The following is a 72,089-nucleotide window of genomic DNA, read 5'->3' as shown; positions in this document are numbered from 1 at the left end:
ATTTTTGCAGTCTCTAGAAGATTCAGAGATATGAAAGTGCTCTGTGAGTGCTTTTCTCCAGTTCCAGCTGCCAGAATTACATGTGGAATGGTGACAGATATTCAGGACCTTCAGCCTTCTCTTGCTAATTACACAAAGATCTATCCCAAGGGCCTAACTTCAGGCAAGATAATCAGTGAGAAAAAAAAATTATAGCCACAACTAGGAGTAGAAACTTTCAGCTTAGCAGTTTCTTCCAAGCATAGCTTAAAATGAATTCAAAGCTAATTACAAAGTATACTTCATCTGAGTTTGTTTTGTTTTGTTTTGTTGTTGTTTTTGCAGTTTCTTTCAAAACGCCTACAACAGGCCGGGTGTGGTGGCTCACACCTGTAATCCTAACACTTTGGGAGGCAGAGGCAGGCAGATGATTTGAGGTCAGGACTTTGAGACCAGCCTGGCTAACATGGTGAAACCCTGTTTCCACTAAAAAAAATTTTTTTTTAAATTAGCCGGGCATGGTAGTGGGGCGCTTGTAATCCCAGCTACTCTGGAGGCTGAGTCAGGAAAATGGCTTCAACCTGGGAGGTGGAGGTTGCAGTGAGCTGAGATCGTGTCACTGCACTCCAGCCTGGGTGACAGAGCAAGACTCTGTCTCAAAAAAAAAAAAAAAAAAAAAGAAAAAGAAAAGAAAAAAAAAACCTACAACAAATATTAAAGATAAAGTTTGTTTTTTAATTCATTCATTCATTCATTCATTTAACAAATATTTCTTGAGACATTCTATATATAAGGCATTGGTCCAGGTACCAGAAATTCAGCAGAGAAAAAGACGCAAAATGTATCTGCCTTCAGGGAGCTTACATTCTAATAGGAAGACAGATACTAAACAACTAATTATGCAATCCCTGTTTTAGTTAAAATTGTGACAAGTGCTACAAATAGTAACTATGAGAATAGATGGGATAGATAATCTTTATTTCCTCCTCCAAATGCATCCTCTCCCTTCTCTGCTCTGTGCCATGGGAGACTGGCTTCGTTGGGCAGCATCAGTGAGGTCCCTTGCACACTGGCTTCCCTTTGGGTTCAGCAGGAGATAGGAAGGCCAAAATGTATCAAGGTCAGGGTAATTATTGTCCCAGCTCCTTCCCAGCCTGGCCATAGTATGACAGTAGTTGCATTCCTCTGCAGTTTCTGGGAACCACTTCCTCTCTTTGCCATTCAGGTGTGGGCGTGGTCACAGCTCCCATGGGCCAGGCTGGCATTACTGGTCTCCCTTAACCCTGCATACACCTTTGTGGATTATCTCCTTGCTGAACTCATCAGTTTCCCAGTTTGTGTGTGCCGCCCATTTCCTGTTGGGATCTTGACTAACTCAGACCAGATAGCTGGGGGGATCTGACTTAGCTTAAACTGAGGAGGCAGCATCAAAGACCATCTCCTTGACAGAGTTATATTTAAGCTGCATGCTGAAGGATGTTGCTTTCCTCGTCAGCCCTCCTCACACCTCCTCTTTTCCTCCATTCCAGCCTAGAAACATCTCTGTCAAGTGGAGAATATTGGCATAGTTCGTCATTGTTCTTTTATTTATCTCTTTCTTCCACTGATCTCCCACAACCAGCAGTAAACACTTTCTTTTTCTTTTCTTTTTTTTTGGCTTTAAAGCCCCTCTTCATTGGTCTTTTTGTCCTCTGAGACCTTTCCTTCTCACTCTTCCTCCCAGATCTTTCATTTCCTGTCAGTGTCTATCAAATATGTACAATCCCTCCCCATACGACCTACCTTTGATCAGCAGTTGCCTCGTCTCTCCCTGCTCCTAGAAATTCAGCCACACTAGACCACTCACTGTTCCCATGCCTTTGTTCACTCTGTTTTCTTGCCCTGGATCTCCCTAACCTCACCCGCACCCTCTGCTGAAATCCAATCCAGTTTCAATGCCACGCTCTGCAAAGCCTTCCTAAAGGTCTCCGCAGGAAGTCCTTGCTTCCATTATTTTTTGTTCTCATAAATACTTTTTTTTAACCTTTGTTGCACTTCCTACATGCTTTATAGTTTTGATATTTGTGAAAATGTCTTATTTCTCTCCCATGACCATTAGCTCTGAGCAGGCAGGGGCTAGTTTGTCTCTGGAAAGTCTGCAACATCTAATACAGTGCCCAGCACGTAGTAGGAACACTATGGCTTTTATATTGACTGACGCCTATTTTATCTTCTCTGTTGTAGAAAATCATTCTAAAGTTATTCCCTTATACAACAAAATAAATGAAAACGTTAGTGTGCTCTCTCTGTATGAGGTCCTTGGCATGGTTACTTTCATTATATGGTGTTTTTACTGCAATGTAATTAAATTGTACAGTTAAGCCCAATATAACTAGGAGAAATAGAGCTAACAATATTTTCTCCAGTTAAATCTTGGTAGGTCTGATTTTATTCCTCTATTTCTAGTCTTTTCACATTCGAGAATCAGTCATGCCAAAATATTTATCGTCTCAGGAAAAATAAAATAAAAATCTTTTAAGGGCCTCCAGATACCGTATAGCTGCATAGAGCTGGAGAAGTAGAAATGAGACATAGACAGATTAATTGGGAGGAAAATAAAAATGTGTTTCCCCAGCTTCCTGTTCCACACTCCAAATTGGGATGTCTAAAAGTTCTCCTTTAGGAGGGGTTTATTATATCTAATGTTTGGTTTGAAAACATTGGAAGATGACAAATTTGAAAATTTTAACTCCTAAAAGACTTCTCAGTTAAATGTGTTCTGTGAAATTGAATTTGGTTTTAAGTGGTAGTTTCTCTATTTTTAAGATATATTTAAAACAACACAGTAATTACCACCATTTATTCATCACCCAATAACTCTTTTAACGTTATAACCCACTCCAATGCAGATAATATTGCCCCATTTCATAGATGAGGAAACAGAAGCTGAAGATGTTAATTGCTCTATTCTAGGGCCCAGTTTTTGGATGACTGCTCTTCTTTGGTCTCAGGCTCATGTTTTTAGCTAATAAGCATATCTCCTCCTGACGGTATCACTGTTGTGAGTGCACATTTGCTTGGCCATCCTCTGTGGATGCTGCAAATATTCTATAACCCACTGAAACACTGCCCCAGAAGGCCCTTCTCTCAGGAAGGAGAGATGAACAGGAGCTAAAGAAAAAAATGAACTGGCCAGAAAAATGCTGGAAAATGAACCAGACAGGATGCCCCCAGAGTGGTGCACCTGGGTACATACTGCCTGCTTCATTTTCCATCAATGTTTCAGTGCATTGTGGTGCATTATGGAAGCTGACGGGGCTTCCTGTGCCTTCCACACCCATGATGGCAAGGAAGTGAACCTGTCAATATGCTAGGACAAGAATCTGTGGAAGGACAAAAAGATATTCTGCCCCGCACACACAAGTGAGCATGCTCCAAGAGCATATACTTATCATCTTCTGTTAAAAAATTACTCAGGTAAAGTGAGTTTTCAGGCAATTCGGTGATAGATGTTTTACATTGCTTTCTATGCATATTTAAGTGCATCTTTTCCTCAGTTGTCACATATTTAAACATCAAAAGCCTCAAAAACATAGAAATCTGAGAAACACAGTTTGCATTGAATTGAAGCTATATTTTTTTAATGGAAAAAGAAGTCAATGTAAGTGGTTTTTCCTATTTTCTATCTCACGTATAACAGAACACCTCAACAGTAACATGAGAGACAGTATTCAGAAAGCAATTCCAAACACATTAAAAGAGCTGCTTTGGAAAAATGAATCTAGTGAGTTTTTTTCCTTCAAAGGTCACAAAAAAGGAACACCCTTCCTATGGGGCAATAGGTTGCAAAGGGGGGAAGAAGAGGAATACAATATCTCATCTAAAATCTTGCAGGCAAAAACATTTATTACTGCAGGAAGCAGAAGGTGAACCTAGCTTATAAATGAGATCCTGCAGACGAGGGAGATGTATCTTACTGAAGTATTACTGTACAGAATGAACCTTTAAAGCTTGGACTCTGAAGACATAAACTATTGTCCAATAAATCTAAACTGTTACATTCATTTTTAATACAAGTAAACGTGATATCACATTGCCACCATAATATGTAACTTCATCCTTGCATTTCAATTCTCAGGGATTATTTAATTTTCCTTAAAACATTACAGGAAACCGCAAGGGGTTTGATGAAAATAAATCTTGTCACCTAACACTGAGAAATAATAGTAGAATACTCAAATGTAAAGGTTCATCTATGGTTGATCTATTTAATAAGTTTAAATACCTAAATTGACAAATGAAAGGAGAAGAGATGGTTTTTTTTTATCCTTAAAATTAGTCTCTTCTTTGGATATTTAAAATTCCTAAAAAGAAGGTAACTCACAGGAAAGACATAAATATTAATTGTGAAAAATAAAGAGAATGGAGTCAATATAGGAGTATTTTATTGAAAATAGTCCTCAATATGAATAATCGATGGGATTATTTGCAGTCCTGAAACCAAATGATGGCCAAAGCCGCTTGTTTACAAAGTTTTTCTTAATGTTACATTAGGTTTTTACCTCACCTGTTTTTCTCTCTTTTTCCCTTTTCCTCTTCCCTACTTTCTTTCCTGCATTCTTCTTTGCTGTTGCTTTCAAAGTCAGACTTAAGTTAGTTATATTAAAGAACACATAAATAAGAAGGTAAAGAAAATAAAAAATGAAAATTACTTGAAACTAATAACTTTACTATAATGCTCTATGAAGATTGTAGAATCTTCCTGTGTCCCTGAGAATGCAGCTGAGTGAGTTTGATGGTGACTCAGGGAGGGAGATGTTAGGCCTTCTCTCAGTGACGAGTCACCAGTTACTTAACCTCCTCCATTACCTAACATACCAGAGAAACTTTCAGTTTCTAGTACATAACTATATTCAATGATTTAACATAAGGATGTTTTTCTTGAAGCTCATATCATAAATATATATATATATATACACACACACACACACACACACAGTTGACTCTTGAACAATATGGATTTGAACTGCATGGGTCTACTTATACATGGATTTTCTGTCTCTACCAACCCTGAGACAGCAAAACAAACCTCTTCTCTTCCTCCTCCTCAGCCTACTCAACAAGAAGATGAGAATGAAGAATGTGTGATGATCCACTTCCATTGAATGCATAGTAATTGATATGGTTTTGACTGTGTCCCCATCCAAATCCCATCTTGAATTATAGTTCTCATAATCCCCACGCGTCATGGGAGGGATCTGGTGGGAGGTAATTTAATCATGGGGGCAGTTACCCTCATGCCATTCTCATAATACTGAGAGAGTTCTTATGAGATCTGATGGTTTTATAAGGGACTTTTCACTCTTTTGCTCATACTTCTCCTTCCTGCCACCCTGTGAAGAGGGATGTGTTTGCTTCACTTCCCACCATGAGTGTAAGTTTCCTGAGGCCTCCTCAGCCATGTTGAACTGTGAGTCAATTAAACCTCTTTTCTTTTTAAATTACCCAGTCGTGGGTATGTCTTCATTAGCAGTGTGAGAACAAACTAATACAGTAATATATTTTCCCTTCCTTACAATTTTTTAATGGCCTTTTCTCTAGCTTATTCATAAGAATACAGTATATAATACATGTAACATACAAAATATGTGTTAATCAACTATGATTGGCAAGGCTTCTGTTTAACAGTAAGCTATTAGTGATTAAGCTTTCTAGGGAATCAAAAGTTATACAAGACTTTTCCACTGCACAGAGGGTCAGGACCCCTAACCTCCATGTTGTTCAAGGGTCAACCAAGAATAATCAAGTAATTGATTATTTTGATTATTTTTTTTTTTGAGATAGAGTTTCGCTCTGTCACCCAGGCTCGAGTACAGTGGCACAATCTCAGATCACTGCAACCACCACCTCCCAGGTTCAAGCGATTCTTCTACCTCAGCCTCCCGAGTAGCTAGGATAACAGGCACACGCCACCATGCTTGGCTAGTTTTTGTATTTTTGTAGAGATGGAGTTTCACCATGTTGGTCAGGCTGGTCTTGAACTCCTGACTTCAGGTGATCTACTCGCTTCAGCCTCCCAAAGTGCTAGGGTTACAGGCGTGAGCCACTGCACCCGGTTGATGATTTTGATTTTAAGACTCTGGGTGCAATTCAAGGAAAACTGACTTTCAGAGATATTTCACCTAAAACTTTAATTTTTGTGTTAAAGATAAACTTTAAAAGTTGAGAAAAACACATTTGCAGTTCCTCAAAAAAATTAAACACAGAATTACATATCACACAGTGATTCCATTTCTAGATGTATACCCAAGAGAACTAAAAACAGGCACTCAAACACATACACATGCATGCTGGTAGCAGCATTATTCAAAATAGCCAGAAGGTGGACAGTTCAAATTTCCATCAATGGAACAAACCCCCAAATTGTAGTATATAGATATAATGGAATATTATTCAGCCATAAAAAGGAATGAAATACTGTTACATGCTACAGTGTGCATGAACCTTGAAAACACTGTACTAAGTAAAGGAAGGCAAACACAAAAGGTCATATGTAGTATGATTCCATTTATATGAAATATGAAAAACAAGTACATCCAGAGAGATGGATGCAGAGTGATGGTTGCCAAGGCCTGGGAATGGGAAGCAACTGCTTAATGGGCACAAGGTTATGAAAAGTTTTGGAACTATGTAGAAGTGCTGGTTTCACAGCACTGGGAGTGTACTCTATGCCGCTGAATTATTTACTTAAAAATGGTTAATGCTATGTTTTATGAATTTCATCTAAAAAAAAAACTTCCCAGTAAACAAAAATGTTTACAAATGAAGCCTCAAAGCCACTGCAGCTTAAAATATGGCTCAAAAAAATATGTGTAAGAAAGGCATTGGACAGTCAGAATTTTATGTAAATGAACATGTGTTAAGATCAGAATACAGAGAAGAAAACTGAGCTCAAGGCAAGTTTTAAAAAACAGACTTCCATAGAAAGGCACACCTGACAAAAGCAAATCTTCCTTAAAGCAAACTTTGGAGCTGTTTTTAAGTAAATGAAACATAAACGTAGACATGTTTTAAAATGTTATATTATTGACCTAATTTCCCAATAAAAGTTCTAATTCAATTTTGTCATTGATAATAGGTAATTCATTTATACTTAGCTTATGAAATTATATAATTATTTTCAAATGTATGGCACCATTCAAGGAATTAAATGTATTTCCTCAATCTTACTTATAGTTTTGCTCCATATGCCCCACTTTCAGAAAGTAATGCAAAGGAAAATGTTATTCTATCTTTGGTCTGTTATCAGAAGAATTCTATGTAAGTTAGGTTTAATTAGTTTTAGCACACAAAACAAAGAACCATATCAGAATAAGAGATGTGGAGCAACTTCTAAATACAAAAAGGGGACTATAAAAGTCCACATGTTGAGTCTGAGTTATAGCAATGGTACGATAGTTATTTCAAATCATTTTAATGATTAGGGTACGTTAATCTGAAGAAAAGAGAAAAGCAATTTGAAAACACGGAGACCATATTGAGTACAATACTGAGGGATAAGCGAGGAAATAGGAAAAGAAATGGAAAGTGTTCAGGAAGCAATTACTCGCTCTCCCAGGGTTCTGTGAATGATCTAACAGTAGGTGCCCCTGGAGTGGAAAGGGGCGACTACAAGAGAATAGGACCTGGAAGAAGTAATCAGAGATAAGAAAAACGCGTATTAGAGGCACAAGGTACAGAATAGAGAGAAAGGGTGACAAAGTTTACAGCCTGAACTTCAAAGACATTACACAATGAGAAAGCAAGTGAAAGCTGAAAATTAAATGAAGGGTCTGCTCACAAATATTATGAAAATGTAAGATGATGGAATACAAGCTCACTGAAGGAGGCAGTAAGGGCGGGTGAGAGAAAACCCAGGAATGATGTGCAAAATGCAGTGACATTATGAAAAGCATAAATGAATTTTCAGCCTTCATGTTCAAATGTGTAGATAGGCCAGATGAATAGGTGCTGCAGTCAGGAATATAACTCTCAGAAGAAACAATTTTGGAAAACCAAGTCCACCTAAACTGAAAAACAGAAAATGGGTCCTTAGCAATCAGGAATGCACTGAGGCCAGATTCTCCCTTCTAGAAGTTTCAAGGAGGTGCAAAACAGTGAACTTAGAGCCTTTCCCAAACACTGACTGTGGGTTTGGAGAATACTGAACAAATACCACAAACTAAATATTGGAAAAAAAATAATAAAAATGATACAAGAAACAGTTCCTTATCCTCTGTCTATATCTATACACAAATGTGAAAATTGAGAAGCATATTTGATTACTCAAATTATACCAGAAACAGTTCTGCCACTTCATATCCCCCTCAAAAATGTTTATGTGTAAATATGATGTCAAGCCAAGTGTGCTGTCTTTAATTACTGTTTTAAATGACAGATGTTATAGTTTTATATGTAACTTTGTCTCTTTCTAGTTGTGTCACTTAAGATTCCTACCTCTCAATTTTCTTATCTGTGGAAAGGAGCCACTGACACTATCAGTATATGCTGTATGCCACACACTGTTGACATCAAAAGAAACATGAGATAATGTTGTGACATGCCCTGCAATTTGTGACACACTATACTGATGTTAATTTTGTTGTCATTATTATTATTATTGTCAGTATGACTCTGACAAATAACATGGAAAGGGAGAAGAAAATGTTTTGGTCACAAACAATATAGAGCTTATTTGGTAACAACTTACCATGATGCAAGAGAAAATGACAAGCTTACTTCTTTCCTACATATTTTTAAAAAATTAAATGTTATATTTTATTAATAACCATATTTTGTCAGAAAAGAAGAAATGTGCACATTAAAAATGCTTCAAACCAAAATTAGTCCAATGTAATTAGTGTGAATTATCAAAATACTGGCATATAAGAGTATATGTGTCCTGTTATAAAAACCAGGTGTTTATATAAGATAAAACTGCCTCCTGAATTAATAGGGGATTTGAGTTATGCATTGTAAATGTAGAAAAGATTGTTTCTAATTGCTTTTCCATAGGTACCAAGTTTTTACGTTTTATAAAAATGTTTCAAAAAGAAGTTGTCAATGTGATGTGGATATTTGTATTCATTTTATCCCTTCTCAATGTATCTTTGGCCCCAATAAAAGATATTTAAATATCAATCTATTATAGAATATTAGTTGGGAAAATGCTAACTACAATGAAAGGAAAATATTTCTTTCAGGGTCTTGAGTTTAGCATAGACATTTCTGCATAAAGTTTTGAGCGCTAGGAAGGGTATGTAAAGACAGAACAACGTCCTGAAAGAGGCCAAAGGTAACTGGCTCAAGGAACAGGTAAAGGGTTTGGCCTTAAGCAGGAAAAGGAAACACCTCAGCCTCTGAGAGAGGGTGAGAGAAACTCGGCGCAGGCATGGATGAAAACAGTTTATAGGTCGAGGGGCAGGATTTAAGAAAGATTATACCCAATGGCCTTAATTTTCTTTATTAATTGGGAGGCAAGATTGTCTGCTGAGAGTGGGGCCAGTAGGGGCAGGGGCAGACTGAGGGAGCTAAAATTAAAAGCAAAACCAAATGAAGCATTAGTTATTGTCACAGACTCCAGGACTGGGATTAGCCCTAAGAGACGTGAAACTTTTTTTTTCATTTTAAATATTTTCCTAAAGAAGTAAAAGATTATAATCTCATATTCTAAATTTTTTACGTGGCATCAGACTACCCTTTCATCCTCCATGTAGCTTTCACACTTTTCCTTGTACATATTCTTCACTCAACTGCCAGAGATACACGTATGTTTTGCTCTGGCTGAAATACTAATGCATCAGTCTCCGATGCTTCCAGGTTATCCATGCTTGCAAAAATTGGTTCATCTCAGATTGATAAGAGAAGTCATTTCTAGGGCTTTATATTTGCATGAGGCTGTCTCAACAATAACGTCACTATGAAATCTTGGTTCCTACAGAATATCTTAGTCTCTGAAGATAATATCCCGAGGAATATGCCTGTAATTTCTACTCTAATTACTACAGTGCTCTAAAGGAAACTCTGTTTGATGGTGAGGTCAATTTGCCTACTCCTTCCATTAGCCAGGAAACAATTTCATGATCTTATCTCTTCCATTTTTGCCCCAGAAAAAGTCAGATAAAGAAAAGTTTTGAGCATCTTGTCAACAAAACGTAGCTGTCTAATTGGCAATAATAAGCATCTTTTCACTCCTCACTAATCAACAGTTAGATGTGGACTTAGAAAGAAAGGACTTACCTCAGCCCAGGTAACATCAATTTGTCAAACCACAGCCTAGTGGAACCCATAATATAGTGGCATCTGGTGAAACAGTTGTCTTACTGTTGGATAAGTCCTTTAGGTGTATCCAAAATGATTGTATCAGTTTATATTTAAGTTCCAGGCAAATAAGATGTTGAAACCACAAAAGAAATCTGCTGATATTTCTATTGGCAAGCCCCCTTGTGTCTGATTAATCTTCATGAAGTCCTGGAAGAGTTTTTCAAAACAGTTGGTGTAGGAAGGAATTTGGACTCCTGGGGCTTGAGTATATGTGAAACTATTGAACTTAAATACTATACATAGGTGAAGGAGACAGGAGAACATATACCATTGGAACTTGACCCATATTGAAAGCACAGTTTCATCACCCACTTCCATCGACAGCCAATTCCCATGGAAAATCAAATTTCTGGATAGTATAGACTACAATAATACAGTCTTAGATGAGTGATTAGGAGAGACGAAATGATGAAGCTGCAAGATGTCCTAGCAAGAGGCGGGATTGATTCAAAGAGATGGAAGTTCGATTAGCTAGAGCACAGCCTGTCTCCTTACTAACAAACACTCCGCAGCCCAAAGGCTGTGTTTTGGCTAGCCCCCGACATATTTGAGCACTGGGAACCTGTGGTTTGACAGTGTGCATTGACTTGAAAGTCATGCATCTTAGAGATCAGTGAAGACCCACAACCCAACCAAATGCCAGCACCCAAGGAGAGGCAAAATGGGATGTCATTATTAGATTTAAGCACACTTGCTAACTCACCATCCAACCATCCAGTTCTTTCGCTGTGTTTGTTTGTTTGTTTGTTTGTTTTGAGACAGAGTCTCACTCTGTCACCCAGGCTGGAGTTCTGTGGCGCCATCTGTGCTCACTGCAACCTCCACTTCCTGGGCTCAAGTGATTCTCCTGCCTTAGCCTCCCGAGAAGCTGAGATTACAGGCACCACCACCATGCTTGGCTAATTTTTGTATTTTTTTTTTTTTTTTTTTTGAGACGGAGTCTAGCTCAGTTGCCCAGGCTGGAGTGCAGTGGCGCGATCTCAGCTCACTGCAAGCTCCGCCTCCCAGGTTCACGCCATTCTTCTGCCTCAGCCTCCCAAGTAGCTGGGACTACAGGTGCCCGCCGCCATGCCCGGCTAATTTTTTTGCATTTTTAGTAGAGACGGGGTTTCACCGTGTTAGCCAGGATGGTCTTGATCTCCTGACCTCGTGATCCGCCTGTCTCGGCCTCCCAAAGTGCTGGGCTTACAGGTGTGAGCCACCGTGCCCGGCTAATTTTTGTATTTTTAATAAAGATGGGGTTTCACCCTGTTGACCGGTCTGGTTTTGAACTCCTGACCTCAAATGATCCTCCTGCCTCAGCCTCCCAAAGTGCTAGGATTACAGGCATAAGCCATTGTGCCTGGCCCCATCCATCCAATTCTTAACAATCATATTTTATCAATCTGACAGAAGATGCAGAAAAGAGGATGCCACTCTGAGTCACTTTGCGTTAACCCAGACAAAAGTCAATGTAATCAAAGATGGAAGCTCTTCCTTTGTCAATATAAAACAAGATCCATCCGTCTGTTAATAATAGAGTATCCCATTGTAGAGACATTACTAAAAAAAAAAAGAAAGAAAAAAATAAAAAAATAGGATATCAGTGTCAATAATATATTTTTAATAATATGTTATGATTATGTAAGAGGCTATCATCAGGGAAAGCCAGGTGGAGTATACACAGGAACTCTGGCAATTTGTGAGTCTTACATAAAATATTTTAAAAAATCAACCAAAACAAAACATAAAGGTCCTTCTGCATACAAATTTGTCTCAATCTCTCTCCAGTGATCTATTGGTCAAAAAAACAGGATCTGCATTATCAGTAGAGGAAGTGGTTTCCTTTCTGTCTTTGTTCCAGGAGATTTCCATGTTACTCATAGGTTCAAGGTGGCAGTAAGATGGTGTGAGGAGAGGACCCAGACTGGGGAGCAGCAGAATAGGGAAGACATGTTGTATGAGGGCTTTTGTGTCTTCCATGGGGAAATAAAGTCCAGAAAGTCCATGTGGTTTATGAGGAGCTGGTGTAGCTGGGCCAGGGCCGAGAATGCCTGAGCACACAATTTATGTCCCGTTCTGGATGTGGGCTCCTGGATAGCCCCAAGGACCACATCTCTCTCCAAGGTCAAAGAAAGTGGGAAGGCCAACTTGCCAGTCCTACTTCCTCCATTTATGCCCCTGTTGCCCCATTTCCACCCCTGCTGGCTGGATAAAACCAGTCAAGGCCTCCTTGGCTCACCTGTCTACCCAGAAGCTGACTAAAAGTGTCCTCCTCTGAACTGGGTAATGCAGAATGATCACACTCCCAAGTAATCCCTACTGCTCAGCTCTCTAGCCCTACCCTTACCCTATGGCCAAGTCTTTCTCCAAAGCTCATTCTCTGATTTTCCACAAGGCCAAAGCAAGGCCCGGTTTTTACACAGTGTCCAACTTCACCTTTAATTTGGCCTATTCTGTTTACGAGTAATCCATTTTAAATTACTATACCGTATCTGCTTGGATCACCTGTTATACATGATCATTTCATCAAAGGTATGTAGAAGACAGCATTAGCACCACGCTTTTTAGCCAGCTATGTATGTTGGCCAATTTAGGCATTGGTCGAAATATGTAAGGGAGATTAATGGGAGAAGTAAGTGTCCTCATCTCATACGCATCTGACTTTCACAATGTTTCTACTGCTACCTCCCATGGCTGATGTGGAAGAGACTTCAGATGGGCTTATGAAGAAAGCATTGGAAGAAGAAAGGGTCATGAAATACCCTGGACATACCAGTTCTTCACTTAGGCACTGGTATTGAGAGGTGTTGAATGAGTGTAAGGAACACAAACCAGAACTGAGCCAAGAGGTGAGAAGACCGAGGGGGCAACAGGTAAGAAACAGAGGGGAAATGTAGACACAATACTAAGTCGAATCGTATGAAATAGCCATTTGTATAGATAAAAAATAGAATATCAGGCTTGGTGCTGTGGCTCACGCTTGTAATTCCAGCATTTTTGGGAGGCCAAAGCAGAAAGATCACTTGAGTCTGGGAGTTTGAGACCAGCTGGGCAACAAAGTAAGATCCTGTCTCTACAAAAAAGAAAAATTAGTGTGTATATGTGTACACAGATAGACATCCACACACAAAAACATTGACTCTATATATAGTATGTTAGTAATATGCATGCACACACAGTATGTTTATCTTAGTATTACTATCTACATCAGTCTAACATTTTATATATATAATGAATGTGTGTGTGTGTATATATATAGTGTGTGCATGTATATACATAGTTAGTAATATGTACTATGAAGAAAAATAAGAAGGAAAGGAAGACAGGTAGTGCTGGCAGTGTAATGTACAATTGTAAATAAGGTAATAAAGAAAGTTTTTATTGGTAAGTTGACCTTTGAGCAAAGACCTAAAGGTTATAATGGAGTAAACTATTAGGATATCTGGAAGAATGTTCCAGGAAGGGGAAACAGCAAAAACAAGGTGACAGAAATGGAATGAGCAAAGGAGAGCATAACGGATGAAGTCAAACAAGCAATGTGAGCCGTATTATATTGGGCATTGTCAAGTTTTGGCTTTTACCCTGGGGTGGGTGGGCAAGGAAGCCATTGGAGGGGTTTGAGCAGATGAGAACTGTGCCCTGATGTAAATAATCAATCTGGCTTTTCTGTTGAGAATGCACTCTAAAAGAGCGAAGATAGAAGCAGGCAGCAAGTTAGAAGACTCTTATGTTAATTCAGAGGAGAAAGAGAGTGGTAGTGATAGAGATGAGGAGAAGTAGTGAGATTTGAGGAGTGTTTTGAGGGTAGAATAAATAGGGTTTGCTGAAAGATTGGCTATGGCATGTGAGAGAGAAACAGAAAGGTCAAGAAGACTCTGAAGTTTTTGGACTGAACAACTGGAAGAATAAAAACCTAAAAGAATATGAGCTGGACATGGTGGCGCATTCTTGTAGTCCCAGCTACTTGGGACGCTAAGGCAGAAGGTTCACTTGAGCCCAGGGGTTAGAGGCCAGCCTGGGCAACATAGCAAGACCTCTTCTCTTATAAACAAAACGCAAAAAAACAAAAACTAAAAAAAAAAAAAAAAAAAAAAAAGGAAAAACTGTAGCAGAAGTGGTTATGAGCAAGATGTAGGGAAATAAAATATGAAAATATGAAGAGTTCAGTTTAGATTGTGTTAAATTTGAGATGTCTATTAGACATCTAAGGATCATAATACAACATTTATTCCAGAGCTAAAGCTATAAACATTTTCATATATTTATAATTTTAAGCAGCCTCAAACGATTGCTTGTGCCGTTATAGAAACACCTAGTTCTTTAAAATTAACCTTATTTATATGTTAGCCCAAATGTTAACATATTCTTTTCTCAAAAGAACAGGAATTATAACAACTGACTGTAAAGTGTTGTACACAAGAATAGGCAAAGGTAGAATTTGATCCGCATTTTGCATGTTAATCACACAACTGAGAAACTTTTGCATTGAAAAACGATAAACACATTCTTCACTTTATCCACATGTACACGAGAAATAAAATTTGACTTAATTCTAATTTTTAAAATTCATGAGCTTATATCTGGTGCTCAGTCATGCAGGACTGTAATTTGCTACTCTTACGTTCGCTTTATTTTTTTTTTTTAAGTTCAGCTTCTTTGACTCTCTAGTGTCAGAACAAATGTGTCCAGAGTCTTCCAAAAGCATATACATCATCTCTTTTTGTTTCACAGAGTCCTAGACAAGTCAGGATCTAAGCCCGGGGCAGTCAGAACACAGGTTGTGTGTAAGTGGGTCATGGTAATCGTCATTTCTGTGGATCAGAGACAAATGCAAAGCAAAAATCCAGTTATGTGCATGTTGTTATTCTGTGATTGAACTGGTTTAACTTGAGCATTTTACTGTATCTATCAATGTTTCAATAGCCTTTAGGTAAACAATACAAAGACCTTGGATTCAACCAGCAAGATAAATTCTTGGATGACAAAAAAAGATGAAAAAAGAAATGAGGGAAAAGACACAGTTCAGGATAAGGATGGAATATACATGTTCCTTGACTTATGATGGGGTTACGTCCCAATAAACCCATCATAAGCTGAAAAAAAATTAAGTCAAAAATGCAGCCTGGCCTGCCTTTAACGTGTTTAACTTACATTAGCCTACAGTTGGACAAAATCATCCAACACAAAGCCGATTTTATACTAAAGTGTTGAATATCTCATGTAATTTATTAAATACTGAAAGTGAAAATTAGAATGGTTGTATGGGTACTCAAAGTATGGTTTCTACTAAATATGTATTACTTTTGCACCACTGTAAAGTTACAAAATAGTAAGGCAAACCATAGTAAGCCTGGGCCATTTGTATTTTTTTTTAAAGGAAGAAAGAAAGGAAAGAACAAACAAGGCACTCCCCAAAATTCAGCCTTGTGTTTATTATATTATAGCCTTGTGTTTATTATATTCTCTGCCTCCCGTTTTGTAGTTTTCAGACTTGAACTGGGCTGACTATGATTTCAGTCCTCGAATCCCCATCCACCTCGCTTTTTACCTATTATCCCTCTAAGAGCTTTGAAACAGGTAGGCATGCCTATTAACGTAAACAGGATATTTTGATCCAAGTAAAAAAACCAGAGTGAGTAACTGGTTACACAGTTAACAAGGTGCTCCATTTTTACCTCAAGATCACCACAGATTCCTTCTCAATACCACCTTAGAAAGAAACAAATTCCCTCTATTCAGCTAGAACCACAATAAATTCTCAGTCTTATGCTTGGCCTGCTTTATAAGTGAACACAGTGTTTGCATAGGAAAGGTTGCAGACTGGTATTTTGTAATTAAATTATCCAGATAATTATGCAATTCTTCATGTCATTCCACTAATATATGCATAGACTGTGCTAGAGACTTGCCGACAGTGCTAACTTCAATGCCCAATGGTGCAACCACTGAGATTTCCTATGTTCTTTTTTAGTCTCTAGTTTTAAAAGTAAGCAAGAGAGGGAAAAAACCTAGAACGAAGGAGGAAAGGTGAGTGATTTGATCATCACAGACCCCAGGGCCCTGTTAAAAAGTATTTGTACGTTAAAAAATCTTCTTTGCTGAAAGCTTTTTCAGGAGAAATAAATTATACTGACTATATAAATAAAAGCAGAAAGAGCAAAGACGAACATGAACATATATTACCAATGCCATTCATCAAATATGGCTGACACTTCAATCTAATCCGGCAAATGAAAACACAGAAGTTTATAGAGTTATAGGAAGTAAGCAATTTAAACATACCAGGGCACAAGGTCATCTAACAACACAACTAGGAAGATGTTCCCTTTTTCTTTTCTCTTTTTCTCTCTTTCATCCTCTTGAGCCTCTCAAATACTGATTGATAATCCATCTTTCTCACAGGATGAGGTGATCTTTAAATCATGTAATTGATAGTAGCAGTCCAAAAGTTCTTAACAAGTCCACCTTCCTCTAATGTCATAAAATAAAAGGACATTTCATCCTCTCATTAGGGTGCCAGGTTTCTCTTTCCATAATAAAGTAATACATTTCTTAACTAATTAGTTCATTAATTTTAGATGTGATTCCCAGTAAAAACTCTTTAAGTTAATCTTTCCCAAAAGCGTGTGAGGTTGTAAAAAACAGTTCTTAGAGCACGGTCACCACCAATCATGAACAGTCAGAATGGGCGAGGAAATACCGAGCTGCAAAGACACATCTCATTTGTTTTTGAAAGCAAACCTCCAAGGCTCCTTTATAACCAGAAATCATATCCACACCATGCAGATGCTGTGGTAAACTTCACGGTTCCAATTAGGAATGGACAGTTTTCAATGCACTGCTCAAACACTTTGCTAGTCTATATGTAAATACTTCACGAAAACCACTGAACGGTGATGGAGTTTAATATTAACATCACAAATTAAAGATGACATCTGAATGCCTACTATCCAGAAGAGCGATCAGAGCTCATGGCAAGGCAATAATCAGTGGCTTAAGCAACTTTCAAGCACCATGGGGGGAAAACAAATGGGATAGAGCTTGGAAATTGCACTGGTGCATGAAGAACATACCATATTAAAGAGCAACTGCTGATTGACCTGGTGATGAAGTGGAGGATATGACCATATGCTTCCATAAAGGACATTTGGAAATGGCTTCGAGATTATCCCCTGAGAGCTCATGACTATTACCTGGTGTATTCCCATTAATTGACAATGTAAACTTATCTGTGACAGTGAAGTAAGCTGTCAAAATAACTGCCTGTCCTCCTGGGAGGAAAAACTTACCTGAATAATTATCATGCCAAGCATACTCTCCAGATAGAACTATCAAAGAGTTATGCTGGCTGGATTTCCCTTACATATTGTACTCACTGCCTTGGAAAGAGGAATAGTTTCTGCTTTACTCGTATCATTTGGATGGGGAACATGGGTGTGTTAAAGTGGGAATAAGAATACAAAGTTATAGAAGAGGTGAAAGGTGAATCAATGAAGAGTTTACGATGTCAGCACAGTGCCCTTTGTCATATGCTGAGAATACTGTTCTGGGCCTGCATCCGTTAGTAAACCCTGTTTTGACTTACAGAAACCAATAATAGAGAGTGTGTAAAGAAAGTAGCCCCAGACATGAGGTCCAAATCCAAGAATCTCTATGAGGAAAGCTAAGCAGTTCCTAAGACACTGCACCATCTTTTCTTACTGCATGTTGGGAAAACGACAGGAGTGAAGATGAGCATAGATGTGAATAAATGTTATTTCCCTGTGGCCCTATGTGCAGTGGTCGCAAGTGCAGACTCTGGAGTCTGGTGGCAGGAGTTTAAATCCCTGCTCTGCTATTTGCCAGCTGTGTGGCCTTGGTTATTTATCTGGCTTCGGCTTCCTGTGTCAAACGTGGCTACCCCACAGGTCAGGGCATGGTATACATTCTATGGATACTGCCTCTTATTTTTGTCTTCCTGGCCCTAGAACAGTCTAGGGACATGTTTAGGGAGCAAATTAAGAGTTCAACAGTTGTCCTGGCCCCAGTTCATCCCGTTTGCTCTCTTTGGTTCAAAAAGTGAGAAGGGGGATTTTGAGTAACTGTCATAACTCCCTTTGTCTGTGTCTGTCCTGGCTTCACTGAAGAAACCACAACCTGGGCTGCTTCCCCTGCTGAACCTGGGCCCAACAGGGATGTCACTCCCCAGGTCCCTTCTCCACCTGAGGAAGAGCCCTGGGCCATAGGCTGGGGTCACAGCACCTCTTACCCCCACTGTCTTTCTTTGTACTGTCTTCCCACAAGTTGTTCTGCTTCTAGGCCCAGGGAGATAGATCAAGCACTATGAGGAAATGGAGCCATCCCACTCTGGACACCTGTCTCTGACATCCTCCATAACTATGTAAAGCACCAGACCTCTGATGCCAGATGGCACCATCTCCCCTGATTTCCCAGGACCAACTCCTAAGTAAACAATTTGCACTAGAATCCTTATCTTGGGTTCTGCTTCTGGAGACACCCAAACTAAGACATTCAGTGGTCGTTTTTTCCTGGTGGCGTCCCTAGGGCTTGAAATAGGTTAGGGAACTGCAGTAGTTACATTGCTTTGGATGTTAGAGATACAGTATCAGCAGCAGCAACCAGGCAGACACCTGCGAGCAAGTGAACAAAGGGAGAAATGTCCATAAACATTTGCATGTCATGCTAATCCTTCTTTTATTTATGGCCTTCTCTTTTCCTGAATATTCTTTTTCTTTCAAGAGGCTTTAAAATAGGAATTGTAGAAGAAAAGAAACAGGACACAGAAACAGGCCCAAAGAGAGCACTGCTTCCTCCTCTAATTGCTGTGAGTGTAGAGACAGACTGTGAAGAGCAGGTGCCACATTAGGTTGAGATTTTCTCACCTGCACGTTTTCCAGGAGGCTGACACAAATGGAAGGATGTGACATGAGGGCAAACTCCCTGGGACAATCATCTCCCACAACTGTACAGCCCATAATAGCTTTAATAGAGAAAGCAAACAATAATAAAGGCATGCTACCTTGCCTCTATGAGATCAAACAATGCTCAGGTTGATGGAGGGGACACTTTTATGTCTCCTGAAAAGTCCATATTTCTGGATATCAGTGAACTACCAAGACTTTTCCTAAGGGAAGGTTAAAAAAATAATTGTGGTTTGGGCTTCTGTTTCAAAAGGAGAACAAACTGTTATTTAAGTTCTGTGAGAGAACAACAGAGACACTGACTATAGACACTGTCTCTGACCCATCATGTGACAGAAGAAAAATAAAGTGGAGGCTGCCCATTAATACCCTGCCCTGAAGTCAGGAGTTGTTGGAGTGGGTAGGACAGGCAGCAGGTATTATTACTTTTTAATGGCTACTTCAATGGAGATGTGCACGTTAACATTGTTCTTGGAGAGAAAGCTTTTATTCTGTGAGATGCTTGTCACACTCCAATTAAAAACACAATTTATTGTTAAGGGGTAGGAGAATATCGGTTTCTTTCTACCTGTATTTTGTCTATTGTTGAAAATCTTACATAAGGAAAAAGTTTGAGGCTAAGAAGAGCTTTTTCTTTTTTTAAGTCCAAAGTAGGGAACGTTGCCACTTTAAAAAATATCATTTCTGAAAGAAAGAAGAGGTGTCAGAGACAGAGAAAAGGAGGGAGATGTGTCAGTCTGTCAATGGTATTTATTGAACACTCACTGGGTGGGGAGAACACAAAGGGCATAATACACTTGGTACTCGTTCTCCAGGAGCTAGTAAGCTATAGAAAGGACCAGCATTAACACGAGTAAACACTTTCAAAGCAGACTCGTAAGAAACCACATGACTAATTGTAACTTCTAAGAAGTGTGTGTGTGTGTGTGTGTGTGTGCGTGTGTGTGTGTGTGTTTAAAAGGGGCCTGAAAGTAGGAAACAGCCATGGTAATGAAATCAGAAAATAAATGCCACCAAACGTAGGAGAAATGATATGAGAATACAAATTATCCTGCAGCACTTTTGTCTTTCAGTTGACTCTTCTCTGAGTGTAAATCAGAAGTGGAAACATAACACAGGATACCTTTCTTGTCATTGGGACGTCGGGGAACTGGCATCTCACCATGTCTGATAGCTAATGCTTCAAAGATATGCGTTATATATATTACTGTTTCACCTCGTGCAAGTGGTTTGACTTGAAAATGCAATGACAGGGAGCCATATTGGGGAACAGAAATTGTTTACATAATTGCTTGGTCTGTTGGTGAATCTAGGCCCTCATTTAGAATTCATTATTTTATAAACTGCACAAAGGGATTTCCAAGTTGTCAAGCTTAGTTTGTAAAAAATAAAATAAAAAGATATGATAAAATGTCTGGCACAAGCTTTTCTGACTTTAATTTTTTTCCTCCATTCTATTCATCTTCCCAGTCATAGTGGGTACTCCATCAGCTGTGATAGCTGCTATTTTCTCTGGATTTAGATCAAACAACCTCAGAACATCCATCAGGGCCATTTTTACATCCTTTCTCCTTTGATGCCAAACCCCAAAGATTCCCCATCATGTACAGTCTGCAAGTTGTTGGACTGACAAGCATTAGTAACCTTGGAATGTCACCCAGACACCAGCTTTCATCCTGGAGGAGGCTAATGAATTTTGCTGCAACCAACTTGGTCTTGAAATGATTTTTCTTTAGGTCACCTTTCATAGTTAAAATAGTTTGCTTTCTTATAGTTTACTTTTTGTCTGCTGAGTTAAAGTGGCAGAGAGAATTGAGCCCGAGGACATGAGAGTCTGAAGCACAAAATTCTAATACCGACTTTTAACGCTGCACATTTTTTAATCATCTGAGCAAAACTTTAATTTCTGAGACTGTCCTCATCAGTGAAAGAGAAGTATAAACGTATAATCTACTATTTAGGGTTTTTGACTTTTTAAGCGTAGGAACCCTTTTAAAAATACATGTATACGGTACTCACACATTTAACATATTTTTAACATAATGGGGTACACACACATACACACAGAGACTCCTGTGTGGAATTAATTATACATTTAGTATACCTTAAAGAGGAATATACCAAATGACATAAATGTAATAAAATTTTAAGCAAATTTATATGTTATTAAGCATATAATATACAGCCATATAAAGCATATGCAACAGCAACTCTACATACCTTTTAACAGGACAGTACAAACACATGTGAGATGTATCAATTACTAATGCAATTTCTGTATGCATAAAAATGTGTCTGTTCTTCAAAATAACTGAGTTCTAGGGGATGCAACAGATTTAAGAACCAACTAGTGTTGGCATAATATGCAATAACTATTTCTGGGTCTATAATTTATGCATGTAGAGAAGAGTGTTAATATGGCCCAAATCAAATGTTCAACCCCAGGATCCATGCATTTATGTAATTAGTATTTGTTGGAGCCTAACCACATGCATGTCACCCCTGTTTACCTAGCCATTGCTGGAGGCAGAGGAGACCGTCAACATTTCAAATAAAAATAAATAAATAAATCTGTGTCACCTAAGTTGTCCTCCCTCTCTCCAGTTTACAGCTTCTAGTGCAGTTACCTGATTTACAGATAGCGTCACTGGCTTCTGCCCTCGCCAGAATACTGCAGGCCTTTGGCCCCCGAAAACCCCACCCAGGGACTGTATTTTTTTTTTCTTTTTTCTTCTTTTTTCTTTTTTTTTGGTTTTAAGAAGCGGAGAGTTTAATAGGCAAGAAGAGGGGAAAAAAGAAAGCAGTTCCCCTGTACAGAGACAGAGGGAGGGGGGCTCCAAAGCCTAGAGATGGAACCCCACACTTAGGTAATACCAGCCAGCTATATTTGATGGCTGGAGGAGGCTGTGTCTGATTTGCATAGGGCTCAGGGGATTGGTTTGACCAGGCATGTAATTCACGTAGCCCGCCAAAAAACTGGCCCTCCCACCCTAGCTTTGAATATGCAAATGCAGGGCGGCATGATGTTCCACACGTATGGAGATATGTGGGGGTGGCCATGCTGCCAGGCACATGTGCGGGCAAGGGCAAGAGGACAACGGTGGGAATTGCCATGTTGGGTGGACCCAGTTTCTAAACGACTTGCATTTGCATATCAAAGATCGCTGGCCCGGGACTAAGAGTCAGGGCTTTCATGCTAGACAAGAGCTGTGAAAAATTTTCCAAGGACCCCTTTTTCCTCTCTGTGTGCCTAAAATAATGTCTTTATAATTCCTACCTCATTTCCCCCTGTGGAGATATCACCCTCACCCTAACTGCTGTTAGGGGGTTCTGGGCGACGACTCTGGCTACTTCCGGATGAAAAGGGGCATTGAATGGGGAACAGCAGCTAGGACTTCTCCCGTCTTGTCTTCTCTACGTGTCTCACACTGCCCTCCTTTCCTATTCCTCACTCCTGCCGTGGCCCACGGATCCACTTGAGGGTGCCAGCACCCTCCTCACAAAGGCATGGTCTCCCAGGGCTTCCGAAGCAGAAAACTGGTCGTTTTAGAGGATGGTCGCATTCCCTGATGACTTCTCATGCAAGTTTCACCATGATTGTCACAGAATGGGGATGAATGCTCCCCTTTCTCACTTTGTGCCACACTTTATCAACGAGGCACGGAAAAGAAAGATGTCCCATCTGACCCCTCATGAAAGCAGCTTGTCCCGGTAGTTTCAGCTTGTTCTGTAGCCACTGTTCCACAAGGCTCATGAGGAAGACCTGAGGAACAGGTATCTGAAATGTGCCCCACGCTGTCCTCGCCAATCCTGCCTCCCCCTGCACCCCATCCCCACAGCACTTCAGCAGTGCTTCTTGAATGCATCTCAATCACCTGAGGATCTTGCTAAAATGCAAATTCCGATTTAGTAAGACTGGCCTGGAGTCTGACCTTCTGCTTTTAACATGGCCAGGGCTAGGCACAAAATTTAAGGGGTGACAAGAAATTCAGTAATCAAGATAATAATATTTTAATGCAATATTTTGAAAAATCAAAATGAATACCAAAAAAATTCATGATGAACAGAATACCCAAATTTTAAATGCAGGATTAAAGATCCCAATTGATGTTAATCAGACCACATTTCGAGCAGCAAGTTTCTATAGCCAAAAAAAAAGAAATTAATTTACTCCAGGGGGTTATGCCACTTATTTTTACCAGTTATGCCCTCATCTGCTGAGTTGAGCGTACGCTAGGACTATATGTATACACACACACACACATATACATACAGGCATCTCATCTTATACTTACATCATCATGGTAAGGAATTATTATTATTATTATTGAGGTGGAGTCTCACACTTTCGCCCAGGCTAGAGTCCAGTGGCGCAATCTCAGCTCACAGCAAGCTCCACCTCCTGTGTTCACCCCATTCTCCTGCTTCAGCCTCCCGAGTAGCTGGGACAACAGGCGCCCGCCACCACACCAGGATAATTTTTTGTGTTTTTAGGAGAGACGGTGTTTCACCGTGTTAGCCAGGATGGTCTCGATCTCCTGACCTCGTGATCCGCCCGCCTCGGCCTCCCAAAGTGCTGGGATTACAGGCGTGAGCCACCGCACCCGGTCCATCATGGGAAGGAATTAAAATTAGCTGAAGAAACTTACATTCTCAACTGGAGGGAGGAGTCATTTTTGTGCCCCTGGGGAGGTTTAGCAATGCCTCAAGACATTTTTGTTGTCACAGATCGAAGGAGTCTACTGGAATCGTGTGGTTAGATGTCAGGATGCTACTAAATATCATACAATGCACAAGACAGCTCCCCACAACAAATAATTATCTGGCCTAAAATGTTAACAGTGTCAAGATTGAGAAATTCTGCTATAAAAACAGTATACGGCACAGAAGTATACCATAGACAACCAAGGTTGTCATAACTGAGTTTGATCTCAAGTATTCTTGAGTTTTTAATCTTTCCTATTCACCATCTTCTCTCACTATGAATAAAGCATTTTTACTTCTAACTTTGGGCATGACTTAGTAACAGTCAATAAATAATACCTCTTCAGGTATAAAGATATAATATATAAAGAAATTAATATTCTGGAAATCTTCGTGAAAGGCCATTAGGTGTCAAATTGAAAAGGTTAGGAAGAGTGGTTCCATGTTTCTAATTTAAAGCCAATTAAGGATGCAAGCCCACTGTGATTCTGTGGAAAATTGGCTGCGACAATGTTTAATGAAAGTAGATCTCAAACCACATTCTCTGGCATTGAATTTGGAAAGCTGAACTTACCCTGAAGTTTTGTAGGACTTTAGATTTGAAGCCAGTAGAAAATTCATCTAGCTTTCCAAAACTGTTTATCTGTCAGTTGAATCATAATATCAAATGCCAAAATAAAAAATGTATAAGAACATAATTTAAAATGTGTGAGTATATGAATTAATAAAACATCAATATAATATTTTCACCTTGCAATATTATTTTAGGGGTATTAAAAATGATAGGATCTAACCTTACTCTGTACCCCTTGTGATCACAAAGTCCCAAGGTATAAAACAACTATAAATGGTTTCAAAGAGTCTTAAGGAAAAGTGAAACGTGCCTGCTTGTACAAAAATTTAGACAAAAAGGTACCACATCAACTAATAATTATTGCAGAGCTATGGATTGATGATTTGCATATTGTCTTTCAGCACTAAAGCCACTTTTCTATTATCTGCTGTGTGATGCTGGGCCTGCTATTTTACAAAACATTTCCAAGGCTTCCTTGACTTCTACCTTCTCTTCGGCTAACAGAAGGCACAGACAGGAGATTGGAAGGTGGAAAGAATGGAGAAGATATTTCTGTCATGTTCTCCAATTTCTGGACGGCCACTGCTACAGCCTCCAAGTTCTTTTGGCACTCCCAGCAGCAGACGTGCCCCCAACCCAGGGACCAACATCAGCAGTGGGGTGGGGTGGAGGCCTCCTCCAAGCTCCTCTTCTCTTCTCTTTTGTATGTATCCCTAGGCCTAGGGGTAGTACTTGCTCTCAGCAGTTACTAACATCAGGGTTTGTGATGGTTACTTTTATGTGTCAACCTGACTGAGCTAAGGCATGCCCAGGTAGCTGGTAAAATATTCCTTCTGGGTGTGTCTATGAGGGTGTTTCTGAAAGAGACTCCATGGCTGAGTAAGGAAGGATGTCCTCACCAATGTGAGTGAGCATCACTCGATCCATTAAGGGCCTGAATAGGAGAAAAAGCCTGAAGAAGGGCACTTTTTTTTTTTCTCTTCTTGAGCTGAGATAAGCCTGTCTCCCTGCCTGTGGACATCAGTATTCCTATTTCTCGGGCTTTGTATTTATTTGGTCTGTGACCACACCAAAAGATTTCCTGGACCTCCAGCTTGCAGATGGCAGATCATGAAACTTCTCAGGCCCAACAATTACAGGAGCCAATCCCTCATAATAAATCTCTTTCTATGTACCTATCCATATCTATCTACCTATATAGGCTAGACAGATGGAGAGAGGGAGGGGAGGAGGGGGAGAGGGAGAGGCAGAGAGGGAGAAACAGGGAGGGAGAATTAAGGAGGGAGGGAGAGGGATGGAGGGAGGTAGCGGGATGGTGGGAGGGAGAGGGATTGAGGGAGGCAGGAGAGGGATGGAGGGAGGGAGAGGGTTGGAGGGAGGGAGGGAGGGGGGGGGAGAGAGAGAGAGAGAGACAGAGAGAGAGAGAGAGAGAGACAGAGAGATCTTATTGTTTTCCTGGAGAACCCCTGACTAATACAGGGCTACCTCAGCATTCTCTTTCTGCTCTTTCAACCTTCAAACACCTGAGTAAATAATTCTCTGTATGAAGTCCTTCTGCTTGAAATATCTATCCTCCTTCTATTTTCTGAACTAGAACTTCGCTGATGTAGGATACTAACAACAAAAATATAGGAGATATATAGCAATAAAATGCATGTAAATGTGCTGATTACATCTTTTCATATACAACTTACCAGTTGTGTGTTTCTCTGTGACTGTGCTAGGAATGAATAACATGTGTAGAACATTGCATTGTATGCCTGGAACAGAATAGGTAATTATAAAGAGGGCACATTTCTTTGTCATTCATGCTTTCTTTGTTTCCAAACTGGAGGAAGTTGAAGATTAAGCAGATCAAAATGTTATTTAAAAAAAAAAAGGATTCCAGCTGTTTGACCAAAAGAAGAACTGTCCAGAATGTATTTCAATAATGTATCACTACCAGATGTTATCTAGAGCTTTCTCCTTTTTAAGAGCAATGAGGCCTGTCCAAGAGAAATACTTAATCATCCCACTCTTCCTTTGAGACTGTGGAAAATTGCTACCTGCAAATCTTGCAGGCCTAGTTGATCATGTGAGAGTATATCTGTATGCCTGTGTATAACTTTTGATTTGCCTGTTCATTTTAAACAAACAAGTCTCAATTTTTTCTGTGGATCCTGGATGTTCTTAAATCTTAAAGAAACTTGACTATTTTGGCAGCCTGGCTTCAGTCATCGAAATTATACTCTGCATAACTGTGAATGTTTTCCCTAAAAAACAGAATCTTAGGAATGATGACAATTTCTGAATCTTCTGACAATCATTTTATTCTACACAAACACAGCAGTTAATGATTTTATGCTAATTCCAATGACATTTGGTAGGTAAGGAGAAGATAAATGAATGTCTGTATCTTTATAAAGCCAGTTACATATCTTATATAGTACCTTGTTGTTCATAATATTCATGTTAGAGGAAAATATTTTCCTTACCCTCACTCATGTGATTGTATTGAGTGAGATCTACAGTTAATAGAGATATTTATACAGCCACTGTCTGCAGGTTACCAGTGGCACAACACCATGAATTATCCAGTGAATTTGGAACAACATCCTGGATGCTAATAGGGAAAACCAAGGGAACATGAGATATGGGCCCTGCTTTATAGTCTTTAGCAGGAAGTGATGGGATAATCATGTGTGTCTTTACTGTGGCGTGATAAACTTTATAAATACATGTACATATGGAGGGCTCTTTGTGATGCACTGAGACATGCTTAAGTGATAGATAATTCATGGAGAGGCCATTTGAAATCAGGGGAATGATTACTGTGACCTGTGGTATGAGTCTGCTCTCTTAGCCTGACTTCCCCCTGGGAAAACAGAGCCTGAGATTCAGGCTTTTGTACATGTAGTTTATTTTGGAAACGAATCCCAGGGAAGAGGAGTGAAGGATTAAGGATTATGAAACAAGGAAGAAGGAAAAGCCAAATCAAGGATACATTCTTGAGTTGGTCACCTCTGTGAGTTTACTGGGGCTCTACCATGCTGGTAGCTTGGGTGGCCAAATAGATAGTCCTCCCAAAGGATCATGGGGAAAAGTATTTATCCATTGGCTCTAGGATGTCCCTTGGATCTCCTTTGGGGGTTTAGCACTGCCCATTGGCACCCACTTCCAGAGTCATAGGGGTCCCATACCACAGCATGAAGAGCACAGGGCAGGTGATGAGAGAAGCGGTGCTTTCAGCATAAAATGGGCCAAAGCTTGTGCAAGCTTGTTTATAGTAGCTGCAACTACAACAGGAAGCAAGATTAAAATGGTATGAGGCAGTGTCCAAGAGGAGTCCAACAGGTCCAAAACGGAGTTTAAGCAAGGACGTCTTCTAGAAAAGATATTTGGCCTTCTCTGCTACAATAAATATTTTCATAAGGAAGTACCTGTCAATACGTCCTAGTTTATATTTTATTTTTCTTTCTTTCTTCTTCTTCTTCCTCCTTCCTTCCTTCCTTTCCTCCTCTCTTCTTCCTTGTCTTTTTCTTCTTCTTGCTCCTCCTCCTCATGCTGCTGCTGCTGCTGCTGCTTTTGTTTTTGTTTTTGAGAGAGGGCCTCATTCTGTTGCCCAGGCTGGAGTGCAGTGGCACAGTCTCGGCTCACTGCAGCCTTGACCTCCCAGGCTTAAGTGATCCTCCTGCCTCAGCCTCCCTAGTAGCGGGGACTATAGGTGCACACTACCACAATCAGCTAATTTTGCTTATTTTTTGTACAAAGGTCTCACTATGTTGCCCAGGCTGGTCTCAAACTCCTGAACTCAAGCAATTCTCCTGCTTCAGCCTCCCAAAGTGCTGGGATTATAGGCATGAGCCACCACACCCAGCCTTCTTTTACTTATGAAGCACCTCATTTTCCCAGACATTCCACTAATAAAAAACTAATTTATTTCCTGGCTCTTATATAAGTGATATGTATGTCATCAACTTTGAAGAAAGGGAAACTTTCTTGTCTTACTTTAATCTGCCTAGATTGTAATCTTTATTGCTTACTGTAACTAACTACAGGGCCACCCTTACCTTGGGGTGGAAGGAGGAAGGTAAACATATTTTTACTTATTATTATTACTTTTTGAGATGGAGTTTTGCTCTCTTGCCCAGGCTGGAGTGCAGTGATGTGATCTCGGCTCACTGAAACCTCCACCCTGCCAGGTTCAAGCAATTTTTGTGCCTCAGCCTCCTGAGCAGCTGGGATTACAGGTGTGCAACACTGTGCCCAGCTAATTTTGGTATTTTTAGTAGAGAAGAGGTTTCACCATGTTGGTTGGCCAGGCTGGTTTCAAACTCCTGACCTTAAGTGATCCACCTGCCTCAGCCTCCCAATGTGCTGGGATTACAGGCATGAACCATCACGCCCAGACTGTTAATATATTTTTAAAGAGCTACTGTCCATATAAACAGTTTGAGTCACCCCAAATCAGCTTGTTAGTCGCATTCTGATGGTTCATCTCATGCAATCCAGCAAAAGAAATACCGAGCCTCCAGCAAGAATCACTTGCTCACCAAGCTGTCCTCTGGGAACTGGCAACTGGCTACAGGACCCTAGGACAGCTCCACAGATTCAAGTACTGGGATTCCTAAGGGAATCTGGGTGACTTCACACTTTGGGCGTGGGGAGAGAGGATTGGAGAGTACCCTAATGGGTAGCCATGGGGTCCAGGGCCCCCACAGGTGTTGGTCCAGCTCAGGGCATCCTGCTGGGATGGCACTGCTGCTCTGGCTGGTCTCAGCCACATAAGAAGGGCTTAGAAACTTTTGAGGAAGTTGCTCCAACACACATGGGGAGAGGAGGACAGGATCGGGTCCCTGCTACCCTGCTCCCAGCCCAACCCAGGGCCCAGAGTTGGATCCTTTCTGCCTAGATCTGAGAGTAGAATTAACTCTCCTAGTTGACTCCTGTTTTGAAAACATCTTTCCCTGAGGCCAGGTCACTGTCATTCTGACAGACTAAACACCTGGAGAAATGGACTTTTCCTTTGTGTGCTAATGCTGAACGTTTATAAATCAGGCTTTATGCAGCGTAGAAATGTGTATGTATATTGGAAACCTGTTTTTATCTGTAATACAACCAAGGGGCAACTCATTAGCAGTATTAAAAAACCATCTTCATGCTTTATATATTACTCCCCAGACATTTATATTCTACTTAGAATACACTCCTGGTTTAAGCAGAATGGAACTTACCTCATTTTCATTTGATCTGTAATAGAATCTGTAGGCAACACTGTATATTTTCTTCTTTTCTGCCTGTTTAAAGGTGCTGCTTTATTATTTTAACACTTGGTTAATATTTCTTACAACCCACATTTAAATCACAGGTTCTACAGAAAACAACACTATCAAGGCCATATAGTGCAAACATTGCCACCTATATACCCTTTCTTAAGACGACAGCATTAATGCTGCTGTTACTGTTGAACTGCTCCTGTTTCCATGAGGTTAACATATAAAAATGTATTATTCATGAATGAAAATGCATTTCATATATTTTACCAATTGTTATTATTGTTCTAGAGGGGGAAATAAATGAAAATGGTGGTAGTTGTGGAAATGCATCCTTATTCAGGACTTAATATACACTACCAATTTAGACTACTTACCTTCTTCAACTTTAAGCCTTCCATTAAACTGCAAAGCTTGATGTCAGCTAAACTCTATAAATGTTAATTTAAGGTCAAGGTGCTCCTGGGAAGCATTTGAATGCTTAGAGCAGAGCCCAAGAAAACTTCTTTTCAAAGATTTATGGGATGATATGGCTCCTTTCTGAAAAATAGGAACTCTATTTCTACCTTTTCCAATCACTTTCTATTTCAAGCTCTAGGACACACTTTCCTTTATGGATCTTTCTGAGATATTTAATAGCATTCTGGAGATGTTAAAATGCAAATTTTTTCCATGTGTAATGTATAGTGTCTCTCCAATTTCAACTTCATTTAGTGATGCCAAATGCTTTGTACAGTGAGGAATGAATCATCCATAACTCAGGAGCACCTTCGTCCATAAAGACGGCCAAAGCACAGCTGCATCATTCACAATATCCAAATCATCACAAGGTTGGATTTTTAGCCAATAATCACTTTTTCTGAAACTAAATCACATTTCAAAGTGCATTTAAGGTTTGGTTCAAAAGGGCCCACAGTCCAGTTTTCTCTGTTGTCTAAATTACCGTATGGAATAAATTTGATCACACAGGAATCTAAACTTGCTCTCCATCTTTAGGCTACCAATGTTTCTTTCAACAGGGATCTGGAACCTTCTGGGGAAATCAGAAAGAGCAGCCTGGTTTATTATTTGCCTGGAAGCTATGGAGTCACTTCATTTCATGCATGAACGTGAGGTGCTGACAGTGAAGTCTCATAAGGAGAGAGGAAATAGCATCACCATATTCAAACTTCTTTCTGGGGTATGGAGTCAGTTAGGCCGAAGTTTATTGACCCTCCTAGGAATCCCCCATCCATAGCCACTGGTCAAGGAAAGCAAATTTAGACAGTCTCTTAAGCGTTTTTGTTTTGTTTTGTTTTTTTATTTAAATCAGTTTTATTTAAGAATTTCCAACATTGACAACTCTTATAAAAAGCATCCAAGCACAGGACACAGAACCACAGCAAACAGCATTCTTATGGGTAGCTAACAGACATTAGAACTTCCACCCTTCTTTGAGACATCTGAGTTCACTGTGAACTCTGCTTCCAAGTACTCCTGCAAAGCACATTACAAGCTCAGTCCATGTTCTCAACTCATCAGCTTCAGTTCACATTACCACACTTACATATCAGTAACAGAAGAGAACACACAACATACAGCATTCACAGCAGTTGAAAAAGGGGTAGGGGGAATACAAGTATCATTTCACTTAACACATTCAACTAATACGGGTTATCTAAGAACAAAAACTCACTTAAAGTCTTCCAACAGATGTGGATGTCCTTTGAATGCAAAAAACATTTGCACATTATTTGCTGTAATTGCTCTCTGCACACTCTCTCACCAAAGCCACAGGATTGAGAGACATAGCTCGCCAAATTAAAAAATATCCATAGGGACCACCAAGTCTCTGCACATGCTCTCTCCTTTTCTCACTCATACTACCCTTTCGTGCCTCAGCACCACCATCAATCCCACACAAGGTTTCAAAAGTTCAAACAGGCTTCTGGTTCCATATCACAGCCTTGCGTTCATAGCATTGATATGACTCCATGAAACAAAGAACAGCAGATAAAAATGGGACACTCATCGTCAAAGACATGGCCTGTGATGCATGATGACGAATTCTTGAATGAGAAAGCATGTAGACAGAAGTATTCCTATGGCAGAATATTTACAGCACTACTTTCAATGAAGTGCCTGTTCCATAAACATTTGAAATGAGATGAACTGCAGAGATTAAATGAAAGCTTCATATTGTGCTTTTGTTTATGAGGGGAGACAAGTGTTAAAAAACAAAACAAAAGAACCAAACACTGTGACACCATGATCTCCCAAAAGGAGATTTTCTTAAGGAAAAAAATCCATATGGTGGGGTTCAAATTAAAACAAGGAGTAAAGAATGTAGTTCTAGTCCATGGTTTCCATTTTGAACATGCAAAGAATTCATTTGACAAGTCCAGGGATAAAATATTACAGGAGAAACACTTTGATATCAATTGTGTGTTAATTTACCAATAAGGCAAATAGCAGCTCACTTTCAACCACTCAATATTTCAACATTCCATGTAACAAAACTTATTTTTATTTATTTATATATTTTTTTATTTTTTGAGATGGAGTCTCACTCTGTCACCCAGACTGGAGTGCAGTGGCACGATCTCGGCTCACTGCAACCTCCGCCCCCCACGTTCAAGCGCTTCTCCTGTCTCAGCCTACCGAGTAGCTGGAATTGCAGGCGTCTGCCACTGCACCCAATTAATTTTTGTATTTTTAGTAGAGATGGGGTTTCACCATCTTGGCCAGGCTGGTCTTGAACTCCTGACCTCGTGATCCACCTACCTCAGCAAAAGTTCTGGGATTACAGGTGTGAGCCACCTTGCCCAGCTCATGTAACAAAACTTATAAATTTCCTTTAGCTCTTCATATATATATATATATATATATACACACACATATATATATATACTTTAAGTTTTAGGGTACATGTGCACAACATGCAGGTTTGTTACATATGTATACATGTGCCATGTTGGTGTGCTGTACTCATTAACTTGTCATTTACATTAGGTGTATCTCCTTATTGCTGACTATACTCCACACTGAACAAACCAATTTTGAAAATTCTTAGTACACATGTATTTTACAATATACTTCTCATGAGTTTAGAAAATTTTGAATTTCCCACCATTCTATACTAACCAACCACAACCCCACTGTCTACATTCCCCAGCCAGAAGACTTAGAATCCATGCTTGAGCCAAAGCCTCCATTAAAACCACTGCCCGATGCTGCATTTGATGCTGATCCCCAACCAATTGCTGCACCAGAATTAGAACCACTATAAGAGTTATTTCCAGAACCGAAGGCCTGGTTTGGCTCCCTCTGCATGTTGCTTTGGCTTTGGTTATTACCCGATGGGCGTGACTGGTTCTGCTGGCTGGCTAACATGCCCATCATACCCCAACTGCTCTGTAGCACTGCCTGGGCTGCAGCCATCATGGTTGGATTAACGCTGAATGCACCAAAGTTTATCCCCCACCGATATTACTACCTTGATTGTTTCCCAAACCAGCTCCACCCCCTCTACTATTACCAAATCCACCCGATTCCCAAAGCCACCTGGATTACCGCCAAATCTTCCACTTCTTTCTTTCTATTACTATTGTGCTTAGGTTCAGCATAGGATATATGAATGCTGATTCCTTTAATGATCAAGTCCTCTCCACACAAAGACGGTAGCACCTGATCATCTGCAAATGTAACAAAGGCAAAGACCCTGAACGGCTTGAGGATGAAGACATCCACCACTTCCCCGTACTGACAGAACTGCCACAGCTCATCCTCATTCATGTCCTCTGTTCAGTGCCCCACAAACACTTTTCTGCTTCTCAAAGGCTTATCTGGGCTTTGCTTAGAATTGGGAAGCTTACGGTCACACCATTGTTCATCTATCATATGCTGCTGTGACGTTACTTTCACCTGTGTTTCATATTCCATAAAACAAACGAAGCCAAACCCCTTTGAATGACCAGTCTTAGTATCTTTCTTGATCTGCACCATAAGAGCTTCTCCAAAGGTACTAAAATATTCTTCCAGGTCCTGCTCAGTTGTTGTCCATGGGAGACCCAACACTATTAAATCGGATGTTTTCTGGACTGCTCTTTTCACGTTCACTACTGATGAAGCATCTGTCTCATCCATGTTTCTTTTGTTATCTTTAGGATAGTTGACAACATACACCAGATTTCCCCAGCCAGCATCGGGGGCATGAAGAATTCCTTCCACCAGCCGGACACCTCTCATACATTGAGACACTGGATTCCTGTCGCGAAGCCCACATGCCCCTGGAAACTGGGCTGTAACCGTGGACAGCAGCACTGTCCCATCGTCTTCCAATGGTATTTCAACGGGCTCAACCGTTCTCATCTTTGGCTCCCCGAATATATTCAGACATCTTTTACTTTTCTGCTAGGCCACTGCTGGGAAGCTCGACAGGGACACCAAGGCAGCGACCGTTTTGCCCCCACTTTGAAGCGTTTTATATAACATTTTATATAACACATTTCCTAGACCAAGTGATAAAAGGCCAGCCAATATACAGGCTATCCAGAGGTTTATTAGGTGGTTTGACAGAACAGCTTTGTCTAGCAAGGGATGATGTTGATTAGGCAGGGCAATGAGATTTTTCTCTCAGGAATTTGAAAGTGAAATAAAAAACAGAGTTGAGCAATTAGCAGAGGGGTTGAAGGTGAAAGGACTCGCAGAGAAGGCCATTTGCAGAGGCCATTAGGCAGTAAAGGTTACAAATGAGCAGACACTCTAATAATGCCATAGTCATAAAGCATAAAACACACATGTAGAAAGAAATTCCTCAGAAACAGGAGAGAGAAGTTAAGTCATGTTAATCACAAAATACCAGAATACAGACCTTCTCCGTGAGGCCTTGAGGTAGGCCTTTTTCTAATACCCTGAGGCACTCGCTCTCCTCATTCCCATATGTTTTTTTCACCATAAATGTCTTGTTAATTGACATAATCTGAGTTCTTTTCATAGAACCAACAAAGAGGAGCGGGATGGTCACTTATGGAGCTGCCTGTAAGGCTGAGAAAGTAACTCAGGCACCCTTATCATCTGATGGAGACCTCCTCCTGTCTCATAACTGACAAAAGGTGAAATTATACAGATTCACAATAATCATGGCATTCCTGAGGAAAGTCCTGTCTAAATAGCACCACCTTTTTGGTGGAAAGGAGACACCTGGAGGTTGGCGTGGATGTGCCTGGTAACAGCAACATGAGGAATCCAGGTGGATCCAGAAAAACTGCCACCCTGAGAGCCTGAGCGAAGAAAGTCAGCCTTAGACTTACTCTTAGTGCTTTCCCCTAGTTGATGCTGTAAGGCCTCGCTTTCAAGACAAATGTACACCTTGAGTTCCTTCTCTTGGTTAACTGAGTCTAGAAGAAAGACGCCAGAAGGAAAGAGTCTCTTAGAGTCCTTGACAGAACAGACTTGCTCTAACTAGTGTTGGGTTCCCATTAGGAACTCATTCTCTCAGGGAAAATCTGGTCTAAAATAATTAGAAATAAGATGGGGAGTGAAATTCCAGATAATCCAAGCAGTCTTATTTGTGAAATGGTGGACTGTGGTAGAAAGTACTGGGGTAAGAATTTAGAGCCTATCTGTGACTAATAGCATCTCACTTCACACCTCTGGGCCTCAGTTTCTTCATGCCCTCTGCTACCTGCAAGCTAAAGACCCAGGAAAGCTGGTGACATCAATCCCACTGTGAGCCCAAAGGCCTAAGAACTGAGAGCATTAATGGGGTAAGTCCTAGTTTAAGGGCAGGAGAAGATCAATGCCTCAGCTTAAGTAGTCAGGTAGAGAAAGAATTCAACCTCACTTCACCTTTTTGTTCTATTTGGGCCCTCAACAGGTTAGATAATGCCCACTCACGTTGGGAAGAACAACCTGCTTTGCTTACTCCACCAATTCCAATGCTGATTTCCTCCAGAGACACCCTCACAGACATGCCAAGAAATCATGTTTAACCAGATATCTGAGTATCTCATACCCCAGTCAAGTCAACATATAATTAACCATCACACTGCCCATAGGTAAGAAATAGTTCATGGATTATTTACTTATTTATTACCTCTTTCTAAAAATGATCTAAGACAGATTTATATAATCATAGTTTTTTGGTTTGAAGAACCTTCCAAAGTTTTTAGAACAGTCACTCAACTGAGATGTGTAACATATATTTGTATACTATAGCATCTTCAAAAGTTTATTCGTTTACTCATCTATTAAACAAATATATAGTCACATTCTACAATGTACTTGGAACTATGGTAGCCACTGGGAATATAATGAGGAATAAGATGTGGTCCTCACACTCAAGCAGATTTTCCTCCAGTAAAAAAGATGGGGTTGGGCGTAGTGGCTCACTCCTATAATCCCAGCACTTTGAGATACCAAGGCAGGCAGAACTCCTGAGGTCAGGAGTTCAAGACTAGTTTGGCCAACACGGTGAAACCCCGTCTCTACTAAAAATACAAAATTAGCCGGGCATGGTGGCACATGCCTGTAATTCCAGCTATAGGAGGCTGAGGCAAGAGAATCGCTTGAACCCGGGAGGCAGTGGCTGCAGTGAGCCAAGATCATGCCACTGCACTCCAGCCTGGGCAGCAAAGTGAGACTCTGTATCAAAAAAAAAAAAAAAAAAAAAAAAAAGATGGAAAAGTAAACAGCCAAGTACAATACAGTGTGATGAGTTAGCTGATTAGGTACGCACAGAGGGTGCTACACAGGAGTGTACCCACAAGGAGGAATAGCACTGAGTCTTGGGGTGTTGTGGACCAGAGGAAGAAAGAACGAGTTAGTAAGGCAAGGGTAGAAATGGGAAGTGTGTGGGGGTGGGTGCACATGAATCTACACACAGTATGTGTGCGTATGTACACATGCTCTCTTTTTGTACCTCTACATGTGTGGATTTTGAGGGCAGCTGGTTTCAGGCAAAGAGCTACATGTGCAGAAGCCCAGGAGTTAGGAAGAAATGGTGACTCTTAGGAAAGTGACAAGTAGTTCTTTGTAAATAGAGCTTAAACGTGGGGAGCAAGAAAAGGTTAGAGATTGAAGCAGGGGCCCTTAAGCATTTGGATTTTGTTTTTGTGGTAATCAAAAGTTATTGAAGGCTTTTAGTGGGGGAATCAGCTTTCCTTTTTGGAAATACTACTTTGTCTGCAATGTGGATGAAAGAATTGAAGCAGCAAAGCTGAAGTCAGGAAGACCAGCTTGAGACAGTTGCAGAAACTCAGATGAAAGATAATGGAATTTTGAATGAAGTGGAATCAGTGAGGATGGAGGAGCTGCCCTTGGCACCCGCAAGCAGATAGTCCAAGCAGATCTGCCCCCAATGCAGATATAAGCTGCCCTCCTCTATTCTCTCACCGAATACAATGCATATTGTTTGTATTTATCATGATCTATTACAATTGTTTGCTTGCATGTCTTTCCCACTGGACAGTAACTTCCTTTAAGTGAATAAATGCTGATTTCCATCTTGAATCTAGTTTCCCAGAGCTCTAACCGATACCTGGCAGTTTCTTCAATGTTTGTTGAAGGAGAAACATGCATCCCTTATACGTTCCACCCATTTTCCTAGTTCTACCACTTGGCAACCACAAGGCACATATTTAAACCCACTTTCTATTTATTTTATTTTATTTTTTTGAGACAGAGTCTTACTCTGTTATGAAGGCTGGAGTCGAGTGGCACTATCTCGGCTCACTGCAACCTCCGCCTCCCAGATTCAAGTAATTCTCCTGCCTCAGCCTCCCGAATAGCTGGGATACAGGCCCCATCACCATGCCCGGCTAATTTTGTATTTTCAGTAGAGACAAGGTTTCACCATGTTGACCAGGCTGTTCTCAAACTCCGGATCTCAAGTGATCCACCCGCCTTGGTATCCCAAAGTGCTGGGATTACAGGCCTGAGCCACCGTGCCTGGCCTCAGCCCCTACTTTCTGTTTAAAGTCTCTTCAGAGCTACCCTTTCCACTTCCAGGGTCAACAACTTAATCCTTTCAACAGTTCTTTGTCTGACTTGGTTTTGAATCCTTCATAATCCTACTTCCAGTTTACCTACTTATACCAAACTCCCAGGACAGTGCACTTGATTTCTGGCATCTTGGAAGATACAAGCCAAGCTCCAGAAGACAAGAGAGATGGAAGAACCTAGCCTATGCTGTTAACCAATGTCTATCTGCAGTTTGCATGATCTTCTTTTCCAAAGACCAAGCTAAAGACTAAAGCAAAGAGAAAGCACTTGGAAATGACCAGTTTCGTCATATATTCTACGAGAATGTCCTCTATGTAAAGATTGCGGAAGGAGTGAGAAGCTGTGGAGGAAGGTTCCAGGTAGGCAGGAGTGAATCCAGCCCCAATAACAAAGAACAAAAGGAAATGCAAGCAGTTGAAACGAGAACCCAAGAGGGTCTACATTGCATTTTAACCCTTAGGCTGCCGAAACACAGAGTATCAACTTCAATCCCACTCACAAGTTACCCAACCATCTCTCTCCCACAAAACTAAAATATTTAACATTCCTAGTTATTTTTCTTTAGATATACATGTATAAGCACAGACTTTCTGGCTGGAGAAGGAGAGAGACAGCAATATTGAAGAATAAAAATTCCATTGTTCTGTTGCTTCTAAAGTAAATGATGGAAATTATAAGCTAATTTACATATGGGAGATTAGCAGAGTATCCCTTTATTCCTATTAATATATTTTCCCTTCCTAATTATAAAGATTCGAATCTTTTTAAAACAACTTTATACAAAACATTTGTGTGGATATAAGAACTGCATGTTAAATGCTAATTCTGGATGAGTTATTTGCATAACCTTACAAAGGAGCTAAATTGCTTGTATTTAATAATAAATAGAGAGTTTAAAAAGGATTGCGGATATCTTGAGAGAATGTGAAACAGAGAAAAAATTTGCTTCTATTTTAAGATATGGAACTTTTTTCCACTTCGAATTTAAAACTACTCTCCACCCTCTAGGGAAAACTTGTCCTAACTTTCTGATAAGCTTAATATTCCAAGTCTCCTGTAACATGACAATTCAAATACATTGAAGGTGAAGAGCTAATCTGTTTTTAAATGAACATGGATAATTTTCAAAAGACAATAAACTGCATCTAAAATAGTTTTGCATTTGAAAAGTGGAGACTTTTGAAGATTATAGATTCTGCATATGTTAGCAAAATGAAGAGAATTGTGGAAATTATCCAGGGAATTCAGGGAGAATCAAAATTTATGAAGAAAAAAAGATTAAAGTATTTTTGTTAAGTATGAGATTTGACAGTGCTCATGAATCAGATAGTAGTCATCACTCCTGCAGGAGAAACACGATAGTAGGTGTAATACACATGAAATAAGTATGATAAATACTTCTAAATTTGATTTGATGTTTATGCTCTTTGAAATCAGGAACCAGCCTCTTCCTTACCAGTATTCAATACAGTAGACACTTTATCTTTCTCCCCTTCTCCCCTTAACTCTTTCCTTAATTGACACCATCCTCTCTTGGGTTTCCTTCTATCTCTGCCAAACACTCCTTGTGGATCCCATCTCCTTTTGACTTCTAATTGTTGCCTTTCCCTAGGATATAGTCCTGAGCTCTCTTTTCTTCCTTATTGCCCTCTTTCTAGGGGATCTCTTCAGTTCCCATGACTTTAAATTCCATTTATATGCTCTCAAATACCAAATTTACACCCAGAACCTCTCCTCAGAGTTCGGGTTTGCAGGTTCCTGTTAGCTATCTCCTTTCAGATGTCTCCCAGCATCTCAAAAGCAACAAGGCAGTCCCAAACCACATAGTCAAGGCAGCCCACCACTCCTATCTCCCCAAACTCCTCCACTTCAGCAATGACACTCATTCTGGTTACACCATATCAACACAATATCTCTGTCATTTCTACATTGAAAATGTACATCGAATCCTTCCACTGTTCTTCACTTCCACCACTGCCACTCTAGTCTAAGCCACCATCTCACATTGACTATTTTGCAGGCTTCTCTACTGGGTACTGACATAACTCCAGCAACTAGTTTTCTCCACAACAACTACAGTCATCTTCTTATGTCACAGATTGCTACTGGCTGCCTTTCCTTCAAGTTAACAAGCAAATTCTATACCCTACTGCAAAATGGCTACTCTGGATTGTCATGAGTTTGATCTGATCTGTAAACATGTCACTTTTCTATTAAAACCCATTCACTGGCTTCCTACTGCATAAGAATAAAATCCAAACTCCTTACCATGGTCTACAAAGACCCCCACATGAGTTGGCTCTTTCCTGTCTGACAAAACTCAACAATCTCCTGGCCCCTTCCCCTTTCTCACTACTCTGCAGCAACACTGACCTCTTTCAATCCTCAAATGCCCCATACTTTTTGCATTCTCAGGAACTTTACATATGCTGTTCCTCTATTGCCTTCCTCTACAGCCCAGTGCAGTGGTGAGAGAAAGGGCCAGCTGGGCTTCCTGGGTCGAGTAGGGGCTCAGAAAGCTGTGAAGTTATACAGTAAACTCACTCATTTCCTGCATCAGGACTTACTTTGGTCCTGGATGGATAATATTTAAGATAGATGCTTAAACTATTCCTAACACCAGGATTTGTGCATGTGTTTTCTTCCCCAAGAAAGCTATAAACAGTGAAAATTTTGCTGTTAAGTTTCCCTGTGTCCTTCTCTCCCTCTCTCCCTTCCCCCCGCCCGAAACTAAAGTCAAAAGAACGTTAACTGCCCATTTTTCTGTGACCAGTGGACCTTATCTATACTCCCAATCCCAATTCCTTGTGAACATACTTTGTAAAGTCCTGTAAGATGCTGTCTCCTTTGCCATGCCGCTGCAAGGTCATAAAATAGATAAAATCTAAGTTGCAATTCCGGTTTTCCTCAAGATCTAAGACATGTCACAAATGGTTATCTTTGTTTCTACCTCTGGTAATATCTTACCACTGCATGTATTTCCCACCTTAAAGAGTTTAAAAGGCAATTGTATAATCTAACTCTGGCTACCTGTTCAGGACCCCTTCCACGCTGTGGAAGCTTTGTACTTTCACTCTGCTCAATAAAGTCTACAACTTTTCTCTCTATCGGTCCTTGTCTCTATCATTCACCGCAGTCAGCTGCCACACCAATTCTTTGGCAAGGCTAGGCAAGAACCTTGGGTGTTACATTTTGGCAAGCCAGCCAAGAGTCTCCAGGAAAGGCATCTAGATCATCACGTGGCGAGTATGATCGGACCTCTTCCGCTGGCTATTCCGTCCTGTCCTTCCTTAGAATTCAGAGGCTAAACCGGGCACCTGTTGGCCACTTAAAGGCGATTAGTGCAGCCACCTGACTAAAGACACAGGTGTCAGGCTGTCTGGAAAAGGGCTCTCTAACAATCCCCAACCCTTTGGGGTTGGGAGCGTCGGCTGGCCTGGAACCAGTTACAACTCTTTTGCTTTCTGTGGTGGTCCCAAAGTACACCCGGGAGTGCTCAGCAGATGTCTTAGTCTCCCAGATATCCTGGTTGAGACCATGGCCCCGCCAGAGGCTCCCCCTGCACGTGCTGCTAAGCATAAGACAGCCACATCTTCTGACTCCTGCCTCCTGGGTCCTAATGTCCACAAGTTAGACCTTTTTCTTCATCTCATAAGCAAGCTTATTCCCGCTAGGCAGGATCAAGATTCCCTATTTAGAAGTCTTAAATTCTTGGGGTGGTGCCCAGAAGATCCCTGTTCATAGTTCCCTCCAGGGTTTAGGCAGGTGTCGCCATTTGATGGCTATTTTGAAGGGCCAGTTCCCCACCATAGTGTATGGTTCCCCATATCAGGACAATTTAAAGAGGTCTGTAATTTTCATGTGGATAGAAGCCTTAGGCATTTCCTCCATTGCTCCCCAGATAAACTTTCCCCTTCCTTGGTGCCTCTCAAGTACAATCTGTGGTACAGAGGCACAGGTCTTAGAGCCATTGATTTGTTGTTTCAACCATTCAATAATTGGTATTGGATGGAAGAAAATACAGTCAGTTGGGACACAGGATACTGGTACTGCCTTGAGAGAGGGACTTACTCCTTTGATGGCAAGTGGGGACAGAAGGCTAAAGTACAGCAGCTGTTCTCTTGGTCCTGGCCTAGAGGACATCCACCACTCCCTTTAAGCTTACTAAGCCTCCTGTCGTTAATTCAGAGATTTCTCCTTGAAAACAGTTTTAAGGCCAGGCCCACGAAAATTGGCCTTAGCATGCAAGCATCATTGGTGCCCCCGACCCAGGCCTTGCCACCCTGGAACAGGTAGGATGCATCGGCAGAAGGACCACAATAAATCCAACAGTCCTTGTGCCCCATTTAGTGGTCAATGGGCGCATGGCAGGGGCAAGAGAAGTTTCCATCCTGCCGGTAACCATGGTTAAATCCAGTAGATACAGAGCTCAGGAAAAGTGGCCATGAGCTTTGAGCACAACTGGGCCAGACCCTTAAGGGATGCCCTAAGGGAAGATGAGTCCCAGGACTAACCAGGGCTGCGGGCATCCCTGTGTTTAAAATTCCGAATGGGCACCACACCTTCAAAACCAGACACTCCTTTAAGATGTATCCTGAATAACTGGGACAAATTCAACCCTGAAACCTTAAAAAGAAGTAGCTGATTTTCTTCTGTACCAATGCCTGGCCACAGTACCCCTTACAGAATGGAGAATCTTGCCCCCTGAGGGAAGTATTAATTATAACACCATTCTACAATTGATCTTTTCTGTAAACAGGAAGGTAAATGGAGTGAAGTTCCTTATGTACAGGCTTTCTTTGCCCTTTGTGACAATACTGCCCTGTGCCAAACCTGCAAGCTTTGCCCAAATGACAGAGGCCCACAATTGCCCCCATACTCAGGCCCTCTTCCCTTAGCCCCACTCTCCTCAGTCCGTGTCTCTATCACTCACCACGATCAGCCACCACACCAATTCTTTGGCGTGGCTAGGCAAGAACCTTAGGCATTACAGTGGCACATGCCTGTAGTCCGGCTACTCAGGAGGCGGAGGCAGTAGGATTGCTTGAGTCCGGGAGAGCTGAGCTACATCACGTGATGACTGTGCCTGTGAATAGCCACTGCACTGTAGCCTGGACAATATAGTGAGATCCTCATCTCTAAATAAATAAATAAAAATAGAGGTCTTCCTCTGCAATATGTAACACCATGTATTATGTGTTTGTTTCCTTTAATGCACTTAGCATAATTTATATTTATTTGTCTATTCTGTTCTTGTTTTGATACTCTTTCTAGACTGTTAACACTCTAAGGGCAAGGATTAAATTTGTTTTATTCCCTAAAGTACCCAGGGCTTAGTACAGTAGCTGTCACACAATAGGCCTTCAAACATTTCTATAGAATGAGTAAAGGAATGAAGAAATGAAGAAGCTGTGGCAATTACAGCAATAAAGTGTTTTACCAAATTCTTAGGGAGTGAATCAAACTAGTCAACTTCTTAGCATCTGCAAACTCAGTGGTGGGTGGCCGTAGTTTGCTACTTGAGAACTTGATACACTTTAGGGAAGAAATTATGTTCTACAGCAATATTTTCATGCCTGTAGAATATTAAAAGTTTTGTCATGTAACCTTTCAAAATGTCAAGTGCCTATTGTATTAAGGTTTTTAATGTTTTTAAATGACTTAAGCTAAACTGCATTCTCATTATTTACTCACAAAACCTTTGCATGGCCCTAAGGAATAGAGTCAAGGCCTACAAGCACACAGAGGAAGTCAGCACACAGAGACTGACATGGGCTGTCATTACAGGTCTCCAATTTTCCTGGCATGAGATGGAAAAATATCATAGCAAGGTGACTGCAGAAGAGAATTACTCACCAGTGTGGGCTGGGACCAAATGACTTTAAGAGGACATGATTCAATGACTCTCAACATAGTCAATGAGTTGATGTGGTTCCTTGGACTTCAATGCTATTTTCTTTGTTCTGGTATAATTTTTCGAGACCTAAATATTGCTTCTGGGGTTATACAGAATAATAACCTATGCAAGGCCAATGTCAAATCCTTGACAATTTAAAAAAAAAAGTGTATTGAGATCTGCCAGAAAATAGCCTCTGCACTACTAATTCCCTCTGAATGACATTTCAAAGCTGATTACTTAGCCCCACTCAGACAGATATCCCACTAGAATCAACATCCTTCTCGCGTTAGCCTAATAGGGATTTTGCCTTAACAAGAAATATAGAATTGAGTTCTTAGTGATAATTATGATAATAATTTTCAAAAGACAAGTCTTTCCCTTAATAAATAATCCTTTTCTAAGAGCAAGCATCCTTCAATCTTACCTCTGCTGTTTTTCAAATTAACATTTTAAAAAATCAATTTTGATACTTGAGACTTATACAAGGATAAGCGGAACTCAGAAGTGACAGATTCTGCTTTTATGTGGATATAGATGTGTACCTGATGCCAACAGTAGCGGCAAAATAAGCAAATTTACTCATTAAGGTGTTCTTTAATCTTCAGATGTCAAACATAAGCTCCAATTTATGTTAAACTAAATATCCCATCTTCTTCCTTAATTAAAACTAACAAAGGCTATCATATCAGCATATTTTTATAATTATAGCTTAAAACAAAACAAGTGATATCTCACTGAGGTTTTGATTTGTACTTCTTGATTAGTGATGAGGAGCATTTTTTCATATGCCTTTTGGACATTTGTATGTACTCTTTGGAGAAATGTCTATTCAAGTCCTTAACCAATTTTTTAATCCTGTTATCAGTTTCTTTGCTACTAAGTTGTAGGAGTTTCTTAATATTTTGGAGATTAGCCCCTTGTCAGATACATGGTTTGTAATTATTTTCTCCCATTCTATCAGTTGGCTTTTCACTCTGTTGATTCCTTTGCTGTGCAGAAGCTTTTTAGTTCCATGTAGTCCTACTTGTTTATTTTTGTTTTTGTTACCTTTGCTTTTTGGTGTCCTATCCATTGTCTTAGTCTGCTCAGACTGCTATAATAAAATACTACAAGCTGGGCATGGTGGCTTGTGCCTGTAATCCCAGCACTTCAGGCGGCCGAGGCAGGTGGATCACGAGGTCAAGAGATCAAGACCATCCTGGCCAACACTGTGAAACCCCGTCTCTACTAAAAATACAAAAATTAGCTTGGCATGGTGGCATGTGCCTGTAGTCCCAGCTACTAGGGAGGCTGAGGCAGGAGAACTGCTTGAACACAGGAGGCAGAGGTTGCAGTGAGCAGAGATGGCGCCACTGCACTCCAGCCTGGTGACAGAGCAAGATTCTGTCTCAAAAAACAAACAAACAAACAAACAAAAACAAACAAACAAACAAAAACCTACAGTCTGAGTCACTTATAAACCACAGTAATTTATTTCCAACAGTTCTGGAGATTGGGAAGTATTACATCAAGGCACCAGCAGATTCAATATCTAGTAGAGCCCACTTCCTCATACATGGCCATCTTCCACTGTTACTTCCATGTGTTCCACTTCACCAACAGGGGTAAGAGCTCTTTCTGGTCTCTTTCATAGGGGCACTATTCCCAATAAGGAGAGCTCCATCTTTATGACCTAATCACCTCCCAAAGGCCCCATCTCCAAATACTCTCACATGGGGGTATTAGGTCTCAACATACAAATTTGGGAATATAAACATTCAGCCTATAATTTCCATTAAAGCATTGCTGAGACCAATGTCAAGAAGCTTTTCTCCTATGTGTCCTTCTAGGAGTTTTACAGCTTCGGGTCTTACACTTAAGTCTTTAATCCATTTCCATTGATTTTTGTGGATGGCATAAAATAAAGGTCCTATTTCATTGTTTTGCATGCAGATATCTTGTTTTCCCACATTATTTACTAGTCTCAAAGAGACTATTCTTTCCCTACTGTGTCTTCTTGGTATCCTTTTCAAAGAAGAGTTGACCATATATATATGGATTTATTTCTGGAGTCTCTATTTTGTTCCATTGGTTTATATGTCTGCTTTTACATTAGTACTATACTGTTTTGATTATTTTAGCTTTGTAATATATTTAAAATCAGAAAGTGTGAAGACTCCAACTTGGTTCCTCTTTCTCAAGATTGATTTTGTTTTTCTTTCAGTCTTTCTCAAGATTGATTAGTCTTTTGTAGTTCCATATAGATTGGAAAATGTAGACAAGTTGGTAAGGATGTGGGGAAGTTGAAACCCTTGCATACTGTTGTTGGGAATGCTACAGCTGCAATGGAAAACACTATGGATGTCCCTCAAAAAATTAAAAATACATTTATTATATCATCCAGCAATTTCACATTGAAACATTTGTTCAAATAACTGAAATCAGGATCTCAAAGATATATTAGTACTTCCATGTTAATTGACACACTATTTACAACAGCCAAGATGTGAAACAAATCTGTCTGAATGGATAAAGAAAATGTGGTATATACATATAACGGAGTATTATTTGGCCTTTAAAAAGAAGGATATCCTGTCACTTGCAACAACATCAATGAACCTGGAAGACGTTATGTTAAGTGAAATATTTCGGGCACAAAAAAACAAATACTGCATGATTCCACTTATATGAGGCATCTAAAATAGTTAAATTCATAGAATCAAAGAGTATAACAGTGGTTTCCAGGGACTAGGGGAAGGGGGGAACGGAAAATTAGTAATCAACAAACAACGTTTCAGTTAAGCAAGATGAATTTTTAGAAATCTGCTGCATAACATTGTACTTATAGTCAACAATACTGTATTATACATCTTAAAACTTTAAGAGGGTGATTTCATATTAAGTGTTCTCACCATAATAAAATAAAATTTTAAAAATACATAAGGCAGGTGGTTGGATGACTTGAGGCAATTTAACACTTCCTATTTCCATCAGCCATCTCCCATTCTACCTCTTATAAATATATAATTAAGTAAAAACAGAACATTTGCTAGGCTATAGCTATAAGTCTACAGCCCTCCCTTAAATTCACATTCCTGCCTCCAAACTGCTCATATATGGAAACTCTGGACCCATCATTGGAGACAGGCAACATGGTGAGGCTGCTGAAATTGTGCAGAGGTTCTTAAAGAGTACAGATGATACACAAAGTAAAAAGAAATTATTTAGGCAGTTAGGGTAAGAGAGTCCTCGGTAAGGCTTCTCTTTTAACAAAAAGCAGCCCCCAAATATTTTCTTTTCTAACAAAGAACAGCTGTAAAATTGAGCTGCAGACACAGATAAGCAAGCTGGAAGCTTGCACGAGTGAATGGCAGCAGCTGTGTCAATAGGAAAAGGCTATCTGGGGGCCAGGCATGTTCAACATGGAGGCTCCATCTTTCCTTTTGTCAACCACCTGTACAGTAAAGGAACAGGCAACACGGCACCAACCAGGCAGAGAACCCACCTGCATAATAAAAGATTAGGGTGGAGCAGCCAGCTTCTTTATGTGCTATGTAAATGGCACACCTGGTCTGACTAATCTTTTGGGATCTATGTAAATTAGACACTGCCTCCTCAAGCTCATCTATAAAACTCCATGCATTTCATCCGGGAACTGGCAACCCATTTTTCTCCAGAACCCCGCTCTGCACAGAGAGTTCTTCTCTTTCTTTTGCCTATTAAACTTCCACTCTTGACCTCACTATGGTGTGTCGATGTCCTTGATTTCCTTGGTGTCAGGCAACGAACCTTGGGTATTACCCCAGATGAATGACATTGCTTCACAGAGTAAAGAAAAAAAGTTGCTAGGAGTCAGTGGCAGCCCCTAAAGTGTTCTTATGACACTGTCTCTTGTTACATCATCACAGGTACACATCCTTTCAGTATCAAGAAGATACCCAAATTTCACTGTTACAATGGTGAGAGCACTAAATGAAGTGCTGAAAAAGTAGTAATTCTGTTATGCCACTAGTAGCTGCAGATCCTTACCCAAGGTCTTAGTTTCCTCATCTTAAAATGGAATGTGTTGAATTTTGCTTCTGGGAAAATAGAGTAGATGTATTTTTCCTGTTTGTCCTGTTAAACACAACTTTAAAACCCTGAGCATTATACATAAAACAAATACAAGAAGACACTGAAAGGTAGAGAGAAGACAGACAAACAAGAGATTTTGGGACGTGGGAAAAGAAATGGAGATGAGTTTCCTAAATTTACTTTTAGCCTCATATATCCCAGACTTACAGCTGAAGCAGCCAATAATATTGGAATGCCAGTGGGCTGAAACAAACAAAAAAGCCACAAAAAAACCTGCTATCTTTAGCCAAAGACAGAAAAAAGACAGTCTAGCAAGGCAGAAAGCTTTTAGACAATAAGAGCGAAACACCACAGTTAAGACTGTGGTCCCAACCTCACTCGTGCCTGCAAAGGCTGATTTAGGAGCTGAGACTTTCAATCACACATCACTATAGCTAGGTGCCCCAAAACCCCCACCAGAAGGCTGTTTGAGAAGGCCAAGTAAGAAGCCAGGACATCCATTCCTGCTGACTGGTTATAAGTCCCCTCTCCTCATAGTAACACTGGAAACCATCTGAAAGTCTGTAGTTCCACCCCCATTCAGTGGTAATGAGGCACCAATCCCTGTCCCTGCTGGAATGGTATCAGAAGAGGCCCAGAGGATAGTGGGGGCTTTCACCATTAACTAGTAACAATAAGGCCATCTCCACTGCAGTGTCAATAGGGACCACAGGGGGAACCATAAGTCCCACAGTTTCAGCAGTAATCTGAAGCACCTCTTTTCCCCAGGTGTCAAATGAGGCTGGTGGGAAACTTTGACTTCTACCTCCACCTGGCAGTAACAAAGAGATTCCCTCCCCTTTTCCTGATAGAGAAAGATAGTTAAAGTACAATGCTTAGATAAGATCCAGAGTCTCATTTAGAAAACATAAAAAGGTTAAGATTTTATTTGAAAATCACTCATCATAACACAAAGACCTGAGCAACGTAGCAAGAACCTATCTCTACAAAAAATAAAAATAAAAAAATTAGGTGTGGCGGCATGCACCTGTAGTCCTAGCTACTTGGGAGGCTGACACAAGAGGATAGCTTGAGCCCCGGTGATTGAGGCTACAGTGAGCCATGATTGTACCACTGCACTCCAGTCTAGGTGAGAGTACAAGAGCTCATTGCATAAAAAAATGAAAAATAAAAATAAGACCTTAAACTGAATTAAAAACACTAACAATAATGCCAACAGTGAGATGACAGAGATGTTAAATATTACCTGACAAAGATATTAAAGTAACCATCATAAAAACACTTCAATGAACAGTATAAACACTTTTGAAACAAATGAAAAATAGAAAGTTCCAGAAAAGAAATAGAAAATGTAAAAAGGAACCAAAGGGGAACTTTATAACATAAAAATATAATAACTGAAATAAAATGAGTACAATAGTAGAATGGAGAAAAAGAAAGAATCAGTGAACTGGAAGACAGAGCAAAAGAAATTACCTAATCTGGTCAGGTACAGTGGCTCATGCCTGTAATCCCAGCACTTTGGGAGGCCAAGGCGGGTACACCATGGGCTCAGGAGTTCGAAACCAGCCTGACCAACATGGTGAAATCCCATCTCTACTAAAAATACAAAAAATTAGCCAGGCATGGTGGCAGGCACCTGTAATCCCAGCTGCTCAGGAAGCTGAGGCAGGAGAATTGCTTGAACCCAGGAGGCAGAGGTTGCAGTGAGCAGAGATCACGCCACTGCACTCCAGCCTGGGCAACAAAGCGAGACTCCATCTCAAAACCAATAAATAAATAAATAAATAAATAAATAAATAAATAAATAAATAAACAAACAAATAAAAGAAATTACCCAATCTAAACAACAGAGAGAAAACAAACTAAAAAATAAAATGAAAAGAGCCTGAAAGACATGGTGAACTGTAACAAAAGATCTCACATTTGTGTCATCCCAGTTCTGGAGGAGAAGAAAAATAAGGTTTCTCTAAGTACTTTAAAAAGTAATAATTTATACTTTAAAAAGTACTCGAAGACATAATGAGTAAATACTGCCCAAATTTGGCAGAAAATGTAAGTCTATAGATTCAAAAGGCTGGGGAAAGCCCAGACAGGATAAAACCCAAAGAAATGCACGAAAAGACACATTAAAAGATTAAGCTTCTGAAAACTATAGACAAAGAAAAAATCTTGAAAGCAGCTAGGAAAAAATGACACCTCACCAATGGGGGAAAAATAATTCAAATGACAGTAGATTGCCCATCAGAAATCATAAAAGTCAGAAGCATTAAGAAATCACAAAATATACTGGACTGAATAAAAATGAAAAAAGACCATGCCAAAATTTGTGTGGCACAGCTAAAGCAGTGATGAGAGGGAAATCTATAACACTAGACGCATAAGTGAATAAAGAGAAAATTCTCAGATCAATACTGTAACATTCCATCTCATCGACCTGATAAAAGAAGAACAGAATAAACCCAAAACAGGTGGAAGAAAGGAAATGATAAAAAGCAGAAGTCAATGGAATTAAAAGCAGAAAAACAACATAGAAAATCAACAGAACAAAGAGTTGCTTCTTTGGAAAGATCAAGAACATTGACAAACCTTTACACCTCAAGGGTAAAACCACGTACTCAAGTCTCAGCAATGGCGGACGCCCCTCCCTACACCAAGCTCCAGGGGTCCCAGGTCGACCCCAGACTGCTGTGCTGGCAGCGAGAATTTCAAGCCAGTGGATCTTAGCTTGCTGGGCTCCTTGGGGGTGGGACCCGCTGAGCCAGACCGCTTGGCTCCCTGGCTTCAGCCCCCTTTCCAGGGAAGTGAACGGCTCTGTCTCACTGGTATTCCAGGTGCCACTGGGGCATGAAAAAACAAACAAACAAAAAAATCTAGTATTATTAACAAAGAAAACGAGAGAGAAGACAAATTACCAATATCAGAAATGAAACAAATGATATCACTAAAAACTCTCCAATCATAACAAAAGATAATAAGGGAATATGGATTGAGTATACCTTAACTGAAATACTTGAGACCAGAAATTTGGGTTTCAGATTTTCTTTTTCCAATTTTGGAAGATTTGCATATACATAATGAAATATCTTGGGGATGAGACCCAAGACTAAACACAAAATTTATTTATTTTTATATAAACCTTATACACATAGCCTAAAGGTAATTTTATACAACATTTTAAATAATTTTTGCATGAAACAAAGTTGCATACATTGAACTATCACAAAGCTAAGGTGTCAGACATGAAATTTTTCACTGCGGTGTCAAGTTGGTACTCAAAAAGTTTCAGATTTGGGGGTATTTCAGATAACAAATTTTCAGATGAGGGATGCTCACCCTTTCTCAAGGTAGTTTCCTTGAGAAGACTACCACAATCCATCCAATATGAAATAGATAATTTGAAATAGACCTATAAATGTTAAAGAAATTAAATTCATAATTTTAAACATTACCAAACAAGAATTCTTCAGTCCCAGATAGTTGGTTCTACTGGAGAATTCTACTGAACATTTAAAGAATTAACACCTGTTCTATATGTCTTCCAAAATCTAGAAGAGAAGAATTCCCAGTTCATTTTATGAAGCTAGTATTACTCTGTATATCAAAACCAAACAAAGACAGTGCAGAATAAGAAAACTGAAGACCAATATCCCTCATGAACACAGATGCAAAAAAAATTTAAGAAAAAATATTAGCAAGTAAAATTTAGCAACATATAAAAGAGAATTATACGTGATAAGTAAATGAGATTTATTCCAGGGATGCAAGACTGGTTCAATATTTGAAAATCATTCAATGTAATAAATTTGACATAATCCACTATATTAATCAAAGGGAAAAAAATACAACACAATGAAATAAATCAGTGCAGACCAACTTATTTGACAAAATTCAATGCCCATTCATGATTAAAACTCTCAGAAAAATAGAAATAGAGGGGAATTTACTCAATTTCATAAAGAGCATCTACAAAAGAAACCTACAACTAACATTATACTTAATGTTAAATTGCAAGGGTCTACTTTTACTACTCTTATTTGACATAAAACTGGAATTTTAAGCCAGTGTAATAAGGCAAGAAAAGGAAATTAAAGGCATACAGATCTGAAAAGAAGAAATAAAATGGTCCTTATTACAGAAGAAAGAATTTCAAATTCTACAAAAGAAAAAAAATCTTCTAGAACTAATAAGTGAAATTAGCATTGTGGGAGGATACAAGATCTACATGTAAAAATTAATTATATTTCTATATACTAGTAATGGCTACTGAAATTAAAAACATGATACTTCTACATTAGCTTTTAAAAATTATTTAGGTGTAAATCTAACAAGACATGTACATGATTTGTACACTAAAAACCACACAATGCTGATGTAAGATATCAATCATATAAATAAATGAAGAGACATACAATGTTCATGGTTTGGAAGAGTCAAAATAGCAAATATATTGCTTCTCCACAAATGGATATGCAGGTTGGAATTCACAAGGTTTTTGGTAGATAAATAGCATAAGATCAGTCTAAATTTCATATGAAAAGGCAAAGGAATTAGAATAGCTAAAGTAATTTTAAAAAAAGAATAGAACAGGAAGAATCAGTCCTGTTTTAAGACTTATTAAGTAGCTACATTAATCAAGACTCTGTGGTCTTAATGCAGGGATAGAAAATAGATCAATGGAACAGAATAGAGAATCCAGAAATAAATTCACACAATTATGCAGAGGGGAGGGGAAGAGAGGGGAGGGGAGGGGAGGGGAGGGGATGTCCTTCAATGGATGAAGAGACAAACATATGGTACATTCATACCAAAGACTACTACTCAGCACAATGAGATACCATCTCACACCAGTTAGAATGGCGATCATTAAAAAGTCAGGAAACAACAGGTGCTGAAGAGGATGTGGAGAAATAGGAACACTTTTACACTGTTGGTGGGATTGTAACTAGTTCAACCATTATGGAAAACAGTATGGCGATTCCTCAAGGATCTAGAACTAGAGGTACCATATGACCCAGCCATCCCATTACTGGGGATATATCCAAAGGATTATAAATCATGCTGCTATAAAGACACATGCACACGTATGTTCATTGCGGCCCTATTCACAATAGCAAAGACTTGGAATCAACTCAAATGTCCATCAGTGACAGACTGGATTAAGAAAATGTGGCACATATACACCATGGAATACTATGTAGCCATCAAAAAGGATGAGTTTGTGTCCTTTGTAGGGACATGGATGCAGCTGGAAACCATCATTCTTAGCAAACTATCACAAGAACAGAAAACCAAGCATCGCATGTTCTCACTCATAGCTGGGAACTGAACAATGAGATCACTTGGACTCGGGAAGGGGGACATCACACACCGGGGCCTATCATGGGGAGGGGGGAGGGGGGAGGGATTGCATTGGGAGTTATACCTGATGTAAATGACGAGTTTTTGGGTGCTGACGAGTTGATGGGTGCAGCACAGCAACATGGCACAAGTATACATATGTAACAAGCCTGCACGTTATGCACATGTACCCTAGAACTTAAAGTATAATAATAATAATAATAATAATAAAACAAAGACTACTACTCAGCAACAAAAAGGAACAAGCTATTGTTCATCTAGTAATAACTAGATGAACCTCTAGAGAATTATGCTGAGTAAAAAAGCCAGTTCTGAAAGGTAATATTTATGATTTCATTTCTACTACATCCTTGAAATGACAAAAGTATGCTCTTTGGTGCTGAAATTACGTCAAGAATTAGCATACAGGGTCAATGTGGAAAAGAAAGGTAGGCAGCTTAACTGGCTTCTTTTTGCTATTGTCATTTCTTTTGGTTTTTATTCTTTTTTATTACTATATTTTAAGTTCTAGGGTACATGTGCACAACGTGCAGGCTCGTTACATAGGTATACATGTGCCATGCTGGCCCGCTGCACCCATCAACCCGTCATTTACATTAGGTATTTCTCCCAATGCTATCCCTCCCCCACCCGACCCCACAACAGGCCCCCGTGTGTGATGTTCCCCATCCTGTGTCCAAGTGTTCTCATTTTTCAATTCCCACCTATGAGTGAGAACATGCAGTGTTTGGTTTTCTGTCCTTGTGATAGTTTGCTCAGAATGATGGTTTTCAGTTTCATCCATGTCCCTGCAAAGGACATGAACTCATCCTCTCTTATGGCTGCACAGTATTCCATGATGTATATGTGCCACATTTTCTTAATCCAGTCTATCATTAATGGACATTTGCGTTGGTTCCAAATCTTTGCTATTGTGAATAGTGCCACAATAAACATATGTGTACATTTGTCTTTATAGCAGATTTATAATCCTTTGGGTATACATACAGTAATGGGGTCGCTGGGTCAAATGGTATTTCTAGCTCTAGATCCTTGAGGAATCACCACACTGTCTCCCACAATGGTGGAACTAGTTTACACTCCCACCAACAGTGTAAAAGCATTCCTATTTCTCCACATCCTCTCTAGCACCTGTTGTTTCCTGACTTTTTAATGATCGCCATTCTAACTGGTGTGAGATGGTATCTCATTGTGGTTTTGATTTACTCTGATGGCGAGTGATGATGAGCATTTCTTCATATGTCTGTTGGCTGCGTAAATGTCTTCTTTTGAGAAATGTGTGTTCATATCCTTTGCCCACTTTTTGATGGGGTTTTTTCCTCGTACATTTGTTTAAATTCTTTGTAGATTCTGGATATTAGCCCTTTGTCAGGTGGGTAGATTGCAAAAATGTTCTCCCATTCTGTAGGTTGCCTGTTCACTCTGATGATAGTTTCTTTTGCTGTGCAGAAACTCTTTAGTTTAATTAGATCCCATTTGCCTATTTTGGCTTTTGTTCCCATTGCTTTTGGTGTTTTAGTCATGAAGTCTTTGCCCATGCCTATCTCCTGAATGGTATTGCCTTGGTTTTCTTCTAGAGTTCTTATGGTTTTAGGTCTAACATTTAGGTCTTTAATCCATCTCAATTAAGTTTTATATAAGGTGTAAGGTGTAAGGAAGGGATCCAGTTTCAGCTTTCTACATATGACTTCTTTTTTTTTCTTTTGAGATGGAGTTTTGATCTTTTTGCCCAGGCTGGAGTGCAATGATGCGATCTCAGCTCACTGCAACCTCCGCCTCCTGGGTTCAAGTGATTCTCCTGCATCAGCCTCCCGAGTAGCTGGGATTACAGGCACCTGCCAGCACTCCCGGCCAGTTTTTAGTATTTTTAGTAGAGACGGGATTTCAGCATGTTGGCCAGGATGGTCTCGATCTCTTGACCTCGTGATCTGCCTGCCTTGGCCTCCCAAAGTGCTGGGATTACAAGTGTGAGCCACTGTGCCCAACCTTTAATTGGCTTCAATCCAAAAGGTTCAAGCTGAGAGAGCAACTGCAGGTATGAGATAGCAAATCAGAAACCAGAGATGGTAGAAATGCCGCCCAGAGCAAAAGAGGCCTGGATAAACTCTCCATACTGCTGGGGCATACATGAAGACACTTTTATAGGGTATCTGTGCTTCAACTATAGATGAAGAAAGCTGTTCCACGTTGGTTCGGACACATTTCTTTTTTGTCTTTTTTGGCTCTGTCGCCCAGGCTGGAGTGCAGTGTCGTCACAATCTTGGTTCACTGCAACCTCTGTTTCCCGGATTCAAGTGATTCTCCTGCCTCAGCCTCCTGAGTAGCTGGGACTATAGGTGTGTGCCACCACACCTGGCTAATTTTTGTATTTTTAGTAGACATGGGATCTCACCATGTTGGTCAGACTGGTCTTGAAATCTTGACCTAAAGTGATCTGCTTGCCTTGGCCTCCCAAAGTGCTGCAATTACAGGTATGAGCCACTGCACTGGGCTCCAGACACACCCTTTTATTTGACAGATATTTAGCAACAACTTCCTATATGTGCCAGGCCTTGTGCTGAGTATTGGGGAAGTAAAGGCCATTAAATCATTAAAGTTTAGTTGAAGATAGAGATAAGGTAGCAATTACCAAGTCCTGTGAAAAGATAGAGGTAAACATGGGGTAATATAAGTGCCCCCAAGGAGGCATTTCTGCTATTCACGAGTTTGTGTTGGTAAGGGATGGTGAGGGTGTCAGGCCAGAGATAATGTTCTTGAGATCTGTCACTTGAACTGGGTCTTGAAAGGACAAGTAGGGGTTGGCAATGTGAAGGAGAGAAGGAAGGAGAAAAAATGCCAGGCAGAGGAAAGCAGAAAAAGTCTGTGTGAAGGCACTGAGGTTCAAAAAACCATGATGCCTCTATACAAATTCCATTTCTGAAGAAATTGACCAGGAAAAGGTGGTAGTTTGGGAAACACTGGACAGAGCCTCTGCTGAGAGTGAGCCATAGAGCTGAAAGCAAGGGCATTAAAAGGAAGACTGCACAAGAAAGGTGAATCTTCAAGCCCCGACCCTATGTTCAGAATGCCAGCATCCAAGCTGCTACCACCTGGGGCAGAAGTTTATTCTAGTTCAGTGTTTCTGACACTTTAACGTATGTATAATTATCCTGGGTATCTTGCTTTGCAGATTCTGATGCAGTGGGTTTGGGGAGGAGCCTGAATATTGCATTTCTAAGAGTCTTCTGAAGGATGCTCACTCAGTTGGTACGTGGACCATACCATGAAGAGCAATGGTTTAGAGTGGACTCATCTCCAGAGCAGACATGAAAACATTGCATAGGAGTGAAGGAAGAAAATATTAGAACTTATAATTTTTGTAAAAACTGTTTTATAAAACATGTAGGAAAGTAAACTTCACTAATGTAATGTAGAGATCAGCGCTGGTACCTTCACCCACTCTGTCTGGTGGATGCTTGAGAAGCATAATATGAAAGGAATTTTGAAGGCAGTGTGACATTCTGGAACTTGGAGGCATTGACAGTGGCACTTTTTCTCCCATTGAATTTCAACTTTTAGCCACATATTGCAGTTATAACATATTGTTCAATGGATATTATATTATCTAGCATTAACTAACATTCATAAAAGGAACAATTAGCTTAAAAGGATCCTACAAACAAACCACTGATCAAAAGTAATACTAGGGATATAAATACAAGTGAACAATAAAGTAGCAGTGAAAACATTTCCACTACTCCCTTCACATAGGGAAGTCAAAACGGTGATTCCAAGATCTGACTCCAAATTGGTCAAAACAAATCAAAATTATGAATAAGACTTTGTGAACTATGAATTTACATCTAGTAATATTAGCAATGAAGCTGGTTATGATATTTTTAAATTACCTATATCTTGTTTCCACATGAATGTGTTTTGTTTCTTGGGATATTAGTGAAGCCATCATGATTGGCAAGACTTTTTAAAAAGCATCACCATGAAGCAAACCTCTACTCTTTTTTGGCTACATTTAAAGACATGCAATACTCAACCTGGGACAACATTGTTTTAAATTTGATGATAAATTTTTAGAAACTGTTTTCAAATTTTCTTGCATAATAGCAGAGGCAAAAAAGTCACATACTAGGAACAATTTGCTCTTTCTGGTGGAATAAAAATGGCTGAAACATTACAGGGAAAACAGTCTGGCATCCAAGCATGTTGAATATACACTGATCACCAATACTGTTTGAAGACCCATAGAAAAATCTGCCAGTATGTAAATCCCTTAGAAAAATATGCCAAATATTTAAGAAACAAAAGCTGATTAAAAACTAGTCAGCTTTTCACAGTTCCACTCTTAAATATGAAGAAACATCCAAGGACCACTAGGTATATGAGGAAATTCTCCAATGTGAGAAAAAGAAAGAAACAAAAACTAAATCTAGAGCACATAAAGAAAGGAGAAAAAAAAGTTTTTTTAAAAATTACCACTAACACTTTGAGAGAGGAGAGAAAAGATATTGTGTATGGTATCCATGAAAAAGATGAAGGGAAATAATCAGTAGATAAAAATAGTTCTTGAAAATTAAAAATAACACAGTAGAAATAATTCTGTAGAAGAGTTGGGAGCTAAAGATGATAGGGAGGTAAGGAAAGTTGAACCAAAAGACAAATAGATTAAAAGCAAGAAAGATAAGACAAGCTGATTAGGCCCAGAGGTTCCAGATATGAGTAAAAGGATTTCTAGAAAGAGATTACAGAGAAAACGAAGGGAAAGAAAAAAGCAATATTGAAAGCTTAAAGAAATGTCTTCGAAATTTTGAGGAAAACAATATTTCAAATTCAGTCAAATTATTGCATTAGGTGTAAGAATTTTAAAAAGACATTTTCAAAAATGTAATTATTTAGAAATGTTACCTACCATGTATCTTTCTATTTTTTTGGCAAGCTACTAGACGATATACAGTAAACAAACAAAAAGAGGCAGTAGATCAAGAAATGTCTATTAGTCAGACTGGGTTAACTGCTATTTTAAAAACCCCTAAATCTCTGTGTTTTGGCACAATAAATTTATCATTTATGCATCAGTCCAACAGCAACTCTTGAGACCAACTCTCCTCCAAACAGTGATTCAAGGACCCATTGTTATAGGTCCTGAATGCCCTCCATTCAGCGGGAAATTGGGAATACTATCAGGGAAATTTTTGATAGGCCTGGAAGTGGCTTGCATCACTTTTGCTCATATTCCACAGGCCTAAACTCAATAACTTGGCTGCAAATAATTGCAAAGGAGCCTGGGAAATTTTATCTACCAAAGACTTAAAAAGAGCTGAGTTGGTATCCCTGTTGAGTAAGACTGGATGCTGAGTAGTGGGGCAGGGTATATCATTTTACTTACTGGTTAAACTGTGTGTATGTTGGTTTTTAAACATTATTTTGAAGAATAACTTTTTAAAAATCAAAAAAACATAAAATAAGTGGACATCTAGCAAGGCGTTTAGGATCAGCAACCAATCTGTTTTAGGTATGTGTGTGTGTGGTATTTTTTTAAAAACTTTTGGAGGCTATACCAGTACCTAGATCTATTTGAAAATGTAGATAAACAAACAGGAAAGTCAGCTAAAATTTTATTCAAAACACATACAAACAACTTTTTACTAGATTCTTACAAAAAACAATGAGAATATTCATAAAATTTGAGGTTATGATAAAGACTAAGCATTAAAATGTACGAATCTAGGTAAGTTTACTTTCTTTTAATATTAGTCTATAAAACTACTATCTAAAATTACCATTTATAAATGCTTAATTGATATCTAATAATATTCTCTAGAATTTAGGGAATTAATCTAATTAATTTTGCTAAGCTGACAACAAAAAGCACAGAAAACAACTCAAGAAATGCAGACCATATAACAGATGACTGTTCTTATTACCTCTGGAAATAATAGTTCCCAGGGAAGATAAAATGTTCATCATACTGTTGTAAAATGAATGAAAGCTGCAATTTAAAATTCTGAATCTTGATAGCATAACTGTACAAGAGGGGAAAGTGAAATTTACAAGGAACAATTAGAAAAATTATAAATACTTGGGTTTTCTAAAATTATTTTATAATGTATTTGATCACTGAGCTATTAAGATTTTTCTCTTACAAAATTATAATAAATCCTAGGCAGTCTGAAAATCCTATCAGCAGGAAGCATGTGTCTTTTTTTAACGCAATGTGGCTTTAAAATGAGCAATTCCCAATTATTAACCTTAAAACATCTCAACAGACAGAAATAGAGATAAATGCATTGTTTTTCTGGAGCCCCACACTAGGCATTTCCATCATCTCCTCTTTCCTTCATAGGAAGCAATTAAATTTTGCATATAAGATTTACAGTCTTTGGAAAAGCTAAATCATTAGAACAAAACAATGTGGCCATTTGAAAAGAGTATCAGGGTAGGTAATAACAATTGAACTTTGAGTTATTAAAGCAATAAATTTTTTAATCAATTTGGAAAGTATGATGAGTATCTGAAATCTTTAGTTGGTATTAGCTAATTTTTCTATTCTAAGACAAGTATTCTCAGAGTGACCTCTTAAGATCTCTTCAAGACCTAACTCAATTATTACATTTTTCTTCAGACTTCCTAAAGAAATATAAAATACTTTAAAAAATCAGTACAGTCTTTATTTTGTTTAATTCTTGTGAAAGTTACTTGTTCCATAAGTCTTAGGATTTTCATAAATACACTTCCACTTTTTAACCTCATGTGATATCTGTTAATTGCCAAAAGCAGTAACACCATCATTTATTGCTCTAAGTAGAGTTAAGGTTAATTCAGGATGATATCTAGCACCTCATAGCTGATAACATCATGTTGGGACAGTCCCACCAACAAAGGAATGAAACAAGTTACATAACAGGTTCAGTATTTGAATAAGAACTCTTGAAGTTGTAGACGGGATCCAAGAAACCAAGACTGGAATATTCTTTCAAATCTCCTGGGAAACTCTTTCCACTCAGGAGAGTGCAAACACCATAAAAAAATCTTTTGGTTGTTGAACAGCTGAACGCTGATGAATGTGTACCCAAAGTGCTCACACCAGCAGATTTGCTGGATATATGGTACTGTTTGGGGGAGTCAGCACGATGTTGTGTGTTCATGATCAACCAAAGACCCCACACAGGCTGCAGCCCAAAGATACAGATATGAAAATGCACAATTCAGAAACATATGACTGTGAGCCAAGATCAATTCAAAAATGCTCCCAAATATTTCCAAAGGGATGAAACAATTTATATGGCAGTTACTTTTAACAAAACAACAAAAATTCTTACAGTACTGCCTCCATCCTTGTCATGGTCCTAATACCTCTCACCAGGTTTACTGATGCAGCCCCTGATATCTCCTTAATTTCAGTCTCTTCCATGAATTCTCATATCTATGTGGACTATTGCCAAACTAATCTTCCTAGAGAATTGCTCTATTTTTTTTCATATCCTCCATACTGCAGTGAGATGGCCCATGTGGAAGATTGCAAAAGTAGCCTTCCCTGTATCCTTTATGATGTGACTTTGCGCTCCTCCCATTGAAGTCTCTACCGCTGGAATCCAGGCTGGACTTGTGATATGCTTTCACTAATATAATTTAGCAAAAAGCGATAGTGTGCCAGGTTCAGGTTGATGCCTCAAGAGACTTTGGAACACTTCTGCTCTTGCTCCTTTGTATCCCTACCATGTGAGGAGAACAAGCACAGACCAGGCAATTGGAGGATGAGAGAATAAACAGAGGTGAGCTGAGGCACTTTGGCCAACAATCAACCAACAACCAGCCAGTGAGCCTAACGTGTGAGTTACTACAGACCAGCCCACCACTGCCTGACCTTCCAGCTAACTGCATCCCAACTGATAGAAAGTCCAGCTGACATCCACAGAGCCTGGCCCAGATCAGCAGAATCACCCATCCAGTCTTACAAAAATAGACAATGGCAAATGGCCTTTGTTTTCAGTCGCTATGTTGGGAGATGATTTGTTACATAGCAAAAATGAATGAATGTAGCCCCCACATACTACTTGCTTATTCTCACCTCTAAGCTTACATCTACACATTGATCTTCCTGGAATGCTTTCTTTCTCTTTCCTCCACTTCCATCTGTCCAGACACTTTAGGTTCCAAGTCAGTTCTATCTTACAAAGCTTTCCTTGACTACTTCAATCCAAATAAATATCTTTTAGTTTAGTTAAAAAAAAAAAAAGTTATTATCTAATATTTCACATATCCTTCATTATATTACATAAGCCTATAGTTATCTCAGTCCCTAATATAGAGCTAATTCATTATGGAGGCTTAATAAAAACTTACTAGCTGGAAGCAAGTATTCTCCCAACCCCTTCAACCTATGGCCTGGTTTAGGCATCAATATAAACTCTGTCAGCTAACTGTGTCTTGGAACCGATTCACAGGTGCAAATATTTCCCTGTGGAAGATCTTTATAAGGAGAATTGATGGCTATATAAATACAGTTTACTTAAACCATCAATTTCCTTTAAATAAAAGAACTATGTTGATAGATTTTTCATATATATATATAAAGCTTAAGAGAGTTCCCCGTTTGTAAGAGCTATCAGTTTTTGTTTCTACTTATTAAGGATGTACTTCATATTCATTTTACTTGACACCACAGGAAATTGTGCATGCCTCAGGCTACATAATTCTGAGTGTATTTCTGAGATCCTTTGTCTATTATTTCAAACTGTCACAAGCTCAGTTGACTCTTAAAATACATCAGGTGAAATAAGGTCACTTAATATTTTATGTGTAATATTAATTTAAATGCCATAATAAATATCCATGTTCAGTAACATCCATGATTGCCTCATGTTCTGACATTACTTTTTCCAGAATATGATACATACACATGATAATGCAAGAGTTACAGCACTAGAATTTTAATGCAATAAACAATTTTAGCATTATTTACAATTTTGGATTCATTCATTACCCCCATATAATTCCAACAATTAGGATGAAAAATTTAACTCTTCAACATATTTTAAGTGTATTTTTTCCCTTTACTGAATTTTTCTTAGAAATCACAAATGCATACTCGTTACAAAAAAAACAAAAAAACAAAAAAACTGTCTCAGCTCAAAACTCTTATTCTAAGATTAATATTAAATAGTGATACTACTGAATATTATACACAGGACACTCAAGAAGCAAATTTAAGTCAATGTGCAATTTGGTTTATGCAGAAAAAGTTATCTGTTAGAAGTGATACTGGCTAGGAGTGAAAGCAGCTATTTGTTATTTAAAGGCAAACACTTCCTGAGTATTTGCTATGAGAAGTACATGTAAAGGGCTTTACCTTTACGATCTGATGTAATTCTCACAACAATCTCATGAAAGAGTTATTAATATCAGCTTCATTTTTTGAATAAGGAAACTGAGGCTCTTCAAAGTAAAGTCACTTGATCATAATCACACAGATAATGGGTCATATTTTTAACATCACGTACCTTGCAGCTTGCTCTTGTTTTCAAAAATTCCAAATGTATTGTTAAGGGTTCCCCTTGAGATTATTCTGAAGACAAAGCTTCTTCCTATTAACATTTCCACCCATATCACCTTTACCTTGGTAGCTGCTGCCTTCTGTGTACAACCAGTGCAGGACAGTGGGTGTGCTGCATATGTCGTTTCCACACATGTATAACTATAACTTTAATGCTTGTGTCTTCATTTTCAAAGTCTGCTAAACTCACTAGTCTAAATTATTAGAAACTTGATGTATTAAATCTTTGAAAAAAATATTTTTTAAAAGAAGATAACCAAGAAAGAAAATAACCAAAAAGGAATTGCTTAGTCTGAAGGAAACAGTTACTCATGACAGAATTTTAGACAAGTGTGAGGATATGTAATTAGATGAGTGGTTCTCAGTCTTGGCAGCACATTAAAATCACCTGTAGCACTTAAAAAAGTTCTTACTCAGCAATTCCTAGAGGTTCTGATTCAATTGCTTTTTGTGGTGGATACCGGGTAGCAGCATGTTTGAAAAAATTTCCTAAGGTCGTGATAATTGTCAACCAGGGTAAGAAAACCACTAATGTGGATAAGGAGCTCCTAGAACTGTTCACAAAATGCTTACATATCCAAAAAATTGGATCCATCTTTGGTTTTCCTCAGACAGTGAATCAGTCTGTGGCACTGAGCTTGCTCTCTAAATGAAACACATTTTTTTCTTCACCAACATAAAAATATGTGCACTTTAAGACTTTTTAAAATATATTTTTCTATGAAAGAATTTGAAGAAGACATTGGGAAAATGTTTTTAACTCTGAAGTGTGGAATGGCTAGTAAATTAACCCCAGAAGCAAAACAAGAACGGTGGGCAAATTGGGCTGCAAAATGATCAATTATTTCTGAACAGGAAAAAATAATCATAAAGTCAAAACAAAAACTTCACACTGAGAAAAGCTACTTGCAACACATGTGACAAATGGGTAATTTTCTTCAACTATAAAGAAAGGGCTTGAAAGGCCCGAGAGAATTGCAGCAGCAACACCCCAATAGCAATATGCACACCTAGCAATCAAAGTTTAGTTTCTAAGTACCATTCACCATTAAAAGGAACTGGGGTCTTTAGAGAAATGGCTGATTCCAGGGCTGGGGCAGAAAAAGGACCAGACGAGCCCAGAACATCTTCTTGTGCCAGGAAATAAGAAAGTACTAAAAAAAGGTAAGGACATGGGAAAAGGACATGGGAACCACCTTCAAGGGGATCCCATGGTCATTTGAGTACCAAAATAAATATAGTAACATTATAATCCATTGAATGAAGTAGGAATCCAAGAGTCCACAGTGAAACAAATAGAAAGTCAGATATGGAACAAGATATTTATGTAGCTTACAAGTTTCTCCCCATAGAGCATTTATTGATTTAAAAAGGGAAGAGGTAAATACAGATAAGACTGGTAGGTGTGACTTTAATAGCGTGATCTAAGTTAACATCAGCTCATCAGACAAATCAAAATCACATTCCATCTGACAGGATACAATGAGAACCAACATCCCTTTGGTGGTATTCCTGCCAAAATTCATACTGTGATTCTAATCATGAGATAACAAAATGACAGCCATTCTATTAAACAACAACAACAACAAAAACTAATCTGTAATCTTCAAAATTGTCAAAGTAAGGAAAGTCAAGGAAGCACAGAAACCCATTCCAAAGTGAAGGCAACTTAATTAACAACTAAGTGAAACACTTGATTCCGAACCAGATGTTTTTTTCTGTGAAGGATATCGTTGTGACAGTTGGCACATCTTGAATGGAATCTGAGAGCTAGATGGTAGTAAAATACCAATTTTGGGCCGGGCGTGGTGGCTCACACCTGTAATCCCAGCACTTTGGGAGGCCAAGGCGGGTGAATCACAAGGTCAGGAAATCGAGACCATCCTGGCTAACACGGTGAAACCCCGTCTCTACTAAAAATACGAAAAAATTAGCGGGGCGTGGTGGGAGGCGCCTGTAGTCCCAGCTACTCGGGAGGCTGAGGCAGGAGAATGGCGTGAACCCGGGAGGCGGAGCTTGCAGTGAGCCGAGATCATGCCACTGCACTCCAGACATTTAGGATTGCCACTAAAAACCATAGCAGACTGCTGGAAGCAGAGGGACTTCTTGGAGGAGAAATGACTTATTTTCCCCCTCAAAATTCAGTGGAAGAAAGAAGAAATCTGTAAAGAGAAAGATTATGTAAATAAAGCTCTGAAGTTTTGCGGCAGCTCTCTAGCAAATCTGAACATTTAACTGCAGTTAAAATATTTTTTAAAGTACAGATATTTATGAAGTTTCAACAAATATTTCACAAGTACAATTTTTTTCAAAAGCAAACTCAGTTTTTTAAAATGCTACCTCTTCTCAGACATAAGAAAGACAGTATTCATTGAATTAGAGCTTAAAGAGACCTCTGGAGCTCATCTAACCCATATACCTCCTGCTGGATTATAACCCCATACTTCTTGTTCTGCCCCGGTGGGTGTGGAGAACAGATGGAAGTCATCCTCTGATCTGGGTGAGCTCCAGGGTCTGCAGATAGAGTGCCTAGCCCCTACACAGCCTGCAGTCATGCCGTGCCTGATTCCTGTCAGATCTCCTCCAGCTGATGTCAATGTTGATATTTTGTGGTTCACAAGCTCCATGGGCAACAGGCTTTTCAGACAATGCTTACCTCCTGGCTGGCATTTTCCTAATACTCCTGAACCATGTAGCTTGTGGACCAAGCTAAATGGGAAAGGGTGGAAATTGGCTTTCATCATATTCTGAGGATATCTCTGGGAGGCACAATGGTCATATTTCACCCCTTCCTAGAGTATAATCATCTTTCAAACAAGATTGCTTCCTAGAATCACTTGTACAGTTTCTGTTCCCAGACTTCAAATGCCCTGCAGAAAGAACAGCACTATCAGTCTCCTGTTCCTCATTCCTTGCCCCTTCCTTCTATGTGATGTATTAACCAGCCATCAAGTGGATTGACTGAACGACCCCTTTATTTTTTGCTTTCACCTAACATGAGATGACTGGGCCCAAAGTGGAGAGTTCCACAGGAGAGGGAAGACATGGACAGAGATAATGCTAAAATTAGGGAAATCTATCTCTGAGAAATCTGAGTTCACATGTTTTATACCTGAAATAAACTGCAGGAAATCAATGAATCTTCATAAAACCACAGAGTGGGAGCAGATTTTATAGCCACTTGTTCCAGCTGAATCCTGTTTACCATGAATACTCATAGGAGTTCTTGAGCTATAACCCACATTTCATTTACAAAAGCTTTTTTCTTTCCTCTTTCATCCATAGAAGAGGCAAGTTTGTGTAGTACTGCTTGGTCCCTACAAGTTGTAATGTCCTTACTTTCTAGCTAGATAAGAATATACAAAGTCAGTATTTCTTAAGCCTCCCAACTTACCTATGAGGTAGGAACTATTATTTTCCCCATTTCTCGGATGATAAAACTGATTCTTAGAGAGGTTAAGTGACTTATTCAGGATAAGTGACAGAAGCTAAGAGTGGCAGAATCAGGATTTGAAGCCAGACAGTCTGATTCCAACGTGTGTTAATAATCTCATTTCTGAAAAAAACTTGCAGTGTTTGATGCATAAAAAAGAATATATGTGACATCATGTTCTGACTATCTCTTGTATGACCAACCATTCCAACTTTGTGGCTTAGAACAATGATGTACTACTCTCTCTCACAGTTCTGAGGGTTTACTGGGCTCAGTTGGGCAGTTGTCTCTTGGGGTTTCTCATGTAGTTGCAGGTAGTGGCTGGGGCTGGAGTCATCTGCAGACTCAACTGTGCTGGACACCCATGATGGCTTCTTCACTGATACAACCAGCGACTCAGCTGGGAATAGCTAGCCAGACATCCCTTGTCTCCAGGCAGCTCTCTATGTGACTCACTTGGGCTTTCTCACATGGTGGTGTCTGGATATTTGGACTTCCTGCATGGTGGCTTGCTTTCTCAGAACATGTGTTCCAAGAGGCCCAGGAGGCAGATACAAGGCTTCTTATGACCTAGGCTTAGAAGTCACACGTGTCACTTCTGCTGCGTCCTCTTGATTAAGGCCCCAGGTTCAATGTGGAAGAGGACTATACAAAAGCATGAACACTGGGAGGCACCATGATTTGGAGAGCCATCTTTGCAGACTAGTTACCAAATACAAGTTATGAAGCATAATCAAAACAGAAACAGCCGTCAATCCACCATTCAACTACTGAAATAAAATGTTATCATCACCATTGAAGATATTGTGTATTTTATCCTTAGCCAAATCCACTGACCTCAACAAGTGGTAATGCTGTCCTAAATTGTGTGGTTTTATTCCCTTGCTTTGTTGAAAAACAATGTGTATATATAACTGTTTAATTTTGTTCACTTTAAAACCCTATTTGAATGGTATCACATAGTATTGTCAACTTAAACAGCAAACAGAGAGAGGCTATCTAAGAATATTTAGTTTAATCAGGAAAAAATAGGGCATTGCAACATGGGACACATATGCTATGACAAATCATAGGCACATCCAGGAAAGCAAAGAAAGACAAGCATTTTTAAAGGCAAAATGAGGAGGGTTACATAAGTTGTTGTGAGACAATTATCCTTGGTTACAAGGATCAAAATTAAGGGTAGCATCAGTCCGACTGGAGAGGCATTTGCTAGGCAGATGTCCGCACAAAAGTATCTTTTCCTTTTTCTTTTTCTCTCTTTTTTTTTTGTTGGGGGGGAGCACAGTGTGCAAGGTTGTGGTGGTTTTATGCAATATTATGGGTTTGGCAGAATCTTGTGATAGTTTCTGGCAAATATGTGTAAGAATCCCCCCACTTCATGACTGCCTAACTCCATTTTGCCAGAATCTGACATAAGTCACTCCATTTTGATCCCAACAACTTTCACAGTATGTAGTCGTTCATTACTGCTTTTTTTACTTTCAAAACTCTGTAGCAGTCCCCATTTATCCACAGTTTTGTTTTCCGTGGTTTCAGTTACCCATGGTCAACTGTAGTCCAAAAATATTAAATAGAAAATTCCAGAAATAAACAATTCATAAGTTTTAAATCACAGGCCATTCCGAGTAGCATGATGAAATCTTGCACTGTCCCGCTTCTTCCCAGCTGGACACGAATCATAGCTTTGTCCACCATATCCACACATCCATGTTGCCCACGTGTAAGTCACTTAGTAGCTGTCTCAGTTATCAAATCAACAGATCACAAGAAGAAGAAGGCTAAGTACAGTACAATAATATATTTTGAGAGGGAAAGAGAGAAAGAGAGAGATCATATTCACATAACTTTTATTACAGTATATTATAATCATTATCCAATGTATTATTCATTGTTAATCTGTTACTGTGCCTAATTTATAAATTATAAACTTTATCTTAAGTATGTATAGGAAAAAACAAAGGATATATAGGGTTCAGTACTATCCGAGGTTTCAGGCATCCACTGGAGGTCTTGGAATATATCCCCTGAGGATAGGGGGACCCCTATGTTTGTAAGATTCATCTATTTAATTGCATATAGATTTGAATCATTCATTTTCACTGTTGTAGCATATTCTTTCATGGGAAAATACCACAATTTATTCTCCTATTCACAGATATTTGGGACAGTCTTATTTTTTTTGCTACTCCACACATCACATGAACACTTTTCTACTGTTTCCTAAGGTACATATATCAGATTTTTTCCTCAGATATATACCCAGGAGAGGAGGCTGGGTCCTGAGTTACAAAGAAAATCATCTTTTAATCAGTCTCCCTGTCCCCAGGATCATACCCCTCAAGTCTATTCTCTACGCTCTTTGCACAGTGATCTTTCTAAAATACAAATCTGTTGTTACTCCCTTACGCCAGGGTCTTCAGTGGTTCCCCACTGACTATACCAGTGGCTCTTAGACTTTTGTGTACACCAGAAGCACCTGAGGGGCTTGTCAAATACATGTGTCCTGATCCTGCCACTGGAGATTCGGATGTTGTCACTCAAGGGCAGATGCTTGTGTTTTAATAAACTCCCCCAAGTAATTCGATTGCATACGAAAATTTGAGTATTACTGAATACATCATTAAGGTCCAAATTCTTACTGTAATGCAAAAGACACTGCACAATTTGGTGCCTGTCTATGATTCCAGCCTTATCTTCGGCCCACCTTGTCAAGCACCCTCGAATCTAGCAAGGCCAAAGGGCTTGAAATTCCTGGAAGGCCTATTTCTGTCCCTAGACCCATCCCATCTATTTCTTACTGTGGCAAGCGTAGCTCTTTATTATTTTTTTTTTGCTGCCAGTCTTTCTCAGGGGAAAGCCGAGGAACTTTTCCTATTGCCATTTTAGCTCCGACATCTTGCATAGTACCTAGGTGATTAAGGAATATTTGTCAAATTCATTGATTTTTCCCAAGGTCACAGAACCAGTTAATGATGCATCTGGGATGAGAACCTACAGTTCTTCCTTTTTAGTCCAGTGACCTTTCCACACCATGCAGTCAGTCATAATAACCAAATATCACATTACTATAGTGCTCCTAATATCTGGACTAAAAGAAGGATGACCTTTCATTCTCCTTAGGAAAGGAGTACAAATTCGGTCCTGAAGGATTACACTGAAAACAATATCCTCCTTTCAGAAATACAAGTTGAGCATTCCTAGTCCAAAAACCCCCAATCAAAAATGCCTCAAAGCCGAGCATGGTGGCTCACACCTGTAATCGCAGTACTATGCAAGGCTGAGGTGGGCTGATCACCTGAGGTCAGGAGTTCAAGACCAGCCTAGCCGACATGGCAAAACCCTGTCTCTACTAACAATACAAAAATTAGCCAGGCGTGGTGGTGCATGCCTGTAATCCCAATTACTTGGGAGGCTGATGCAGGAGAATCGCTTGAACCTGGGCGGCGGAGGTTGCAGTGAGCCAAGATCGTGCCATGGCACTCCAGCCTGGGTGGCAAGAGTGAAACTCCATCTCAAAAAAAAAGAAAAAAAAAATGCTTCAAAATAGGAAACTTGTGGAGTACCAACATGATGCCCCAACTGGAAAATTCCCCACCTGACTGCAGTCAAAACTTTCTTACACAAAATTATTTTTAAATATTGCATAAAATTACTTTCAGGCTATGCGTATAAAGTGTGTATGAAACACAAGTGAATTTCATGTTTAGACTTAGGTTCCATTCCTAAGATATCTCATTGTGTATATGCAAATATTCCAAAATTTTTTTAAAAATTCTAAATTCAATAATACTTCTGATCCTATCATTTCAGAAATACTCTACCAGTACCTGTAAATCCTTGAACCTCAATTTCATCCCAACAGGACTAAATTGTGGTTCTCCAAAAAATACAAAGTTTGTTTCTGTTCACTTTAGTAAATAGCTTTGAAAATCTACCATTGTTTTTAAAGGCTGCCTTTGAAAAAGTCATAGAGGTTTGCTTATTTTGTCACCCATCTTGTTTCTATTTGTTTTAAATCTATTTACCTTCACTTATTTTATAAATCTTTTCTGCATTATTTATAACTGATTCCATTGTTTTAATAAACTCAGGCAAATCATGTGTAACCTCTTCAAACTATCCATACTTTATTATTTATTTCTGGGAGGCCTTTTTTGGAGATTTCCCAGGGACCAGAATACGAATGGAATTGTTATTGTGTCGTTGAACTTGGCTTCTAGCTTTAGAATTCTCTCTAAATGTTTTTTCAATCAGACTTCTAGGGTCTTCTATAGTTTAATGTTCTCATGCTTCTGAATTTCTGCTCTTTTAGAAAAGCAATGTTGTATGCAACTTCAAATAAAATATAAACAACAAAAAGATTTATCTGAAAAATCAATTAAGGTGATTATTGGGTAAATGAAGTTAATCTCATGTTGAAATAAGCCAAGATATTTCCATTGAGCAACATATCCTATTTTACTGATATGAATTCTTGCCTGACAGTGAGCCACAGCAGACAACTTGAGACAAGAATAATTAATTAAAAGATACATTTCATGAAGCAGATGACATTGACAGAGTAAGAAATAAGTAAAGCAGGCAGGCAAAACAGAATTTACAATCTACAGATGAGGCACTAAAAAAAACTCAGCCCTTTCAAGTGGTATAGGTATTTTATTCCGATGAACAAAAATGCAGAAGGCAATTCAACCCTTTAGAGGTCTGTTTTTCATCAGCTTTGATCTGAAAATTGAGACAAGTGTTTGGAATACTGTCACTGATAAGGAGGAAAGTGAGGGCTGGAAGCACAGTCGAACAGAATGTGGTTACTTACACCCTGAGCGATTAAACACTCACTGCATTTTTTAAGGCAAATTCCACAAGTCACACAGTTTCAGAAATCATTACAGGGAAAAAGAACACCATACTCAGTACGTTCATAAGAGCAAAAGCTGTCATGACCACAGAATACCAAAGCATAAGCTGTGCACATATTCCCAGTTTCATCTTTAGTTTCTCTTATTTGTTTCTAGACACTGTTTTCTCTGCCACCGACAGTGTTTACAGTCTCTGACTGTCACATAATGAAACAGAAGCAGAAAGCCTTTATTGTGGTGTTCCTACTTTGGAAGACACCAACATAGCTGGGTGCCAGACTTGCTTTTGTTTTATTTTATTTTTATTCTCTCTCCTGGAGAAGGTTATTTCCTTGCTCTGAGGATCCTAAGAAGTTTCAGGTCAGCAGGTTGTTAGTAATTAGTTGTTCAAATTAATAAGTCCAGTTGCATGGTTGAGATACAAGCCAATGGGACCTAAATTATTATAGACATTTGCTTCCAGAAGAGGAAGAACCATTCCATAAGCCCATCCCTCACTGTATTCTAATGCTTTTTGGTCCAGGCAAGAGTGAAACTTCTCCAGTTGGCCTGGGTTGAGTTTGTGGAAAATCTGACCATTTTATTCAGTGCTTCTCTCAATTTAAGGGTCGGGCAAGACCTAATCATCAGCTAAAAAACAGAAACTTCTGACTTAACCCTAGTGCTTTAGTTTCCTCCTTGTTAGCAGAATGCGTGAAATCTCTTTAGAGTTGCTCCCTTTCTGTATCTGTGCTAAATGACTGTGCATGTGTGACAAAGAAGTATAGTTAATGAAATCATTTAAACATTACTCAGCACCCACTATGTGGCAGATACTGCAAGGCACTGGAGACACAAAGAAGAATAAAACATAATTATCCCAGGCCTCAAGCAGTCATGGTCTAGTGGGGGGAGACAGATCTGCAAACATCTAATTACAACATAATGACATAATGCGGAAAATGCTGTAATAAGGAGTACACAGGGAGCTGTAGGAGCATAGAGGAGGGATGAACTCATTCCACAGGGTTTCCAGGAAAAGGGAGACTGGGACCATGTGACAAAGATAATGATATATTTATCTGCTGAGCCGGAGTTCTCCAGGTAGAGAAGGAGTAGAAAGGCATTCCCAAAAGAGGATCTAGTAAAGACCAAAGCTGGTTGAATGTTTGAAAATATGTTTAGGAAACAACTGATTTGGAAAGTTTGTTATCAAGGG

At 39.4% G+C, this 72,089-nt stretch overlaps 1 pseudogene; it reads right to left on the bottom strand.

Annotated features, from left to right (window-relative positions):
• Window positions 1-32,894: 32,894 nt before the first annotated feature.
• On the bottom strand, window positions 32,895-34,131 carry LOC112610901 (annotated as a pseudogene).
• Window positions 34,132-72,089: the final 37,958 nt, after the last annotated feature.

Source organism: Theropithecus gelada, chromosome 17, assembly GCF_003255815.1.
Source record: "Theropithecus gelada isolate Dixy chromosome 17, Tgel_1.0, whole genome shotgun sequence".
Classification (NCBI taxonomy): Eukaryota; Metazoa; Chordata; class Mammalia; order Primates; family Cercopithecidae; genus Theropithecus; species Theropithecus gelada.
The sequence above is the reverse complement of the archived record's forward strand: the minus strand, read 5'-3'. Positions and strand labels throughout refer to the sequence as shown.